At 34.6% G+C, this 62897-nt stretch overlaps 3 protein-coding genes across 10 annotated transcripts; 2 read left to right on the plus strand and 1 right to left on the minus strand.

Annotated features, from left to right (window-relative positions):
* The first annotated feature begins 8387 nt into the window (after positions 1 to 8387).
* Positions 8388 to 13006, plus strand: LOC132188799 (pentatricopeptide repeat-containing protein At3g16010). Of its 6 annotated transcripts, XM_059603344.1 has the most exons (7): positions 8388 to 8565; positions 8725 to 8875; positions 9002 to 10851; positions 11683 to 11810; positions 11934 to 12006; positions 12097 to 12178; positions 12415 to 13006. In XM_059603344.1, exons 2-3 carry the CDS (start codon positions 8791 to 8793, stop codon positions 10840 to 10842), a joined length of 1926 nt encoding a protein of 641 aa, XP_059459327.1. In that variant the 5' UTR covers positions 8388 to 8565; positions 8725 to 8790; the 3' UTR covers positions 10843 to 10851; positions 11683 to 11810; positions 11934 to 12006; positions 12097 to 12178; positions 12415 to 13006. The 6 variants fall into 6 exon arrangements, with proteins under 6 accessions (XP_059459327.1, XP_059459323.1, XP_059459326.1 ...); XM_059603340.1 differs by having other exon boundaries at positions 11683 to 12006; XM_059603343.1 differs by having other exon boundaries at positions 11934 to 12178.
* Positions 13007 to 13346: 340 nt separating this feature from the next.
* LOC132186857 (trihelix transcription factor ASIL2-like) lies at positions 13347 to 15585 on the minus strand. Its single transcript, XM_059600959.1, has 2 exons — positions 15307 to 15585; positions 13347 to 15179 (listed from the first exon to the last, which is right to left on the minus strand). The coding sequence occupies exon 2, from the start codon at positions 14712 to 14714 to the stop codon at positions 13530 to 13532; it is 1185 nt and encodes a 394-aa protein (XP_059456942.1). The 5' UTR covers positions 14715 to 15179; positions 15307 to 15585; the 3' UTR covers positions 13347 to 13529.
* A 28511-nt stretch (positions 15586 to 44096) lies between these two features.
* LOC132188578 (FCS-Like Zinc finger 8) lies at positions 44097 to 47276 on the plus strand. Of its 3 annotated transcripts, none has more exons than XM_059603077.1 (3): positions 44097 to 44269; positions 45464 to 46601; positions 46704 to 47276. In XM_059603077.1, the coding sequence occupies exons 2-3, from the start codon at positions 45559 to 45561 to the stop codon at positions 46852 to 46854; spliced, it is 1194 nt and encodes a 397-aa protein (XP_059459060.1). In that variant the 5' UTR covers positions 44097 to 44269; positions 45464 to 45558; the 3' UTR covers positions 46855 to 47276. The 3 variants fall into 3 exon arrangements, with proteins under 3 accessions (XP_059459060.1, XP_059459059.1, XP_059459058.1); XM_059603076.1 differs by having other exon boundaries at positions 45482 to 46601; XM_059603075.1 differs by having other exon boundaries at positions 45510 to 46601.
* The last annotated feature ends 15621 nt before the right edge of the window (positions 47277 to 62897 follow it).

A 62897-nucleotide genomic window follows, 5' to 3' on the forward strand; every position in this document is an offset into this window, starting at 1 on the left:
AATGCAGTTACACTTTTAGTTATTTTCATTTACAATTTTACTAATAAATTAATTTATACTTTAATTATAAATCTCACTTCTTGAGTCCTTCAAAATTAACGATTTGTCATTTGAGATTATCTACTTCAGTATAATACCTATAATGAATTTACATACTTTTCATGAGCTTTATTTATATTAATGATTTTGAAATCCGAAAAAAAATTAAAGTGCAGTACAAATCCTTTGCGAAATTTTGAGAACAAGAAAAGGCAACAATCAATAAAGTATGAGTCAGTTACAAGATAATATAAAATTTACTTACAAGATACTCGTCTTCTTTACTCGATCGACGCTTGCTAAAACTTCAAGAAATCTAAGGAGGACGTTGTCTTTGAAACTTGTAGGCTAGAGTAGATGTCACTAATTCAAAATATTTCAAGAAGTGGCGGTGTGACGCACACAGCAAAGATAAAACAAAGGTTTACATGGTTTATATAGGTGATGAAGAAGCTCGATCGAACCAATATTTTTTTCCGAATGCTGGGAAAAATTATGATTTTTGTAGTGTCTATATTTACAATAAAAAATGCAAGATACAAAGATTTTGCTATAAAAATTTTGAAAGATGATTTTGCTTTGAAAGTACCATTATCATTTGGGCGAAAATATTTTGTGTGCGTTGTTGTGAGAATATAATGAATTTTTTGGTACAAGATGGTCTTGGTGAGATTGGGATATTGTTGATTGTATTATGGAATGTATAAAATACTTAGTTTCAGCGGATTGTCATATCATGCAATTTAGTGAAATTGCAAAACAATTACAACTGTCCTCAAAGAAATTGATTTTGGATATTTGTACATGATGAAATAACACTTATTTAATGTTGGTAGATGTATTAGTAGGGGTGTTATCGAGCTGAGCTTGAGCGAGTAGTATTTGCTCGAGCTCGAGCTTGAAATGAGTCGCGGTTTTGTGTTTGAGATTGGCTCGTTAAGGTGGGATTTCTGCGTGAGCTCGAGCTCGGCTCGACAGTCACCATCGCACAACAACAGCTCTTCCTTGACACTCCATAGGACAACATTGAGTACACGAAGCACTCCTCCATATGGCCACTGTCTACCCCATAACATGTGAGTAGGTGTGAATGTATGATGATGTAGATAGTGAAGTAGAGTGTTCAGAATAAATAAAAAAGGTAGAGACGTTGTAGATGACGATGTGTGACTATCTATGAGAAAATGGTGGGACTGGAAGAAACAAACAAGGATCTGGTAGCTTTGAGAAGATGACTTGAAAACGGTGAAAATAAAGTATGGGAGTCCGAATCGTTGTTTTTCAGGGCCAAGTCTGCCCAACAAATCCAGCCGTTTGTCACTTCCAACTAGGTCGAGCCCATAAGACATTCGCCTCAAATGATTTTTGCTAGTCATATTATGGTTGCTGACCAAGTCACGTCGAGTGTAAAGCACATTGGTTAGCATCTCCATTCATTTAAAATTCACCTACGTTAACGTCGTTTGGAGAAATTGAAGTCATGTGTGATATTGAACGTCGCTTAAAATTTTTGAGATAATGATTCAATGAACATCGTTGGATCAAGTCAACATGTACAATTTTCGTGGACATTAGAAGCAGCTATGCGTTGCCATGGCTTTACAGCTATACAGCCTATACCCACTTCACTGGATTGACGATCCACATGGATTAGAGAAAAAGAAAAAGTTTTGATCGACAATTCACTTGACTTGTCTAACGTGGTAAAAGTAGTCTAAGTAAAGCAATGACATTGGTTAGAGTATTAGATGCAATGAAAAATTCAAAAAACATTTTTACATGTGTAGGTGAAAGTAGACTAAATAGAGTAATGATGCTATTGCTATCTGTAACACCCCCAAAACTGACATTGGCCAGCTTAGCAGGATTACTGACAATTACCCCAGTTTAACCAATTGGTGGCTAAATGGGGAATCACCTCTCTAAGCATTATCAAAGTTAATGCAAATGAAGGTGAAATAAATCTGAGAAATCTATAAATCATTACATGGACAAATATAATTCTCAATTTAAAGACATGGAGCAATTAATAATATAAAGCAAACCTGATAATAGCATGAAGATCTTAATGCAAAGTCTATAGTGGCAACCAAACCACTCTTGGGTTCTAGGAACAAGCTCCCTATAAAAGTAATAACCGCGTAAGTCTAACAACTTAGTAAGTAAACCTCACAATTGGGTATGACATAAGCTTATTATTAAAAAAATTACAGTTTACCCCCCAAAGTTGATAGCGTTTTTCAATTCGAACACCAAAGTTTCAATTTTTGCAATCCACCCGCCCAAAGTTCCAATTTTTTTTAATTTGAGCAATTGTATCCAAAACTTCCCATATTGCCCATAACTTTTTTCTTTTTTTAGAAAAAAAAAAAAAAAAAATTCGGGGTGGCTCTTTGGCCATATGGCCATTTTTGCACCCCCCAAAATTTTTTTTTCTCATAAAAAATTAAAAAAAATAAAAATAAAAATCAGGGTCAGTATGAGAATTTTGGGATAATATTGGTTGAATTGAAAAATATTGGAACTTTGTGGGGGTGGATTGCAAAAATTAAAACTTTGGTATTTGAATTGAAAAACGCTGTCAACTTTGTGGGGTAAACTGTAATTTTCCCTTATTATTATTAAGAAAAAGTAAACACGCGGTTTTTGGTAAACATTGAAAATGAGGTATTGTCTCTATTAATACACCATAAAAGTATTGTTTGGCTAATAAAATAGTGGTGTACTACCCGCAGCAATCACCTAAGTATTTTAATGCAACAAAACTAATGCTTATAAGCCGTAACTATCATATATAGTTTACCTGAAATATTACCCTTTTCTCAGCAGGGTTGGCGCTATACTGAGGGACCTGTAATATAATGGTGGTGCCCTGGCCATTGTACGCTACCATTCATGACACTAACAGCCCGACTGAGTCCGACCTCGGGTGTCCCATGCTGCTAATGATGTACGTGTTGTAATGACCAACAATTAGGCAATGGCTGCTCTGGTTACTAAACAACCATTTGATCCAATGCCTATATAACCACACACACCTTTGACCATAGAATCAACTCTATATAGTAAGCCAATGACCATTATACCGCACGTACCGATGTACTATGTCATACAATGCATCTTATCAACCAATTATTAAAGTAGTTACCAAGTTATTACAAAAAGTAGACATGCTCATATCATAAGTGTGGTTAGTCAGCTGACATATCCCACGTTTTTAGGGAAAGTGTTCGTAAGTGTTTACTTACCTCGTACGCTCGCTCGAGTCCTCCGACATTACAAATCCCTGCTATAACAAAATACGACTCATCGTTATAAGTAGTACTAGAGAACTCTAGGAAGTTCTATCTAACGAAAAGGGCTGCTAAAAGCTTTGTACATATTTATGGGGCTAAAGGGCGTGTAACCCGAGCTCTGGACGAGCGCTCGATCCCTAGGTCGAGTGTTTGGCCAGGGGCTAGGGTTTGGCCAGAAGCCCTAAAATGGGTTCTAGGCTTCTATCTAAGGCTATGGGTTGGTATTTCCTTTCCTAGGTTCAAAATAAACATACACACTACAAGAAAACACAACACAAAGAATCAAAGAGGTGTTTAAAAGCCTTTTGAAAACATTCTTGGTCTTGTTAAGAAATAAGCACATCTAAGCGCAAAACATATAATCGTGCAACTTTTTATAGAGAACAAGGGTGGGGTTGAAAAGCTTTTGAAATCTTTCTTAGCTTTACAAGAAAAACGGGTATAAGAACTTGTTATGACATCTTTAAAACTTGTAACATTAAGAGAATAGTAACAATAATTAAAAGAAGCACAAAGGAAGGGTCAAGAATCACCTTAGAAGATAGCAAGGCTTCAAACTTTCTCCTTCCTTTTCTCCAAAACCACCAAGGAAACACTCAAGGCTCACAACTGCACTCACACATCAGTTCTAGGGATCGAAGTAACAGAGGCTAAAATGAGGCTAAAGGGTCGAGTGGGGGTGGGTGGGAAAAAATTGAGGACACTGCAAGAGAAATAATGAAAAGGTGCGAGCGTTCATGTACTATGGTGTCGAGCACTCGTGTACTCTTCACAACGGGTTAAAAATACTTTCCAGCCATGCAATTTGGGTATTGTCTAAGACTCTGAAAATTGGTCAACAAGGACTCGCTTACTGTAGCAGCGAGCGCTCATGTACTGTAGCAGTGAGCGCTCGTATAATGTTCACCAAAGGTAAAAAAATGCTCAGATATACGATTGGGTATTGCACAAGAGGTATTGCACTGTTCATGCGAGCGCTTGTGTAGTCCCCTAGGCGAGCGCTCAGCCAGTGAAGGTATTTTTGGGTTTTTGCTTCTAAAAGGTCTTAAGGGGCTTGGTTTATTCAAAGAAGGTTTATGTCACTTGGTTTAAAGCTTTGTTTTAAGGAATTATTAACCGGTTAAAAAATCTTTAACTCTTTTGAAAACGGTAATTTGTCGGGGCATTACATATCTAACACAATGAAAATAAGTGTTATTGAATTTGGTCTATTTTAAACATATAATTTAGTCTTTATGTTTAAATAAGTGTTCACCTACCTCTATATCCATGAATGAATTTAAAGGCCATTGCATATATTATTAAATTTGATCTATTAAATAGCCTTATAGCCATAATTAACTTTAAGTAACTCAAATTAAACATAAATTTTAAAAAGTATAGGTAAATATTATTTTCAAACATAATATATATAGAAAAAGCCAATTAACATATATCATTCATGTATAATATAATAAATATGTTGAATTGTTTATTTATTTTATTAATTATATTCTTTTGTCTTTTTAATAGATTTTTATTTAACTTTACTTTATAATATTTGCCACTGCTCTTCGTAATTGCCTCTTTTCGCCTTTTTTTTGTTAACATTGTTACGACCATTGCCACATGAAGCGAAGCTGGGTGGCAATGTAGTCACTGGGTATGATTATGAATTGTTATAGCTTATTTTGTAATTATATATATTTATGAATTATGATTAATAATAATACTTAAGCTATAAACTATGAATTAAGCTATAAATAGTAATCAAAATTATGTGCTTGTGTGAAGTGTGAACTATTAATTAAGCTATAAATATACTCGAAGGAGGAGAAAAAAAAAAAGAATTAACTAATTAAGCTATAAATTTAAATATGATTGTGTAATTATACTTATAGCTTAATTGTTTAGTATTCATAGCTTTATTTGTAATTATTTGAACTTAAAGTTACAACTTATTTTCTAATTAAAGATTTATGGGTTATGATACAACAATTCATAACACATGCTTAATATATATCTAATGATTGTATCATATGATCTCGAACAAAAAAGTATTATCATTTTGATCTTGGATATGAAATAATGTAATCTAACTATTCCTAAGTATCCAATGGTAGAAAAGTACCAATAGTCAATATAAATATTAACTAACATGTATTAAGTTAATAACATTAACAAAGATAATTATTATATAATCATATGGTATTATGTATCGAATGATAATAATTTTTTTGTCTAATGATAATACTTAGATCATATGATCATATGATCTAATGACTATACATCACATGATCCTGTGATCTAAATTCTAATGATATACTTAATTTATGATTGTAATTAACATATTGGTGATTCCAATCCTAATCACTTAATTTGGGATTATATGAATCTTATTGTCATTGTATAAGTAATCTATATACCTAATCATTATATCTAAGTATTATTAAGAATTGTTAGATACTTGGAATCTTAAATCATACTTTGTTGTTGAATCTAAGTATATAGATACTTAATCATTATATTAGTATGTTCATTATAAATCATAATTATCCTAATTTCTAAGTGTCTAATGATAATACTTAGATCATATGATCATACGATTTAAGTATTATCTTTTGATCATATGATATAATGATTACATGATCATATGACACAATGTTAGATTATTATTTGATTATATGGTCCTATTATATTATATGAATAATATGATTAAATATTTAAATTGTCATTAGATCATATGATTAAATAATGAAATTATTTAATATGCTTAATTTATATATATTGTAAGAGCTGAACAAATTTTATTTGAATAATGAAATTAGGGAATTCCTATTAAAAAAAAAGTTATATATATATATAATCAATTAATTATTGTTTCTTAATTTATATATATTGTGTAAGAGCTGAACAAGTATATTTGAATAATGAAATTAGGGAATTCTAATTTTTTTTTTTTTTTAAAAAAAAAAGTTTTATATATATACACATATTAATAAATATATATATGAGTTGAGCCTTAATAAGCGAATTATACGAACTTGTTCACAAACACTAATCGAGTCGAGCCGAGTTTGTATCGTTTGATAATCAAGCTTAGTTTCATGTTTATGAACGGTCCATTTAATAATCGAGTCGAGTTTAATTGAACCAAGCTCGAGTAGCATTGTTCACTTAAGAACCCTATGCATTAGAGTTTAAAGACGTGTTTCTTAGGTATGAAGATAGAGATCAAGTTTTTATATGCCAAGTCTTGAAGATTGAATGAATGTGGAAAACGTTTTTCATGTTGGAAGTTCTTAATGAGGTGACAAATATTGTATCAGGAAGTTACTATCCAATTTCTAATTTATTTCTTCCTAAGGTATGAAGAATAAAAGATGTATTGAATAAGAAGTTTAGGCATAAAAATGATTACGTAAGAGAAATGGCTGCAAAAATGAATATAAAGTCTGAGAAGTATTGGGGTTGTAATTTGTTGATGGCAATGATTGTAGTTTTCGATCCAATATCAAAAACAATGTGAGTAGTTTTATTTCCTAGCAATTTATCTAGAATAGCTAGAAGCCACTATAAATATTGGAATGGTCCTTAAAGTTCTACATAAGTTGTATGATGAGTATGCTAAGAATTTTAATTTAACTCATGAAGGACGAAGTGAAGAAGAAAATGTTTGTAAAACCCGACGCATCTAGAAAGTTTTTACCAAGAGTACATTAATATACATAGTTGAACACAACTATGACCCAAAAGCCTAAGCTAATGGCTAAGGTCCATTTAGGTATATTAAGTACTATTTTCTTTTATATTTTCTTAATGTGAGACTCAACACTCACAAGCGCACTCACAACAATCTCCCCCTCACTTGTGAATCTCTTCACATTAACCAAACTCCACTCACTTGTGAGTCTTTTTACATTTCTAAGAGTGTCTTGCGTCAAGAGTTGCGGATGCAGACACAACTCCAAACCTGACATGTCCAGACACCTGTTCTAGGAAGCTAACCATGGCTCTAATATCGCTTGTTGGGAGATAAACCGATTATGGAGTTTTTACCAAGAGTACATTAATATATATAGTTGAAGACAACTCTAAGCCAAAAGCCTAAACTAATGGGAGTAAGGTCCACTTAAGTATATTAAGTACTATTTTCTTTTTATATTTTGTCAATGTGAGACTCAACTCACAAGTGCACTCACAACAATCTTTCCCTCACTTGTAAGTCTCTTCGCATTGACCCAACTCCCCCTCGCTTGTGAGTTTTTTTTTTTTTTTTAACATTTCCAAGAGTGTCTCACATCAAGAGTTGTAGATGCAAACACAACTTCAAACCCGATGTGTCCAAACACCCGTCCCAAGAAGCTAACAATGACTCTAATATCACTTGTTCGGGGAGATAAAGCGATTATGGAGCTTTTACCAATGGTACATTAATATATATAGTTGAACACAACTATAGCCCAAAAGCCTAAGCTAATGGGTTAAGGTCCACTTATGTATATTAAGTATTCTTTTCTTTTATATTTCTCAATATGTGACTCAATACTCACAAGTGTATTCACAACAAGGACGAATAATGAATTAAGAGTAATTTTAAATACTATTTGACTTTGTTTATCAATCATTGATTTTTTTATTTTTTTATTTTTCTTCTTTAATAAAGGCTAAGTAAAGAGTTGATGAATACTGTTACATCAGTCCAATGGTTTGAGAGTAGGAAAATGAGTATATACTATTCCTCAATAGATTAAAGATATTGGATTGAATTGCAATAGAGAAATGTTATGCACATCTCACTTTCAAAGTGCACGCTCTTTGAGGTACAACTTAAAATTACTATTGGATCAATTCAAAATTTAATAGTAATTTTCAATGCCACGTCAGAGAATATAAATTTGAGAGTATGAGAGTGAGAGTATTTGTAACATTTCTCATTGCAAAATACCGCATCAAAAAGACATGGAAGGGGGGGGAGGGGGGGGGTCAAATTTCAATCATTATTGGGGATCCATCCCAAATCTGACAGAACACATAAACAAGAGTGTTAGGCAGAGACAGCATTTCACAAAATACCGCATCAAAAAGAGGGGGTGGGTCTTGAAATGGGTATTTGACCTCGAAAATCTTGACCCGGCCCCCTATAACCAGATCCTTTTCTTCCCCCTCTCCGTTGAGATTCAGTAAAACCAAAAGGTCCAAAACAACTCTGTAACCATTTTCATTTCGAGCATTCTGCGACAAAACTCAGGTACTCTTTATCTCTCTTCTCTGCATATATTATATATACATACATTTTCTATTTGTATGTTGTGTATATATAATGTTCCTGCTGTTGCGTCTGACAACTGTTTGTGGAAATGCCTCTTCAGACTTCATGGTATTTTGTAATTGTTTGGATTTTTTTTAGCCTTGAGCAATAGAAGCAGCTTTTTGCCTGCGTGGAGTGTAATTTGGTTGGCAAGCTCTTTGTCGAATGGCAAAGATGATTGTTGGATCAGTGGCTTTGAAGCGATCGATATCAACTTTGTCATATCTCCGCGAAAGAATTAAACAAACAGGTAAAGTGAAGGGTTGATTAAGTCAATGCTTTAATATCAAGTAAAACATGTGAAGAGAGATTTTTGAGTATGCTGATTTATTTTTTTTTTGTTTTAATTTGTGTTCTTTTTGGTTTAAACTAGCAGAGAATGAGATTGTCGATATGTTTCGTTTACCTAGTACGAAAGATGAAGTGCCAAACTTGCCCATGAAGGGAAAGCTGTCGAGGAAGGACCCCTCTGTTCGAACATTGGATGAGAGATTTATAAGGATTTTGAAAATATTCAAGTGGGGACCTGATGCGGAAAAGGCCTTGGAAGTGCTAAAGTTGAAGGTGGATCATCGATTGGTTCGTGAGGTTCTGAAGATAGACGTTGAGATCAATGTTAAAATTCAGTTTTTCAAATGGGCTGGGAAGAGGAGGAACTTTGAACATGACTCAACTACCTACCTGGCTTTTATCCATTGCTTGGATGAAGCTGGGGTAGTTGGAGAAATGTGGAAGACAATCCAGGAGATGGTTAGGAGTACATGTATTATTGTTCCATCTGAGTTATCGGAAATTGTCAGAGTCTTGGGTAAGGCTAAGATGGTCAACAAGGCACTATCTGTCTTTTACCAGATAAAGAGTCGCAAGTGCAAACCCACGGCAAATACTTACAATTCCATGATCTTGATGCTGATGCAAGAAGGTCATCATGAAAAAGTCCATGAGCTTTATAATGAGATGTGTAATGAAGATAACTGTTTCCCAGATACAGTGACATATAGTGCACTCATATCAGCATTTGGGAAATTGGGTCGTGAGGATTCCGCCATGAGGTTGTTTGATGAGATGAAGGAGAATGGCTTGCAGCCCACTGCAAAGATTTATACGACATTGTTGGGAATGTTTTTCAAGCTGGGTAGGGTAGAGGAAGCTTTGGGTCTAGTCCAAGAGATGAAAGAGAAGGGGTGTCCTCTAACTGTCTTTACTTACACAGAGTTGATAAAGGGGCTTGGGAAAGTTGGGAGGATTGAAGAGGCTTACAGTATATATATTGATATGCTCAAAGGGGGTGTTAAGCCTGATGTTGTGCTCATAAACAATCTGATAAACATTTTTGGAAGAGCAGATCGTTTGCAAGAAGCTCTTAAAATTTTTAGTGAAATGGAATCTTTGCAATGCAAACCGAATGTCGTGACATATAACACTGTAATAAAGGCTTTATTTACATCCAAAGCTCCAGCTTCCGAGGCTTCTTCATGGTTTGAAAAGATGAAGGCAACTGGTGTTGCTCCCAGCTCGTTTACTTATTCAATTCTTATTGATGGTTTTTGCAAAACAAATAGAGTTGAGAAAGCTTTATTGCTTCTTGAAGAGATGGATGAAAAGGGTTTTCCTCCTTGCCCAGCTGCCTATTGCAGCCTGATAAATAGTCTTGGAAAAGCAAAACGGTATGAAGCTGCAAATGAGTTATTTCAAGAATTGAAAGAGAACTGTGGACGCTCAAGTGCTCGTGTATATGCTGTAATGATCAAACACTTTGGGAAATGTGGGCGTCTCAGTGAAGCTGTAGATCTTTTTAATGAGATGAAGAAACTTGGATGCAATCCTGATGTTTATGCTTATAACGCACTCATGTCAGGGATGGTAAGGGCTGGCATGATAGACGAAGCTCATTCCTTACTTAGAACAATGGAAGAAAATGGTTGCTATCCAGACATAAACTCACATAATATCATTCTAAATGGCTTGGCTAGAACTGGTGGCCCAAAGCGGGCTGTTGAGATGTTTACAAAGATGAAACAATCGAAGAATAAGCCAGATGCAGTTTCTTACAACACTCTTCTTGGCTGTCTAAGCCGATCTGGTATGTTTGAGGAAGCCGCTAAGCTGATGAAAGAAATGAATTCTAGAGGTTTTGAATATGATCTTATCACTTACTCATCAATACTTGAGGCGGTTGGTAAGGTTGATGAAGATCGTAATCCTGTCACTTTGTGAAAGAACTAGGTATAACATACATGCTCCTCTCATATTTGCCACTTTTTTCTTCTATTATTAGACTTATTTACCAATCCTCCCCCACCCCCCCCACCCTGTTTCCACTTTCCTCAGAATTGACGTGCATGATTATGTGAATTTTGTATTCAAAACATTGGATGGACTTGGCAATAGTATGCTATATATCTATTGATATGGGGGAGCATTGATTCAATTTTTCTCTTATTGTCATCTCATTTGTTTATTGCTTTTAGTATGATGTTGATGCCTCTTCCCAGAGACAAATTTGTGCTAAACCGAAATGTGAATTAACATCGTGCTGTTATAGCTAGATAGTGTCCTGTAGCTGTATACAGCAAATCTAAGATGTTGATAAGCACTCCTTGGGGACATGTCTCATTGCTTATCTAAGTGGGTTTCACCCGGGATATTTACATTGAAATGAACTGAAAATCAAGTGACCTTAAGGCATTTCAAACAAAGCCATAGGCATTGGGCTAGTTCCCTCAATTGGGGAAAAGGAGGAAGCATAAATGAAGTACCCTTAGAAAGCTCATTTGATAAGAATAGATGTGCCCTTCTGATCCAATTTGGCAGCAGTGAGAGGAATGATGATTCCGTGCTCCTCTATTTATGTGATTGACACAAAACAATTTCCATATTCAGTACTTCTTATGATACTTCAAAAGGAATAATAAGTTTGCATGGCACTGAAACTTTTTTTTTTCTTTAAATTCAATGTGCCTGATTTCTTTGTACACAATTTTTTTTTTTTTTTTCTTTCTGAATGTTCAATTACGTTTGATGACCTCTCTCTCATGAAGATTGACTTGTATGCAGGTCAGACTACCACTCTTGGATACTGGAAGCTAGGTCATCTTACCTTGCTAATTTTGACTCAGAATGTGTGCAAGAGAGCCATAGATAGATGACAAGCCATGTATAGTGGTTGCAATTTGACCAAAAAGGTTGATTAAAACCCACAGGAAAGCTGCCATAGTAATTTGATAATGAAACTGAAAAACATCAGTTGAATTGGAGAAGATTGATTCTCCACAGACAACTCTTTGATTAGTTGTCCCTGTCTGCAGATTTGCAATGAGGATTGTTCTCAGGCTCCAACACTTTGCATTGCCTTGTTGGATAATTCAAGCAGCAAATTTGGTAATTGAATGGTCTGACTTGTAATAGTATTAGAACATCTTACAAATTATATTCGAGAAAATACTGATGGGCATCCTCTTTCACAAACAGGGACAATTTGAAAAGTCTGTGAATAAGAAGTTTGAAGATGTTTTTGAATCCATGTTTCATAGTCCTTATGAAGAAACCAAAGGTATGAAACTGCACCACTGGAGTGAATTACGTAAGGACTCAATTGCAGTTTAAAATTTCTTTCTAGGGTAATCCGGATAACTTATTGTTGTTTAATCGTTATCTGAAAGAAATGTTTGTGGAGCTTTTGAAGTGAATACAAACAACTTGCACATTTGTTCTCGTAATTATAATCAGTTAATCAAATCGAAACTGATTTTTTTAAGTTTGTGGATGTTTTGTGACTTTTATTTGTAGCAATGGCAAGGAAAATCTGGAGAAGTGAGTTTGCAGCAGCCTGGGATCACAGAACATTGATGAATGAGACATTTCAAAAGTCTCTCAGAACGATGGAGAACATCATTAAATATCTGAATCCTTTTTTATGACAAAACTTTTGTGTATGCTCATTAAATTAAATTGGATTAACCTCTAGAGAAATAGTATGAATATAACACAGCGATCAACCAAAGTTTTTCTTACTGAATTTTGATCTTTAATGAGGGACGGATTTGAGTGGCTACTAAATTAAATCTTTACGAAAGCTTTTCTACTCATCCAAACATGAAGGGGGGACTTGTTTGGGTATCGATGTTCACCTTAATGCATGAAAAAGTCCAAAACTACCATTATTGCTTTTTTGGCATAGTGGAAAATGGTGGAAGGAGACTGCATTATGAAAGATGATGGAGCCTTACAAGCAGGTGATGCCTTGGAAAAGTAAAAGTGCAAGACGTGTGCTTATATCTAAAGACCAAGAACGCAATGAACTTTAACCTTTGGTGGACCAGATGATACTTCACTTTTAAGACGAGCAATTCTAAATATTTATCTCCTATTCCTATTCCTATTCAACTGATGTGATATTTATCTCCTATTCTTATTCCTATTCAACTGATGTGATAGTATCTATTAGTTATTGGATCAATCTTTTATTAAAATGGAGAAAAATTCATAGGTAGATAGTATCTGGAACGGGAGATAGTAGAAAGAACAGAACAGAACAAATTTAATAAACATCATGGAACTTATGGAGGAAAAAGTCAGTGGCAACAGAGAAGTTATCATGTATCTACCATTCACCTGCATAGGAATTGACATTAATATAGGAAATTGATGTAGAAAATATAGATTATTAGCCAGAAAGAAAAGAATAAAATGCCTACAAGCAACAAACTGAACAAACAGGAAACAGCAGGAATGATCCACTTAATTTTGTCATTTCTTCTATTATTAAGGAATTCAACATCTCCAGCAATATTACTGCCTCATAAGATAAAAATCAGAGGCAAAAGGCCTCCAGTGCTATACAACAGCAGGTAGCAGTCAAAATGCTAATTAACATTACAGAAAGATAACTATGTCTCAATACATCAGGCACTAGCATTCTCAGCAGAGACATCATTCTCCTCGTCATCACCGTGCCGTATTTTCGATATCTCAGCCTGCGCTCTCTCCAGAATCCGCCTCTTCTGCATCTCTAAGTCCCTATGAAAATCCATTCGCATCTTCTCTAGCTCCACCATCTGCTGCCTTTTACTATTCTCAATCTTCTCATATATCTCGCTGAATTTGTGAATGGAATCAGCAAGCAATCCAAAGGAAGACCCCTCATCACTGACCCTTCCAAGCTTCCTCTTTTTGGGTGGAAGTCCATCCGAATCATCCTCCTCACCATCAGTAGATTCTGAATTCCCAGGACTATCCTTCATTTCTTCCAAACCATTTGCACGGTTCACATAAACCCTAGGATTCATGAATACATACTCCCCTGAGTCCAAACCACAAGAGAGGCCTGCTGGCTGGGGGGGTGAAGATAGCAACATATCCATCTTCTTAAAATAGACCCATTTGCTAGTGCCGGAACCTGTTTCCGTCATCTTCATCTTCTCCTTTTTGTACTTCTTCTTCAGTGTATCCAATCGATTCCTACATTGAGTATCCGTCCTTTCAATTTTTGAAATTTCTGAAACCTTCTCTGCAACTTCTTGCCATTCCTCAGACCGAAGACTCTTCCTCCCACGATTAAGAAACCGGTCAACCCAGGCGTCTAGTAAAACAAATGTCTCACGCTCAGTCCAATCAGTTAGCGAATTCCGGCCACCAAGCGATGGTTTTGAAGCCAAGGGAACTAGGGCTGAAGCTGCAGCAGGTACTCGAGGAGCAAATTCGTAACTAGAAACCAAACTCTTCAACTTCCGCTTCTTCGGGTGCCTTTCCAAATCAACATCTTCAATCTTCCTACCATAACTCTTCTGCTTATCATCATCGTCATCATCATCGTCATCCTCATCTTCGTCATCGTCGTCATCTTCCAAATCTTTGTGCATATTACGGAAGCCATTACCTTGATCATCATTCTCTTCCTCCTCCTCTCCCAATTCTTCATCTTCTTCATCCTCATCATCATCCACATCAACATATTGATTACCAACTGGCTGAGAATATGGAGCATTCCGAACTGAAAGTTTCTGACGACTTGAGGAACCATAACCCTGCTGGTGATTCACACCATACGGGTTTGAAGGGTACCTTGCATCATCCTCAGTGTCATCCATTTGAGCACAATTAAAGATCAACCACAAATGATACCCAGAAAAACACCACTCTCAAGAACCTTAATTTCTAGCCCCAAACCACCAAATACCACCTTTTTAACAGAATCAAACTCCGAAAAGAAAAAAACCCATTATTTGATCCGAATAACACCCTGTTTTCTACTTGCAATCACCAATTTCCCCTTCTTAGAATTAGATTCCCTAAAAATCAAAATATATCCTATCTTTGACTTTGTCTATTAAAAAAGATGAAAATAGAACCTAATAATCGGTTCACAACACCAATACCATTTATTTGAATCAACTTCTAAAAGCAGCAAAACCCATGAATCTTGCTCTAGAAACCCTAATTTTGGACTTCAGTTATGATAAATCTCCACCAACAATCATATTTGAATATTAAAACTAAAAAATATTGAATCTTCAAAAAACCAATCTTTTCTTCGTTCCAGCAACCAATTCATCCTGTTCAATAAATTCAAATTTCAACAAGGGAAAATAAATTCCGCAATTCAATTATCTTAAAAACAACAAGCCCCAATCTTTAAGCTCAAAGCGAACTATTAAGGAGAATAAAACCCATGATTCTTACCTCAAGGAGCAAACTTTCCAGACTATAAAGAACTCAAAATCGTACACCGCAACTCATGATTTTTGAAAAATCCTAATATCAAAATTTTGGGTGAAATTGAAAGCAATTCCAAAGAAAATAGAAATGGGAAAGCATGGTGAGAAGAAGGTGGAAGAAGTAAACAATAGCAGTTGCTGCTAATGTACGCCGGGTGTGCTAACTTGTGAGGATGATTGTAGGTGAGGTTTACGTGGGTTTGGGCTACTTGGGCTACACCTAAGACTTTTAGGTACACCCTCATTTTGGACTTCTTCAATTTTATGTCAGACTTTATCCATCATCTATGTAAGGGCATCCAAAATACAGAGAGAGAAATGTTAATAAATCTCTTATATACCCACACAAAAAAAAAAAAAAATTCTCTTATATGATTACTACATAATTGAGATGATGTGATAATAAAAAGTAATATTTGAATCTCGAAAGACTTGTAAAAAAAAAAAAATTAAGTGTCGATTTTTACTGTTGCATTATTTCAATTGTATGACAACTGTATAAGTAGAGTTGACAATTCGTTGTTGGGTTCGTATTGAGTCGACTCATGGGTTAACTTGATATAAGTCAACTCGAACCTAAACCATTTAGTTTTACAAGTCAAACTCCTCAACACTAACACGAACCCCATTTAAATTAGCAAATGGCACAACACGACTTGCTAACCTATTTTATAAATAGGACGTGTGGGGTTGACCTGCCACAACCCAACTCGCATAACCCATTTAATAAATGAAAAATGCTGAAGGCCCAACTATTTTGCCTAACTTGGAGCCAACTTTTGTCTTATTTTTTAATTAAAAAAATAACAAAACAAAAAATAAAAAAAAATAAAAAAAAAAGTTTTTGAAACAATAATTTTTATTTTGGTTATTCTTTTTTTTTTTGGTATTTTTTAAAAAAATAAAAACTGAAACTTTTTCCTTATTTTTTAATTTAAAAAAGAACAAATTAAAAAATTAAAAAAGTTTCTGATTAAAAAATTGGTCATTATTATGAATAAAAATACAATTTTTATTTTTTAAAAAAATACCAAATAAAAGAAGGATCAAAATAAAAATTATTACTTCAGAAACTTTTTTAATTTTTTATTTTGTTATTTTTTTAAAATTAAAAAATAAGAAAAAAGTTGGCCTTAAGTTGAGGCTGTATCATTCCTTTTAATAAATAGGTCATGTTGTGTTGATTTTAACACGATTTGTTTGACCCGTTTTGACCTATATATGAATTTAAAAGCAAAAAGGAAAAACGAATTTTAATTTATATGAATTTATAAATTTTATATAAAAATTAATTTATATGAATTTTAGCCTTTAAATTTTTTTTTTTTTAGTTGTAAAAACAAAATCCAATTTAATTTATTTACATGGGTCACCCGTGAGTTAAACGAGCTTGACCCAAGATTAAACCATTTATTAAACATGTTAATTCGAGTTAGGTTTATGTCAAATTCACAGGTCATGTAAAAATTGCTAGTCCTACTTATATCAGTCTATTAAGTAACATTTTTCCAAACAAATGTGCCCCATTCCAATTTTTTTCAACCATTTGAAAAATATTTAATATATAAATATTTTATTCCCGGTGGTTGAACATTTCTTTTGGGTAACAATAAGACATAGGTAATCGCATTACATCATGATAATATTGTATTAGATGTATAGGTAAACCCTAAGTACTTGAAGTCTTGAACTAGGCTTCATCCGAACATTAGATTACTTAAGGGATTAATTTTGGTTTGATATCACAGTGCATTGGTAGTAAATACTTTTTTGCTTCATGTGGTTTAACAACTTTATTTTTTGACTCCTAAGTTTCCTTTTATATCATAGATGGTTAGGGGTTTCAACCCAATTGGTTATAACTGGGTACAAACAGGTAACCAAGAAACCGGTTAGAAAAAACCGGTAACCGGGTATATATATATATATTAATGACAATATGTTATAAAATATATTATTTATTAAGTAACAATATATATTTAACATTATTTTCCATCTTTGTTGCTCATCTTCTTCATTCAAACAAAAACAAGCGTTCTCCAATAAGTTAGCCTAATGCATTCTTTTATAGATGAGCAAACTTGAGGGTTGGTGCTCAAGTTTTTCCCACATTGCTAAGAAAGCACTAACTCTGAAGTTTGCTCATATATAAAAGAATGCATTAGGCCAACTTAGTGGGACAAAGATGCTAATTGTTTATTAAAACAAATGGGCTAAAAATGGTTAAATTAATCTCAAACATTAGGCTCAATACCTAAAAGAAGCCCAAATGCCAAAATTTTAAAAGACCGATTACCCGGGCCGGTTAACTGGAACCGGCCGGTTATTGCATAACCGGTTAACCAAGTACCTGGTTATCGGTTCCGGATGTTCAAAATTAATAACCAGGTACCCCGGTTTCGGTCACCGGTTTTGGCTAATAACCGGTAATCGGGACCAAGTTGACACCCCTACAATTGGTATCTCGGTTATGGGGACGGATATGATACCTCCATCTAACTTACATTCAAAAATTGACGAAAAATCCACTTTAGCGCCCCTAAAAACTCGACATGTGTCCATATGCCTAATTAAAAATAAAATAATTAAATAATTTAAAAAAAAAATTAAAATGATTAAAAACATTAAAAAAATTAATTTAAATTAAAAAAAAATTATAGCCAACCCATTTGGCAAAATGGGGTGGCTAAGGGGTGGCAGAACCACCCCCAAAGGCCAATCCTATTTTTTTTTTTTCATTGGCCTTCTGGGGTGGCCGACCTGGGGTGCCGAAGCCACCCTAAGCCAAACAGGGGTGGCTCAACAGCCTTGGGGGGTGGTTTTGGCCACCCCCATTTTGCAACTTGGGGTTGGCCGGCCACCCCATAAGGCAAAATGGGGGTGGCTGGCCACCTCCATTTTGCCAAATGGGGGTGGATTCCATTTTTTTTTTAAATTAAATTATTTTTTTTTTAATGTTTTTAATCATTTTAATTTTAAAATTTTTTTATTTTTTATTTTTAATTAGGTATATAGACACATGTCAAGTTTTTAGGGGCGTTGACGTGGATTTTCGTTAATTTTCGGACGGAGGTATCATTTCCGTCTTTATCCATAACCGAGGTACTAACTGTAATACAAAACGAAACCGAGGGAGCAAAAAATAAAGTTCTTAAATCATAGTGGGCAAAAAAGCATTTAACCCTTAATTAAAATATAAATATTTTAACATTGTACGAGATTGTTAGGAACAAACATTATTTAAATTTTCTAAACCCAATGACTTGGCATTCCTAATAATGAGTAAAAAGCGAGCTATTGATTTATTTGGCATACAAATATGAAACATAAAACATGTGTTTAGTTCCTCTCAGGCATTAGCCATTCGTTTTTTGGCTTCCTTGCTCAACGGACTATAAAACAATTCATGTTTTATAGGTGAAAAAAATCAAAAGATATAGTATAATTCCACGACTTAGTAAGTAAGAATACATAAGGAGAACATGTTATCATATGGTGTACTCAACTGTTTGGTAAAAGGTTTATAAAATCACAGGAAGTAATATAAAATGGGTTCCTTTATTAAATCACAAGAATATCATAATGATGCATTATAGATATAGTTAGTATATGATATTTAAAGTGAACATATCATAGTTTAAATGGATATAGTCTACCTAAGCCTTTAACCCTTTCTTGGTAAAGCTGAAACTATATTGAGGCACCTATGGTACAACATTGATGCTTTGATGAAGCATGCATACCATTATCGCTAGTGGCCCTACCAAAGTTAAACCCCCGACTGATCCACAACATTAACAATGCCATCATTGTGACCACCACTCAAACATAGTTGTGAGTCTCCTATAAAACTATTGATCTGAGGCTAAACAATAAACATAAATCCTTGGACCATAAGGTCAACCTTTATAATAGTAAGCCCATAATTGTTATTCGTATTTGAAATATCATGTCATACGATGCAATTAATCATTGTCTTTTGCATGCTTGGATTTATAAAACCATATGATGCAACATTCATTTATGCATCACTTTTTCACATTATTCTAAAATATATTTCATGTGAGTAATTAGCATGCACATTTTTACTATCCTAGTATCCCACATGGGTTAAATCTAATATTAACCATGTGTATATAAGCTCTTGGCACAATTTTCTTGCAAGCCAGTTTTCAAGGGTAATTTCTACCCAATATTTGTATCATTTAGTATCAGAGCTAGCCACTATATCAAGTATGATATTGGACACAATTCGTCGAGTATGGGACCGAATGAGTTGCGGCTTTGTGGTCGAGTCATAGAGAAGGCGACCTATATGTCAGATTAAAATGTCTTGGTACTATGTATAAGCATAGTATTAAATCATTGAATATTGATAGATGAGTTGAGCTACGAAAAGAAAAAATGGCTACCATCAGGTGAGTGTCAATAGAGTGGGTTGCCGTGGACGTCGACTGCAGAGCGTGGTGTTATGTTACAATCCTAGTGTCCCTCATGGGTTACGTTAATATTAACCATGTGTATATAAGCTCTTGGGTACTCTTTCCTTGCAAGTCGGTTTTCAATTGTGAGTTCTACCCAAGCTTTGTATCACACGTTTCATACTTTAAATAATCATGCTTTAAAGAATCTTAATAACAAGTATCCATATGAGTTTTACTCACCTTGGTCTAAGGGAACTTCTAAGTAATCCTCCTGGTACTCACCAAACTCGAAATTTGTGAAAGGGTTGCTATTAGTCTCTATCTGAGCTTGAAATACACTTAAACCTAGTTTTAGGCAAAAATAAAAAATAAAAATCATGTTGTCCGAGTATCGAACATTCGATGCAAGCATCGATTGATCGACAATCATGTCAACCATTCATTGGCATAGCTTTGGCATGGCAGAATACCCAATGCTACATGTGCATTGAGTGATCACATGTAGCATTGTAAGAACACATTTTCTTAAGAATGAATCCAAGTCCTTTATTCAATGGATAAAAAAATTTCCCTTTAGATAGATTTTATGGATTGAACTATTCTCAGTCCTTGGTCAAGGCATTTTCATAAGTACTATCAAAATACTTATGTACATGGTGAAAAAGGTTTTTACAAGTATGAGAATAATAAATAAAATTAGTTATTCAAGGATAAAGAAGTATAGAATTAAAGTGACAATGTCTTTGACTTTAATTTTGGTACGGAAGATTTCATTGAATAATCAAATGTAAATATTAAGAAAGTCTAAGGAATTAATTGATTTATTCAAAAATATAAACTAGAGCGAAATTATAATTGTTTAGTGGAATCAATTATAATCAAATAGTGACTTGTGAAATTCAAGACAATTTGGAGCTTTTTTTTTTTTTTTCTTTTTTTTTTTTCCTTTGGGTCCTTCACCAAACTAATGTAAATTAACTAGGTCTTAATTTTTTATTTATTGGGCTGCTTGTTTTTATTAAAACATAAGTTAGATAGAAACAGTACTGCAAGAGAGGGAAACTGGGCTAGATAAAATTCAAACCCAATACTAGTGTAGGAGACACATGGGTAAGAGAGTAAATTCTTGGCCCCATGTGTCTCTTATCAAAGGACTAGAGGATAGGGTTTTCCCAACCCTAGCCTTCAACTCTTACTAGTCCCACATGGATTAGTTCTCCTACATCTCCTATTATTAGAAGCTTATAAATAGAGAAGTTTGTAGCTCTTGAAAAATACATTACTGCTCCAATTCTTTAGTATTTATTGAGAACTAAATATTCTTGAGTATTCTCAAGAATAAGTTTTAGGTTTTGAATAGCAAATAAGTGCCTACGCTCTTAGTTATTCTTAGTTATTGGTGAGAAGATATGGAAGTCTCATAATCCTTGAGGTTACATGTGAGTTTAATTGTAGGAGAAAAAAGAAAAGTTTTGTCTAATAGCCAAAGAGTGGCCGAAATACCAAGTAAATTGTTGTTACTTTTGTAGTTTATTTTAAAATACCATTGTTCTTCACATTTTGTTCCTAAATTTCGATCATGGCTTGAAAATTTTTATTTCCCACTCCGCAATTATGTTTTTGCACTAATATTCCCAACAACTCGTTCCAATCACAGCTCTATCATTTACTTTAAGCTTTCTTTTTGTGATAGGATTCAAAATCCTATTGCATTAAAAATATTTAGCTTCACCTCAGCTTAAAACTCCATGGATTTCTTGCTGCATATAAGTTCAACAGGGACAAGAATGTCTCTCATGCATCCAACCAAGTTTTTGAGAGTGATGGTTCTCAACTGCCAATCACTTATGAACAATGTCAGGAACTCTTGAATATGTTCAAGCCTTCATCTCCAGATATCACATCATCTACAATCAAGTATCTTCTACTTCTCAAGATCACTTGTTTGCTAATATGACAGGCAATCTCTCAATCACTTCTCAAATGTCTTGTCTAGATACAAACCATTTGATATTTGCATCTTCAACTTCCTTGTTTCAGAAAATTCCTATATCAAAATCTACTGATGAGCATAGATCAATGATACTGTAGTTATAGATCACATGACCTATTATATCTCTTTGTTCACTTCAATCACTTATGTTACTTCAAAAATAGTAAAATTACCAAATGGATAGCATGCATCTGTCACTTACATTGAGACAGTTAAAATTTCAAAAACATTTATTTTGACTAATATTCTTTGTATCCCTTCTTTTTCATTCAATTTGATATATGTTAGCAAGTTGATCACAACCATGCATTATTGTCTTATTTTCTTGTCCAACCATACAAGATGGATGACGATTGGAGTGGGTAAAGAGAAAGGAGGTCAATATCATTTGAATCAAAAATCCAATCTCTGCTTTACCTTTTAATTTTGTTGTGTGATGACTTGGTTGGCTGACATTTATATATCTAATAATCCTTCTCTTATCATTCCAATTTTCAAATTCACATTTGAATATGTGGGGTCATTGTGGGTCTCATACATGGGCTCACATATCCAATGGTGATTTCAAAAATTGGAAGAAAGGGAAAATCGGTCGAGGAAATGAATTATTTCTCATATAAAAAATATTGCTATAGATTTTATATATAAAATAGAAGATTGAAAAGGAAAATCAAAAGGAAGAAAAAGTTACATCGTACGGTGGTGCAGGGCGTTTGATGGTGGGTAACCGATGGTGGTGTTGGGTGGTTTCAGGCGTTTGTCGGAATAGCCAAATTTCATTCGGTGGTGCCGCTTATAGACAATGGGTGGTGCTCTCATCTAATGATGGTGGTGTTGGTGGTATTGGTTGGTCGTCAGTGGCTACAATGGTTACTAATGGCGGAGGCCAAACTTGGGGGGGGAGGAAGGTCGCCTTTAGTGCAAGAGGGAAAATTTGGGGGAAAATAAAAACAATTCAGCCAAAACCCTACATGAACACAAGTTTCAAAATTTTTATTTTTTATTTTAAAAAAAAATAAAAAGTAGGATGACTTACCATGGTTAATTGACCATGCCAAGTTACCACCTTGCGGATGAATTACGGATAATTTGTTGGGATGTAGCATTACCCGATAAAACTTGGGTCCTAAGCACGGAAACATATCGTTTTCATTTCAAATGAAATGGAGATGAGACATTTAAGCAAAGTAATATAAAATTTAGGACAATATTTGTATTGACCCAAATAATTAATTAGGCTTAAGACAGCTTGATTAGAGGGTTAATTGGACTTTGGGTCACTAAGGATACCTAGAGGGGCATTTTTGAAATTTTAGGATTTTGGAGCTATAGCAGACAAACGCTTGCGTGGGGGACCATAAGAGCGCTCGCCTGGCAACAGTACATGAGCCCTCGTGTGGGGACCAGGCCGAGCGCTCATTGACTTTTTGTTGACCGCTAGTTTTTGCCCGCGCGTGCCACTTGAAACTCAAAAACTCTTGGATGAACAATACATGAGCGCTCGACACTGTAGTACACAAGCGCTCGCCTTTCCAGATATTTTTTGCAGCACCTCAGTTTTTTCCCTATTTAAACCCACACCCCTACGCTTTTAAACCTTCATTTCAACCTCTAAAAACATAGAGAAACTCTGTTGCTCTGATTCGTGTGTGTGTGTGTGTGTGGAAGGAGGTGTTCTTGGAGAGTTTGTTTGTTGAGGTTGTGTGTGTGTGTGTGTGTGGAAGGAGTTGCTCTTGGAGAGTTTGCTTGTTGAGGAGTTGTTCTTGGAGAGTTTGCTTGTTGAGGTTGTATGCCTGTGTGTGTGTGTGCGTGTGGAAGGAGGTGTTCTTGGAGAGTTTGCTTGTTGAAGTAACCACTTCACTCTCTTTGTGTTTTGTTAGGTTGTTATGCTAGCTTCTTGATTCGTGAAAGCTTAGTTGTTAATATTTTGGAGTTTTAAGCGTTAATCTCGTTTTAAGTCTTTCCTTTTCGTTTAGACTTAATCTTGTTACCTGGAGACGTTGTTGTGGTTAAGAGATGTTAGAAAACATCTCTGTAGCTTAAGGACCTGTCAAAAAGGGCTTAGGAGCACGTTGGACCAAATGAGGTTCTACCTGAACCTCACTGGTCGAACGCTCGCCCTAGGGGACGAGCGCTCGACCAAAGACGTTCACAGAAAGGCCTTTTTGACTGAGCACCCTACGACCCCCGTTTCTGAGTCTTAGAATCATTTTAATTGGACTTAGGAGTAATAGAAGGTTTTCCACTGATTTGGAGAACCTGGAGAATTTGTTCGACCTAGGTGAGTTTTAACTCACATAACGGTCGCCACTTATTTTTTCGCATTGCACGACTATTTTGTCTACCAAAACATACATATTTATAACTTTCACGATATACACTTTGCTACACCATGAACTCAATCATTTGTGAAAATGTACTACTTAACAAGATAACAACATTGAGATTTGTAAAAGCATGCATGTAAAATACAAACAAGGTTAATCGCATCATATGATATGGTACAACGGTACGTGAGGGATAACAGCAAGGGGCTTACTATACACGTTAACTTTATGGTCAAATGTGTGTGTTGTTATATGAGCCTTGAATCCAATGATTGTTTCGTGACCGGCACGACCTTAACGAGCGGTCACTACAGGACGTACATGAGCCACCTGTGGTCGAACTTGGTCGGGCTGTTAGTGTTATGAACGGTAGCATACATTGGTCGGGGCACTAGCATTGTATTACAGGTTTCTCGAGACAGTACCAACCCTTCTGAGAAGGGATATTATCTCGGGTAGACCATACTGTTGAACTATCACTAATTCTCATGATTATAAGCATGTAATTTATTTATATCGCATTCATGGATAACTGTTATACCTAAACCACTGCATTCTTTACCAAACGGATTTCATCACTAAAATGGCATAGGTATTGTGTGCATTATCTATCACTAAGTCCTTGGACCTAACCCTTTTATTTTTCCTCCCATTATGTATAAATTGTGCAGTTTACCTAGCGTAGAGGAGGATGCCTTCGGACTAGATAATTGTGGTTGCCCAGGACCTGATCCAAGTCATTTTTGCGGATATGGACCCGATTTAGCTGAAGTCCATGTGGGACGATGGAGGACCATGATGTGGTCGTTTTGTGTACAAAAATATATCAATAATAAAATACCACTCGCAATAGAACGAATCCTTATAGGATGGGGTTATCTAGAGGGTGTCAAACCTCATGGACTGCGTATGCGTTGTTATCAAGCTTTTCAAGATTAAATATAAATCAATTTAAAAGAGATTGTTTTGATTTTGTTTTCTAAAAATAAATACATAAAAGTAAAAATAAAGATAAAAAGTGATGAGAGATAGAATAGGTGTTGGTTTTACCACTAACCACATAACAATTGTCAATCATAAATTAATAAGGAAAAATCATATTATGGATGATATAGAAAAACTCAGATTAAAATATAATTAAACCATTGTTACTTGTAAAGGGCTACATCAACGCCCTATTACAGAGTTAGTTGCTCATTGTGGTGCTGGGATGGCCTCCTACCATGATCTTCTCCTCTTCAACTTGTCAGGCCTCCAAGAAGATAATTTATGTCTAAAACTAAGTACCCTTTCTCTTGAAGCTTAGGGGTCTATTTATAGGATGTAAAACAAACCTTAGAAGCCCTAGGAATCCCAGAAAAATCATACTTCAATCTCCTAGTCAAATTAGGAAGCAATCCAAGTACAAATCGGAATAGGATTCGTCCAGATGTGCATTCTTATATTGCGGGACGATTTTGGTATTACAAACATCCTAATTAGGAAAATCATATTCACAAGGATTTGTATTATTTTGAGTTAGCTCCAATGCCGCTGGTTTCACCTCAATCTGATACCTGAGTAGAAAGTTATGGTCAAAATACTGAGATATGTGCAGAATCCAAATTTGAATCCAATCCGATTTTGACTCCAATTAGATAAATTCTGATTTAATCATTTCCTTGATTTGATTAAACTTAACTACATAATATAGGTCCTCTATTATGATTGGTTAAGTTTAAACATATCTTCTAGGTCTTCTCAAAGTGTGCTTTAAGCCTAAAATCAATGGTATTTATTCTATCTTTATTAAACACTTGAAAATACTAAAACAACACAAAATCAAACAAATAACAATGTGAAGGAATTAACATATGCAAGTTAAGGGGCTTAAATGTGCAACATTCAGTGCTCCCAAACTTACATATTGCTAGTCCCTTAGCAACACAAAACAGAAAATAAACTAGAAAACAACAAGATAAATCCTTCTTTCGTGTGATATACGATTGCATTTAGCGTATGTAACAAGCCTTTTAAACCCCTAGGCATCCCTAAAGGACGAGTGAAGTCTCGTTAGGGTTTAACCAAAATGATACCCACAAACATTGTTACTACCATATTATTCCTAAGAATGAAACATCATAAAAATCATGGTTCTCATTCATTAACAAGCTTAACAAAACAAACTTCATCTTCACAATTCCAGGAAATTAAGAATCAAGCTACTAAACATGGCATTGCAAGATATCACAAGATTCAACTAGTATAAAGTGAACTTAACACATAGTCATGAAGTTTCAAAAACTAATCTCAATCATTCATGCTTCAATACTCAAAATTCGTTGGACTCGCCATTAGATAAAACAACCAAAGCAATTTTTTCTTTCTTTCTTTCTTTCTTTCTTTCTTTCTTGCAAGTTGTGCAATGCCTAGCTCCCTTAAGCTTTCTAATTGACCCATATGTCGAATGTTAAGTCAATGACTCCCAAATCAAATGGCTTTGTGGCATTAGGTGTAAAGACACCCCTAAGGACTTACTAACTCAAGTTAAAAAGGCTACGAATCTAAACTAGCCATGCTATCAATCAAACCAAAGATCCAAGCTTTTGACGTGAACACTCACTACTTAATGAGGTAAGAGGTCCGGTTACACAGAGAAAAGCTCAAAGTGATTAATATTATTCTGTCTTTCTTTCTTTCTTTTTATTTTGCCAAGGTTATTCCTCCAATAAGTCACCCAACTGTATTCAAGATATTGACAACAGACATAATTGATCTAAGATTTCATACCCCATAGACTACATGCTAGTGTGCTTGTGGTTATCAAATTGAAACAAGTAACATCTCATGTTTCCAATTAAAGTAACAAAACTCTAATTCCCTAGTCAAGTGATAATGTGTTCATCATGTTAAGCTCACTAATGAAATGCAAATCAAAATTTAAAGCTCAACCACATGCTTAATAATAACATCGCAAGAATTTTGGACAATGTTTAATTATTCCCTACCCCCAAACTTGAATCACACACTGTCCCCAATGTGTGTATAGAACTGAAAAACAAGAGAAGGAGGATAGGAATACCTAAATGAGCAGATGCGGGGCATATCATACCCTCAAACTTGATTGCAAAAACACATGTCCCTGGCCTGATGGAGGACTCAAGCGCACTGGGCTTGCACTCGAACCTATGAAACTAACTCATTTAGTCAAAATATATGGGATCCGCCAAGCTAATGAAATCTACATCCATGATGCGCTTAGTGCTCTCTGCCCCTTAAGTTTAAATTTGAAGCACCAATGTTTTCTTCTCTTTGACCAAAGAGAAAGAAAGGTAATTCATAATATCCGCAGATCGAGATAGATCACTCTGAGTATTCTCAAACAATCTCTCATCTGGAGGGAATCATGAACTAGAATAGGGGCTCGAGGCTCATATGGCGTTTCGGGAATAGAAGTTGATGTTGAAAAAGCCTCAGTGCTCACTCCCTTGCCTTTTCCCCGATGTAAATCTTGTGGGCCTCATAATATCCGCAGATCGAGATAGATCACTCTAAGTATTCTCAAACAATCTCTCATCTTGAAGGGAATCATAAACTAGAATAGGGACTCGAGGCTCATATGGCGTTTTGGGAATAGAAGTTGATGTTGAAAAAGCCTCAGTGCTCACTCCCTTGCCTTTTCCTCGATGTAAATCTTGTGGGGCCTCAATTTGCTCCTCCTTCCTCTCTTACACGTGATTTTTTACCACTTCTTCACTCTCTAGTGTGGTGATAGCTTGCTCATGATAAGAAGTACTCACATCCACCATGTAATGTCCATCAAGATCGGTCACCCGCTGACTTTAAAGCTCTTCTTCTTCTCTATTGAGGTGGTTGATGATTTGTTCATTGTGAGCTTCTATCTTGGCTTCTATCTCGGCGAAGAATTGAGGGGTATAGTGCACCAGTTCCTGTTGAGGCTTCATAATCTGATTAGTCTCCTCCACTTCGGTCATAAGTTTCAACATCTTATCTTTAAAGTCAAAATCTGACAGAAGAGATGGCTCCTCTTTGTATTGTTGTTGTGTATGCCAATAGATGGGAGATGGCTCCTCTTGATGTAGTTGTTGTGGAGGCCTGTAGATGGGAGACGGCTCCTATTCATGAGCTTCTATCTTAGGAATGGATTGAGAGTGCAACAGTTGATTATTGGCCTCCATTCGGCTGAGAGCCTTCAACACCTTATTTTGAAAGTCAGACTTTGACAGAGGAGGTGGTGCGGCTTGATACTGCTGTTGTGGAACTGATTGATTTTGAGAGGAATAATAGTTCGATCATTGAACTGCAGATATGATTGATGGTGTAGTTCATGAAATTGTGGAGCATAATTCCCAAGAGCATGCGCTTCCCACGAGAGATCAGAATGGTTGCTCCATGCCGGGTTATAAGGATCAGTATAATGGCCATTCCTCGGTCTAGAGAATGATGTGTTCATATGCTTATAAGAATAATTAGAAAATTGTCTAGCAGCAGGACAATCTCTAGCATGGTGATAAGGATTATAGCAATATGAACATGGTCTAAGGCGTGTTGGAATGCCTCCCCACATGAACTAAACTAACAGAAATAAAATAAAATAAAATAACAAAAGAAAAATAAAAATAAAAACTCACAAACGGCCCGAAGGTAAGCTGGAAATTCAGAGCTAGAACCAGGCAAGCTGCGTAGGTACGCTCGATTGCACTGCAGCGTGCACATGAGCGCACTGTCGACAGGAAAGGGGCGCAGGAATGATGCACCCGTGCGCTGGTGGTTGGAAACAGTTTGCCATAGGTGCGCTCGATAACACTGGAGACTCTGGAGTGTGCGCTCGAGCGCACTACCGATGCTGGGCTCGAGCGCAACTTACCTGATCGCCTTGTAGCAACAGACTACAGACCTAGGCAAGAAAATCAAAAAAAAAAAAATCAAGTTAAATTTAATCTTTAAAACTTAACAACGCAATCGTTAAGCAGTCCCCGGCAATGGTGCTAAAAATTGATGTGGTCGTTTTGTGTACAAAAATATATCAATAATAAAATACAACTCGCAATAGAATGAATCCTTATAGGATATGGCTATATAGAGGGTGTTGAACCTCAAGAACTGTGTAGGCGATGTTATCAAGCATTTCAAGAATAAACATAACTCAATTTAAAAGAGAGTGTTTTGATTTTGTTTTCTAAAAATAAATAGGTGAGTTTTAACTCACATAATGCTGGCCATTTATTTTTCTGCATTGCACGACTATTTTGTGTACCAGAACATGCATATTTACAATTCTCACGATATACACTTTGCTACACCATGAACTCTATCATTTGTGAAAATGTGCTACTTAACAAGATAATGACATTGAGATTTATAAAAGCATGCATGTAAAATACGGACAAGGTTAATCACATCATATGACATGGTACACTGATACGTGCGGGATAACAGCCATGTGCTTACTATACATGTTAACTTTATGGTCAAATGTGCGTGTTGTTATATGGGCCTTGGATCCAATGGTTGTTTTGTGACCGGCGCAGCCTTAACAGGCCATCACTATAGGACATACATCATTAGTATCGTGAGCCACCCGAGGTCGGACTTGGTCCGATTGCTAGTGTTATGAACGGTAGCGTACACTGGTCGGGGTACTAGGATTGTATTACAGGTCCCTCGGGACACTACCAACCCTTCTGAGAAAGGGTAATATCTCAAGTAGACCATACTATTGAACTATCATTGATTCTCATGATTATAAGCGTGTATTATATCTATATCGCATTCATGAATAACTGTATTACCTAAAATGCTGCATTCTTTACCAAACGGAGTTCAACACTAAAATGGCATAGGTATTGTGTGCATTATCTATCACTATGTCCATGGACTTAACCCTTTTATTTTTCCTCCCATTATGTATAAATTGAACGGTTTAGCTAGCGTAGAAGAAGATGCCTTCGAACCGAATAATGATGGTTGCCTAGGACTTGATCCAGGTGATTTTTGAGGATATGAACCCTGTTTGGCTGAAGTCCATGTGGGACGATGAAATACCATGATGTGGTCGTTTTGTGTACAAAAATATATCAATAATAAAATACCACTCGCAATAGAACGAATCCTTAAAGGATATGGCTATATAAAGGGTGTCGAACCTCAAAGACTGTGTAGGCGTTGTTATCAAGCTTTTCAAGATTAAATATAACTCAATTTAAAAGAGATTGTTTGATTTTGTTTTCTGAATATAAATACATAAAAGTAAAAATAAAGATAAAAAGCGGTGAGAGATAAAATAGGGGTTGATTTCACTATTAACCGCATAATAATGATCAATCATAAATTAATAAGGAAAAATCATATTATGCATGATATAGAAAAACCCAAATTAAAATACAATTAAACCTTTGTTACTTGTAAAGGGCTACATCAACGCCCTATTACAGAGTTAGTTACTCATCATGGTGCTGGGATGGCCTCCTGCCATGATCTTCTCCTCTTCAACTTGTCAAGCCTCTAAGAAGATAATTTATGTCTAAAACTACGCACCCCTTCTCTTGAAGCTTAGGGGTCTATTTATATGGTGTAAAACAAACCCTAGAAGCCTTAGGAATCCCAGAAAAATTGTACTTTAATCTCCTAGTTAAATTAGGAAGCAATCCAAGTACAAATCGGAATAGGATTCGTCCAAATTTGCATTCTTATATTTCGGGACGATTTTGACATTATAAAATTCCGAATTAGGAAAATCATATTTCACAATGATTTCTATTATTTTGAATTAGCTTTTCAATGCCGCTAGTTTCACCTCAATTTGATATTTGAGCAGAAAGTTATGATCAAAATACAGTATTTTGATCATAACTTTCTAAATGAATTATTAGTTCAACTATAAAATTAATGTTGAGCAACTATTACATCTTTTGTGATTACATTGATTGCATTTTATTCTATATTAGGCTTTAATTTGTTATTCGCATATGGTGTCTACTTGTATTTATCTACTGTATTATATTTTTTATTACAATCTAATGACACATTTTGGCTTACAATCTGTAAATATATTTAAGTTTATATTATTATGTTTAAGTTAATATTATTATGTTTAAATTTATAACTTTTCTTCTTTTGATGTCCACAAGATTTGCTAGAGGACCAAATGAGAGGATTGATGAGTTTTAATGTTTTATTTGTATCATTTAATGTTTTATTTGAACCTTTTTTATATATATATGTTGTGACAATTGTGTTGAACTTTTTTTATATGTTGTGTTGATTTCTTTTTTTCTTTTTTTTTTTTAAAGTTAACCGGTTATTATTTAATATTTAAGGAATTTTTTTTAAGTACAAATAAATGTAAATTTGGGGTTAAATATTTTTGATTTTTCAATATGGGCTCTTTTTATAGCAATTGGGTACAAGAAGACACTAAAAAAAAAAAAAAATGAGGGTAAAAAATGCTACAGTGATAAAATTAAAAATAAAAAAGAGCCCAAAAAAAGCCAAATTTTAAAAAAGCGGTTAGTGGGCGGTTACCTATTTCACTAACCATTAACTGGCGGTTAGCGGCTCTAGCAATTCGCGGCTGCTGTTAGTGAAATCTAATAACCGCTAAGGCGGTTACGGTTAGTGGTTTTCGCCAATAACTGCTAACCGTAACCGTATTAACACCCCTAAAAATACTGAGACATGTGCAGAATCCAAATTTGAATCCAATCTGATTTTGACTCCAATTAGAGAAATTTCGATTTAATCATTTCCTTGATTTGATTAAACTTAACCAGATCATATAGGTCCTTTAATGATTGGTTAAGCTTAACTATATCTTCTAAGTCTTCTCAAAGTGTGCTTTAAGCCCAAAATCAATGGTATTTCTTGTATCTTTATTTAACACCCGAAAACACTAAAACAACACAAAATCAAACAAATAACAATGCTAAAGAATTAACATATGCGAGTTAAGGGGCATGAATGTGCGACATTTAGTGTTTCTCAGACCATCCGGTTAAAGATGATAGAGATAATGATCATGCTTGCACTACTTAAGATTATGCGTTAATCTTGCTATCTTATTTTAAGACAATGATTTTGGTTTGTAACCTATATTCTGATGATCGATCTTTGACCAGTATATTTGATGACATATTTATTATATGGTGCTTTATCTTTACTCTCGTGATTATATTTGTGGTACTTAGTTATTGTTTTCTATTCCTGTAGTTTAAAGTCTTCTGTTGTATTCTCTCGTTTATGAGAGATAATGATCCCTGAGTCTTGTCCCGTGAGAGATGAAGGCTGGGATACGAACCATGCAGTCAATTACTAGATAATTGATTTTCACGGGGCATTACAATATTGTTCTCACTTTTTAAAGTGAAGATATTTTTATCCCACCATTTTGCCTAAATGGCTCCCCTTCTAATCCTTTTTAGTTTTAGTTTATCTTTTATTTTAATTCAATCGTGACAATTGAGTTTTATCTGTTAATTAAATAGGAAATTACTTCTAAGCATAATTTACCAATCCTCATGGAAATGATCTCGTATTTGCCTGTTATACTATCGTTTGATCTTGTGTACTTGCGAGTAAAATGTACCAAATATTTGCCTATTAATTTAGGTGGGTATTTGGCACAACAATCATTCCTTCCTTGTATCATGTGAACCTCTTGGCTTTGGTATTTCCTAAAGTTGTGCCATAGTCACTGCACTCTCTGTAAATGCAATTTGTGAATTAATACATATTGCATTTATAGGTAGAAGTGGGTAAGTCTACGACTTAGTAAGCAAAGTAAGGTTAAACATTGTGTGCATGCAAGGCTTTATTAAATTCTTGAACATAACCTCTTAAGGAATTCTTTTGAAGTTTCATTAATAATAGAAGTAGAATTGGAAAAACATAATCTTTACTACTTATAACTTCAGTTGTAAATGGATATATACACTTCATGTCCCATACCATCAAATGTATACATACAAGTACATCTAAAGCAATGAATATTTTGTTAAAGAAATAATTAACTTAAGACTTCTCATTTATTTTTACTTTTCACAAACTGTGTTTTACCCTTTGACATAACTCCGAAAATTTAAACAGTGAGCGGCGCATGTTAGCTTGTCTCGAAGGACCTATATGCTCATCCTGTCGTCACATGGAAGAGCTACTGGGTTGAAAACTTCCCTAGTGAAGGCCACCCGACCGAGAGTACACACTTTCTCGCAACCATCCTTTGATGTGCTTGCTATGCTACCCATGCAATCCAGTACCGGTCGTGACTTTGGTAGTGCCTCGGGATTAAACATTTGTAAACATGAATGCACATGAAACATTTTATATAACCTTTAAAGCTCATTCCATTCATAATCATAACATGTGCCAATCATGGCATAAATCTTTCCATACTTTCCATAATCATAGCCTGAGAATTTATCATGAATAAGACACAAAATATGGAAGGAAGTATAACTTAAAGAAAAACATGAGTCATAAAATTCCGGGCATTTTCAAAAGTTTAATAGATAATTTGTGTCGGGGTTTTTGGGGTATTTTCCCTTGCTCTTATTTCATGAAAGATACATTTTCTTTATTTCATAAAATATAAGGCATCACTGCACACAATAAAATAAAAGTCTCATTCAAGAAAATATCATTATGCTTTAGTTTTAAAAAAAAATCTTTTATTTTCCTTTCATCGAGACTGTTTAACCTTAACCCACTTACCTAGCGTTGCATGCCCTTATTTTGATTTTGCATCTATCTCACAATTTCCTACAACGGAGGTAAAAAGTACCTTAGTCAACAATTCGTTTACAAGTTTCAATGATGCATCACTTTAGTTGTTAAGGATCATATATCTAATCTCTATCCCACCACCGTCTATCCTTAGTCAAAACATAAATCCATCATCAAATCATCATTTCTTTTTAGTGGGGGTGTCAACCCGGTCTGGTTTTCTGGTTTTTGGCCAAAATCGGGAACCGGAACTGGGGTACCCCGATTCTCGGTTTTGAGAGACTGGAACCAGAACCGGGGGGGTCCCGGTTACCAGCTGGTTCTGGTTTTACCCGGTCCGGTAACCGGTTTTTTAAGAAAATTATTTTTTGGGCTTATTTTAGGTATTTGGCCTAAAATAAGCTCATTTTTTTCATAAGTTGGCTCATTTTTAAAAAAATCTATTAGTGTTTTTAACTAAATTAAAGGAGTTTTGTTGTGATTCTTTCAAATAATTATTACAACAATAAATATAAACTATCATCAATAAATACTTTATATATATTCAAACAGTATATTTCATTGTAAGCTTAAGAAATTGTAAGAATCAAACTTTATGCAAAGAAATGCATCAAATAAGTGACTCAATTGACCAAATTTTCAGATGCTTAAGACCCCAACATCAAAAAATAAACTACTACTACAATCAACCCAATAAACCCAACATCAGAATTCCATCAAATCTTGTTTAGATGTTAATATTATACACTAAAGTAACAATATATATAAATATTACAACAATAAATATATATGTATATAAATATTCAAACAATATATTTATCTGTTTTCCATTTTTCCTACTCTCCAAATTGACTTAGCATAATAATATATATATTAATGTATAAATATAATAATATATAAATATTATTAAATAAAATGGAAACCCGGTTTCCGGTTTCCCGGTAAAAATCGGGTACCAAAAACCGGGTACCGGAACCGGGGTACCCAGTTTTTGAATTTTTCAAACCAGAACTGAAACCGGGTCCCCGGTTTCCGGTTTCCTGGTTCCGGTTCCGGTTTCCCGATAATTTTTGACACTCCTACTCTCTAGCCAAGCCATCGATTAACTTACAATTAGTAAAATCAAAACATCAAGATAGTATTAATCGCACCTAGGCATAATCACATTTTCTCATAGGTCAACCAACACCAATTTTCATGCTTATAACTTTAATTGATAATTTGAAATCTAACATGCAAGGTCTTAAATAGGTTACCTAATGTGTGTTAATCATCATCTATTTACCTAAATTCATAACCAAAACATCATCAATACGTTAATTCCTCAAAATTAAAGAGTCGTCTAGTATGCATCAATCCAACTTTCAATCGTCAGAGCAAACTCAAGGCTTGTCCCAATTTTCGGCTAACAAAACAAGAACCCAAAAATTATCCTCCAATTTCCCAATCACTTAACAACTCAAAAATCATTATTACCAAAGATTACAAATCAAAACTCATTCGTAATTTTGTCCAATAAACCCACAAATTAATAATATCCTCCAATAAAGACACCCATGAATCAAATTTGTTAACCATATCAAAAATCCCTTAACAATCAACCCATTTCAGAAAACTCTTCAAAAGCTAACAATAAAAGATATGAAGTTGAAAATATTACATTGGAGAGTTCTCTTTTTTTTTCTTCTTCTTCTTCCGCCCTCCTCTTTCTTTCTCCTCTTTCTTCTCTCTTTTCTTTTCGTCCTCTTTTCTCGCTATTTCTCTCTCTGTGTTAAGTTTCTTGCTATCAGAAGAAGGGCCAGCCCCTTCTTAAATAAATCATCGTTGGGGACTAGTTTGATCCCCAAGTAGCTTATATTGCAAGGCCATATGTCATCTTGAGCTTGATGATTTGTCAAGCTTTTCAAAAATCTCCTCATGCATTTTGACACTTGGTGGCCTTTAAATAGCTGCCCATGATTGCATAAGCCAACACAACCCAGCACAAGACAAGTATGGTGCTTGCTATCTCCACTTTAGTCTTCTTCAACTACCATTTTTCCTTTAGCAACAAGTATACATTTTATTTTATTATTATTATTTTTTTAAAACTCTCATACTTTTACATTAGAACGTAGTCATAAAAATCCACAATTAATACTAATGAACCTAAACCTTTTGACTACCACATACCCAAAAATCGTGGCCTACGGACATCATTAACCCATCCAAATAAAAGCTTGACCTATCAAGATTAGAAAAATCATAACTCTTTCAATTTAACTTCAAATGACATGAAATTTATTTTAAATTTTTTTCTCATTTATAGGCTCACAACATATCAAAAAATAACAGCAACCCAAAAATGTTTGATATCTTAAAAATCCCTCGAAATTATGTGGCTCTGTTTGACTGAAATTTCCGTTTTGACCTTTGCATCTTCTAAAATTCATAACTCCCCCCACAAGGGTCCAAAAATCATGAAACTACTTTTAAAATCTTCCTTTATCATTATTCTATAAGGTCTTAAAACAGTTTTATTTTAGGTCACTCATTGAATTTTCGGTGTCCTGTTAAGTGCCAAAAATATTCATATTTTAGCCCTTAACTTATATTTGTTAATTCCTTAGTTTTGTTAATTTATGTTATTTTAGTTCTTTTATGTGTTTTATATATTTTTGTAGGCTTTTGGAAGAAAATGAAGTAATTATGAAAGTATCGGGCTTAAAGAGTAAATTTGGGAAAAGATCGAACACACTACAAGCAAAAGGACTAGACGAGCGCAAGGCGTGCACTCGTGCGTACAAGCAGCAACCTCGATCGCACCTGCGATCGAGTGCCCAACACCAGAGATCGATCATAGTCTTGCAATTGATCGCACACTGGCTGCGATCGATTGCACCCGTGCGCTAAAGAATAGTCAACTACGGCTAGAATTTTCTTTCCTTATATATTAGGGTATTCCATGTTCCACTTGTAATAGGACTAAATCCTAAGAATTTTCTAGATTTACTAGGGGGTTCTAGGATTTCTTTAGGCCTATAAATAGACCTCTTAGCTTCTAGGAAAAGGGTGTGGAGAAAGCGGCACAAGCTCTCGAAAGGAACTGAAGGCTAGATCAAGAGGAGTTTGAGTTTTTCTTCTCTTCCACCTTTTATTTTGTTATGTAGTTTATATTTTAATTGAGGCTAGATTGAAACCCTAGTCATGTCTATTTAGGATTTCAATATTGGTGCCTTTGCTACAATTATATTTTAGTGTATTTAACTTGGTTAATTCCTATTTTCTTGAATTTCTCACATGTGTTTGCCTAATCAATATATGCATATAGTATGGATTAGTTAATTAAATCAATTTGGATGACCGAGTCTTGGGTTTAATAAAGTAATAAAAGAATCTCATGCCGAGTTCTTAGGTTAATCAACATGAAAACCGGGAGTATATACCCATGTCTTAGGTTTCATGTGTTTGTCGATTTTCATAGATTCATGCTTTCTTAAAAAACAACTTAGTACACACTCATATTAAATCCTTTAAAAAATAAATGAATTAGAGTATACACACATGCCTAATTTGTTGCTTTGAAAAATCTATAGCTTAAGGAGTATACACTCATGCCCTTAGGTTGGCAAACATTAAATATACTGGTATGATTGAAGCATTGGCATATTGTTATCTTAATTAGTTTGATTAGTGGTGGATATCAAAACCTTAATCCTTTTTAGTTTTCGTTTATCTTTTATTTTATAATTTTAATTCAATCATGACAATTGAATTTTATCTGTTAATTAAATAGGAAATTACTTCTAAACATAATTTACCAATCCTCGTGGGAATGATCTTGTATTTGACTGCTATATTATCGTTTGATCTTGTATATTTACGAGTAAAATGTACAAAGTATTTGCCTATTAATTTATGTGAGTATTTTGCACAACATGTCCAAAACAATGTGAATTTTCTTTCAATAACCCACTAAATTTCTAATTAGCAATTTTCATCATCTTTTACATTAAGTCTATTTACCTAACTCCATTTAAATCTTAATAAAATTGCAAATCTTGTTTATCCTTGATCTTAAGATCACCTTTATTGTAGGGTATAAATTTCGGCATATTACTAAAGATCAAATCATCAACTCTTCGATCAATTACACCTATTAATTTATGTAGGTATTTTGCACAACATGTCCAAAACAATGTAACTTTTCTTTCAATAACTCACTAAATTTCTAATTAGCAATTTTCATCATCTTTCACATTAAGTCTATTTACCTAACTCATTATAAATCTTAATAAAATTGTAAATTTTCCTTATCCTTGATGTTAAGATCACCTTTAGTGTAGGGTATAAATTTCGGCATATTACTAAAGATCAAATTATCAACTCTTCTATCAGTTACGCCCGGCCATCATTATCACATTTTCTGACTATGCTATAAAGAGAGGAAAGCATCAATAGATAAAAGTACGCGATTAATTGCTGAATATACTATCAATTTACTAAAAGATAACTGACTTTACCATTGAAAAAAGAATTTGTCGAAAATACTCCAGCGTGTTCTCTTAACCCTTTGTTTATCTTAAAGTTTATTTGGAATTGCGTTTGAGAAATAGAACTTTTAAGTTAAAAAAAAAACTTTTAGGCAAAAGCTTCATTTTTAAGCTTTTTTTTTTTTTTTTGTAAGTATTTTTTCGCCATTTTTAGGCTTTTGGACCTTTAAAAACGCTTTTAATTTTTTTACCAAGCGAGTACATTTTTCTTCAAATAAATTTTGTGAATATTAAAAATACTTTTAGACCCTTCAAATACAATCTCAAATAAACCTTTACAAATCCAAGAAGGGGCAGCATTCGGAAGACTACCAGTCCCCCTTTAGGTTTTACCAAACGGGGACTGTTTTAAAATATTGAACTCACAATTATACAAAATCAAAGCTATCCAATAATTCACTCCGACCTGATCCCAAAATAAATGGCTCAGTCCTCGTGAAATCCTAATTATTATTTTTTGTCATTTAGTATCTGACACGTGTCCGGCTGCAATAGCTTCAATCCCACTCACTTGGGCACCCCGGCACGTGATGTAGACCCACGTATTATGAGCCCCATTCTCGACCGTCGATTGTCTGTCTTCTATCAGCGAATCTTCGGCTCATGGCCGTCAGATTGCAAAAAGACCGCACCACGCTAGCAAACACGTGTGGGCTATTTTCTGCTGTTAAAAAAACAAATCTGAAAAAGCTGACTCACGTTAAACGACAAAACAAAACTGTGAGTTTGTGTCAAAAATATATGACTCTATGAGAAATGATAACTTGGGCAATTTGGGATCAACTTTTTTTCTTATTTTTTAATTTAAAAAAATAATAAAATTAAAAATTAAAAAATTTTCTGAAAAAAATTGGTCATTATTATGAATAATTTTTTAAAAAAATACCAAATAAAAGAAGGACCAAAATAAAAATTATTGCTTCAAAAATGTTTTTAATTTTTAATTTTGTTATTTTTAAAATTAAAAAATAAGAAAAAAGTTTCAAAACCAAAATACAGTTTTTATTTTTTTTAAAAATACCAAAATAAATAATAACCAAAATAAAAATTATTGCTTAAAATTTTTTTTTTATTTTTTAAATTAAAAATAAAAAAGTCAAAAATTGGCCTAAAGTTAAATAAAATAGTTGTGCCTTTTAACCTTTTCTAAAATATATTGGGCTTTGTTTGGTAATGGGGATGGGGTTGACCCAAACACTGTTTATCACCATTTCTCAAAAAAATTAACATCAAAACATTCTAATTTTTTCACTTTTAATATCAAATCATTCACTTTTTATTATTATTCAAATAAAAAAATCACTACAAAATAAAACTTTTTCACTTTTCCATAACACATTTTCATTTTTTTTATACCAAATATTCTTACTTTTTTCACATTAATTTATATTAAATACAGTGTTTAGGTCATTCAATTTGCCAAACACCCCCTTGAAGGGGGTTCCGCTTCACTCTCGAGGAATCAATCCAGTTTACGGTTAATTCACGTCGTTAACTGGCAATTCCCTGCCCCACTTTTGATGACGTTGCAGACACGGTTTTGGTTTTGCACGATTTTTGGCATGTTTTATATTATTATTTAAAAAAATAAATAAAAACAAAAAAAAAAAGTCCACGTAACCTACCAAAAATTTACTAATATCCCTCCTAAAGGTACAAAAAGACAAAAATGATTACAAATTTTTGTCAAGAAGACAAAAGTGTCCTTATAAATTTAGAAAGAAAAAACAAAAATATATATATATTTTTTAAAATTTCCACTCCTCCCTTTTCAATTTTTTTTTTTTTTAACTTTTAGTTTTAATTTTTTTAAGGGAATAATTATTCCCTACCGTTTACCTAATTTTCAATAAATTTTATGTGGTATCAAAATAAATTCAAAAGTTTTTGAGATATATCAAAAAAATAATTTAGTCCATATATTCAAATTCAGCCCACTAATTTAACGAATTTTATTAGTGTGAGATTAACTTAAATGGGACTAAATGTCACAATTTTATTGGTCCTAACATTTCAATTATCAAAATCCGATAAGTCAATTAGCATAATTTGACGGACGGTAGGGACTAAATAGATCTTTTTGGCATACTTCAAGGACGTTTGAGTTCATTTTGATACCACAATGATCTAATTGCAAATCAGGTAAATCACAAAAACTGGTTTTGTATTTTTTTTTTCCTTTTTTTTAAATTTTATGGAATGTATTTTTGTCATTAGTGAGAACATTGACAATTTTTGATAATTTGATGAGACATTATCACAATTTAAAACATTCATTTATAAAGTATAAAAAAGTCATGAAAAGGAATATGTTTGTGAGAAGTTTTTATAATCGCTTTTTTATTCAATTTTTTCGAGTGGACCAAAGAGAAGTGTTTGACTGTTACATATTGTGTTTAAAATAATGAGAACTCTAAATAATTTAACATAACTTATAAATTAAAAGACTAAATAGAAGTACTCAATTAGATATTGACTTTGGCTTAACCAGAATTAAGATTAAATAGATATTTTTCGTTAATAATTGTTGCTTTATATATGATATAGATTTTCTCCGCTCTAGAAGTTTATAAATTGTTATTTGTCTATTGACATGTTTAAAATAATTAATTTTTTTTAATAAAATTATAAAAAAAAATATTACATGTTCAAAGAAGATATGAATGTTTTATTAGGGCTTTCAAAACAGATTTAGGTGTTGGTTCGTGTTAATCCGGTTAACCTGTCAACCCGTTTATATCAATCTGAACACGACACGTTAATTAAACAGATAACATGTTTATGACCCGAACCCATTTAACTTTAACTTTAATCCTAAAAGTATGTGTCATGTTCGTGGTGAGTTCACAAGTCAGTCATAATTTTATAAACCGGATTAAAACAAATTTATGTTTATATAGCTCTTGTAAAAATAGTTCATTAAATTTTTTTTATAAAAAAAAATTAACAAAATGTTTTTTAATGCAACTTATCAACGATCCCTCAAATGTTTTTTACAAAAATCGTTGAAGTAAGATGAGGACCACATGTTTAAAAATGCTTTTCAAATTATTATTATTATTTTTTTAAAAAAAAAAAAAAAAATCAGCTAATTACCAAAAACGTTGCCAAACGGGCCTCAGGTTGTTTGGCAATATCAAGAAGAAAAAAAAAAAAAGGGGTGGAGGAAATGGAGCACACGTCGGTGGTGAAGTTACCGATAGGGGAAAAAAGAAAAGAATTTTTATTTAGAAAAAAGAAAAAAGAAAAAAATGGTTGGCCTCGTTAACCCCAACGGAAAACATCGCTGTTAGTGGGTGCAGAAGACGCTGGTCAGTTATTTTTGAACCAAGCAGTGGGTTTGTCTTTTTGTGCTGACAACCTAAAAAGGTAAAGAAACCAACTCTTCGGAAACCTCTTTTCTTTATCAAAGCAAATTTCACGTCTATTCTCATGGACCATTCTTAGGTCCAAGTGCTCCAATCACATTCCTCCATCCAACTTCAATAAAAAGCAATATATATATTGTAATTTAAATAAAAATTTTATACAAAATGATATCTTAATGTGCTTTACGTGCTAAATATATATATTTATTGTTAAAGTAATATTATATATTACATTCGTTTTATTCTATTTTATTAAACTGTCATGCTTTTTTTTTTTTTTGTTAAAATAAAATAAAATAAAAAGCTGATAGACACTATCACAATAATTTATAATGTTTGCTTGTATTATGTATGTTATCGAGAAGAGATATATTTTAGTTTTCCATTTTGTATTGTCATTAACCCAATTCAGACAAATTACAAATTCTTTAAAGCAGGTGAAGATGTAAGTCATTTGCGAATGTAGCTTGAGAGAACCCTTATTGCGGTCCAATCTGATGGATACTACCATTGGGAGTACGAATACCTTTATCAAGCATCTAAACAGACTTCCAGAAAAGCCATGGCGATTTAGATGAAAAGTAACAATGAAAAAAAGGTTTTCAAAAAGAAACCAAAAAAAAAAGAAAAGAAAAAAGATCTACTTCACTTATGAAGAGTTTGAAGTTTAACCGGATTGGGTTTAATAGAAAGCAATTCAACAACGTAACATAATAAAAATTCAAAATAAAAGACAGAATAAAATGTCCAAAAAACAGCAACGTCGGAGTTGTCAGAGACGCACGGGGGCACGAGCTAGTGAGGGATCCAGAAGACTTGCGAAGGTGGTGGATGGTGGTAGGGCAGCGAGGAAGAGGCCTCACTCGCCGGTGCGTGGAGGACGCGAGCTCGCGAGTAAGATCTTCGTGAAGGCAGGCTGAACATGCTCGCCTCGCGGTGCCCTCGAAGCTGGGATGCTGCTGGCGTGACGATGCATGGAGGCGGCCAAGAACCCAGTGGATTGGCTCGTGTGCATCAAAGACTTCTTGGAGTGGCTAATGATGGTGGTGGTCGGAGGTTTTGCAGTGGAGGATGGGGCGTTGCTATTATTGGACAGAGATAAAACAATTAAAGCGTTAGATAAGGCCTCCGAGGAGGCGGATATGGTCTCCAAAGAAACCTTTTTGGCCTCTAAAGAGGCAAGAAAGGGAGGGGGAGGGAGGAAAAGAGAAATAAAAGGAAAAGGGGGAGAAGGAAGCCACTAAGGTTAGCGAGGAGAAGCTTGGGAGATTTATGGAGGAAAGAGAAAGAGAGCGAGATACAATTAAGTGTATCACTTCCAAACAAACTTTCTTCACTTCTCCACTCTACTATTGTGGTTGTTAGATCTAGTTAATAAAGATAGACGAAGATAAACGGAATTAACAAATTAAAACCTTTTTTTCTTTTGAAATTTAAATTTTTAATTGCAATTATGTCAATAATGTGACAATGTCAAGTCTTTTTAATTTTTAGAAGATGTCCCGATATTAAAATTATTTACACCAATTTTAGTTGAAATGGAGAGAATCTTTGCTAGCCATTCTATTTTAATCCTCCAATTTGTAGAAGAAAAGAAAAAGATCGAAGGGGATTCCTCGTGTATTTTCATTTTTTCATTTTTTTTTTAAAAAAGTCAACTTCTTTTCAAATTATTACAAAACTATTTTTTTTTTCATACATAAAATTTAAAACTTACTTTTACTTTATATTACATCAATAAATTTTTATCAAACAATCCCGTAAAGAGATATTGAACCGAGAGATGGAGAGAGCCCACATTTAGGTTGTCGAGGGAGGATTAAGATCTCCTAATTTTTTTTTAAAAAATTTGAAATTCTCAAATTCATAAATTTCAGTTGTCCAACTCATCTAAGTGTTTCAGAATTTAATAAAGAAGCTATTAAGTGATAAAAATTTAATAAGGTAGCTTTCTCATTAAATTTTGAAATATGACTTATTTTAAACACTTAAATAAAATAAATGGCTGAAACTTATAAATTTAAAAATCTCAAATTTTAAAAATATTTAGGAGATCTCAATCCGTCGAGGGCTATTTCTTTTCTTTTACAATTGTCATTATTATATATATATATATATATATATATATATATATATATATTAATTTATTTTTTATTTTTTTTAATCGTTGGGAAATCGGTGGCCAAATTTATATTGTATCACAATATTTTGCGTGTGAATTTATACATATTAGAAGTTGCCTCTTCTTTAACACCAAAACTGGGAATATACGTAGTTTTATACCATACGTTGTACTATACATCTAGCCTTGTTAATCATGGGAGAGAGAGAGAGAGAGAGAGGAGTATATCAGAAGCCTCAGTGCCTCTGTGTTTCTCTGATTTTGATGCATGCTGGAGCGCAAAAAAAAAAAAAAAGAAAAAATGGAAAAGGAAAAAATATAGAGAGAGGTGTGCTGGGCAAGTTATCATACTGTCAATATTTAACTTTGCTGCATTTGGGTTTCTCTCCAGAGTTTCAGCCTACAAACCTCATCTACTGAGTTTTGCAGGGGTGAGAACCAGGTGGGTTTTCTATCTTTTAGTCATTTTATCTGGCTTTGTTGCTTTTACCACTGATCCATTTGTGCATCCTTGGATTTTCTGGATCTCAAAATCGGGTTTTGAATTAAAGCCTGGATGGTTCATCGCTTCAAAAGTTATTGGTGTTTATATATATGCTTCTGAGGTTCATTTTGATGCATTCATGGAGCTTTCTGTTGTGCAAAATCATTCCTGTTTCGGTAATTTTGGGCACCCTTTTGATGCATTTGGTTGAGAGATTAATCAAATTTTGTGTTTGTGCCTGAACAAAGCTTTTCTTCCTCTTGATTTCTTCATCTCCTCCCGGGCATGTTTAGATGATGCATTTTTAATTTATTTTGGAAGATCAAGTGGGCATTGTGCCTTCATCATGCGTATAAGATGTATCTGATCTTAGTGTTCTTTTGACTAGATATTTGATCAACTTCCCAATATGGGTTCTTTGTATTGAGCTTAATGCAGTAATGAATCTCGGGTTTCAGAGCTTTTTTAAATGTTTCTATTGGAGTTTCTCATCTGGGTTTTATGGGGTTTTTTTTGGGGTAATTATAACCGGGCAATCTTTCATCTTGATCATTAATCTATGGTATCTCCATTTGCTCTTATTTCCGAACGTTTTGTAGAAATTTCTAACTTGGTTATCTAGATTTGCGATTAATGAGTTTATTTATTTGCCTTTTGTTTCTTTGTTGCATCCTCATGGTTTGAAATTTAAATTGTTTGTATTGAATTTAAAATCAGACAATGGATACTCCACTATAGGTCCTACAATCTGAAAACTTATGCAGGATGAAGAAATATAACATCTTTTGAATTTCTAATGCAAATTTAAATCTTTAGAACCATGAATTTCTAATGCAATAGGCTCTTTTTTCTAAAAAAAAAAATTTATTTTGAGTATTCATTGTCTGATTTTATTTTTCCCCCAGCTCCATTAATGGCTCTAATCAATTTGGGGCTTTTTTTGGTACTAAAGAATTATGATATGTGCTTATTTCTTATTTTTGTTTTGATAAGCAATATGTGGAAGCTCCTTTTCCACTTCTACCTGAATGTAAAATTGAAACTGTCCATTTGGGTAGCTAAACCGATAAGCGGTGTCTATCACATCTTGCCTGAACTAGTTCACAGCAGCTTGGTCTTTTTTTACTGTTTTTTTTTTTTTTTTCATTACAGTACTTTGAATTGATGCAGCAAGGAATTGCTCCTGTCTTTTTAATAGGACTGAGGTTTGTAGATAATGCTGAAGAAAGGTCATACTCAGTAGTCTAATGGCTGATTCTGCTCCCGAGTCTTTGCAATCTGATATATTGGGCCTGAGACATATAAGCAGCTCACTTTTCAGTATTCCTGGTTTCATTGTTGGGCTTGGTACAAAATGTTTATCAGAGTCTGACTCAGTTAGGAGCCCCACATCTCCTCTGGATTTGAAAGTTTTGTCAAATCTTAGTAACCCCTTTGGTCTCAGGTCCCCAAGAACACAATCTCAAAGTTGGCATCAAAAGAAGTGGGATTGCAATAAAGTAGGCTTTGGCATTGTTGATTCACTTGTGAATGAAACCAAAGCTTCTGTTGGAGTCCTTGATTCACCAAGGAGGAGTAATGTAATTTTCGGAGCACATTTGAAGACTAGTACTCATAATACCTCAAAGCATTACCTTGAGTCACTTCATTCTTCTGTAAAATCCAATTCTTTGCCTAAAAACTACATCTTTTCGTCGCCCCCTAAAACCAGGACTCTCTATCCCCAATTAGGTAGCAAAAAAGTTGACTTTGGAAATGAAGGTGGCCATTTAGAATCTAAACCAACTACAAGTATTACATCATGCTTGGTCGATTCCACCACGGCTTCATCCTTACATACTGGCTTAACTCAAACTCACAGTTTGAGTTCTATGAATTTTTGTTCAGAAAATAAGACTACCACAATGAGTTCAGGTCCAGTAATTAGCCATGGTTCAGAAGTTGTGAATTCTTTGGGTAACAAACCAAGTTCGCTTCCAATTTCGATCGGCTCCAACCATGAACTTCCAGGTCTGCTTTCTGCAAGAGAGATAGAGCTTTCTGAGGATTATACCTGTATAATTTCTCATGGTCCAAATCCTAAAACAACTCACATTTTTGGTGACTGTATTTTGGATTGTCACACAAATGAGTTGGCCAATTTTGGTAAGAAAGAAGAATCGGGGACTAACTCATCTCAAGTGGCTAAAAGCCCAGAAAATTTGACACCAACTCGCTCTGACAAGATTCTCAGCGTCTGCTACTCATGCAATAAAAGACTTGAAGAGGGGGAAGACATCTACATATACAGGTTTCTTTTCTCTTTCTTTTTTGTTTGTCGAAAACTCTCTTTCTTTTTCTAGTTCACTCCATGCCAAATTTTAAGTCTGTTGTCTCCTTGGATTTCTTGCAGAGGTGAGAAAGCATTTTGCAGTCTTGAGTGCCGTGCTGAGGAGCTTTTGTGTGAGGAATCAGAGGAAACTTACAATAACTTCGCCGAAAGCTCTCCCGAATCAAGCTACGGTGAAGATCTCTTCCTGATGGGTATGCCCTTCGCCACCTAATGAACTGTAATTGCTATCTCTAGGCTCCCATGTCCATGACTGATGGAGTTGTCACATGGGTGCACCTGGAGCATCAATTTTTGAAGAGCTGCCAATGTGAATCTTTTTGTAGCCATGGATGATCACAATCTACCTCATCCCATTTGCTAGTTGTGTTACTACTTTCGTGGTATTTGTAGCACCCATGGTAGTCACAGCAAAAGAGTTTTTTCATTCTATAAAGGAGACATATATATGGTCTTAGTTTTGTTATCTAGCTTTCAGTTTTGATTAGATGGGTTGGAAGTGGCCAGATGCCCTCGCCCCATCACTTTTCTTGTCTTCTGTTTTCCTGCTGTTGCCTTTGCTGAGGGTTCATGTAGTAGCTTTTGAACCTTAATGAACTCATTGATGAATGAATGCGGCATTTACATAACAAATGACTCTCTCTCTCTCTCTCTCTCTCTCTCTCTCTCCTTCATGTGTGCAGAGACATTCCAGAACAATGTAACACAAATCTCTGTTTGATATATATATATATATATATATATATATATATTTGCCAAAGGACTTGAAAAAGGGACTGGACTGTAACTCTAGCAAATTCGATTGATGTAAGAAAAAAAGTAAGAATGTTTTGTATGAAAAAAAAAAAAAAAAAAAAAAATTTGTTATGTAGTTATTTTTTTATTTGAATAATAATAAAAAGTAATTGATGTAATATAAAAAGTAAGAATATTGGGGTTGATTTTGAGAGAGAGTAGAGTTTTTTTTTCAAAATCTTTTGGCAAAATAAGCTTTCTTTCCCCCTATTGAACTCCTGCAACCTCTCATAAGTCATCAACTTAGCTAATCATGAATTTCCAAAAATCTCTACTCAAAGTAAGCAACAATCTTTAACCCAAAGCTTCTATTGACAATCTCTTCCTAAAGCACTAAGAACACCATCTGGCACAAAAACAATCACATAACACATAAGGAATTTCATAAGTTGTGTTTGGGGTTTGTTCGACAGGAGTAGGAACACTATACGAAGTGACTCAATCTTAAAGGAATTCCTTTAATTTCCCGTGTGTCAGTGTAGTGCATAGTGTTCTATGCATCCACCAGTCAATATAAGTCATATCACCACCTTTTTTCTTGTGCATGCATTTGCATATCTCAATTGCAATCATGATATAAGCACATTGATCCTTCTTTCGTGTGTAATTATATCAACCTCATCATTCTTTTAGAAACACCAACTTAGTAATTAGCTTTCTTTTCAAAGCACTAACGTTTATGGACTGGTCTTTGTTTACTTAAATGGGGCTTTTGAACCCCACACATGATTGCAAGGCAATGGTTAAGAGGACAGTAGAACCCAGGAGGCATAATGTAGGCTCTTTTCTTTCTTAATGAAAAATAATAATCATAGAGTTTGTAAAAGTTAAAAATGAGGCATCCTACTCCATAATCGCCATTATTCTTTTTTTTTAAAAAAAAAGTAAAATTTGTCCTTAATTTGTAATTAACTCCATGTGGTATCCAAATGAATTTAAATGTCCATTAGATATGCCAAAAAAATAATTTAGTCTTTACAATCAAATTCTGTTAACTGACTTAACAGATTCTGATAGCATGAAATGTTAGAGCCAATAAAATTGTGATACTTGTCTGATTTAAGTCGGTGTCATATTAATGGAATCTATTAAATTAGTAGACGAAATTTGACTGTAAAAACTAAATTGTTTTTTTTTTTTTTTTGACATACCTCAAAGACCTTTAAGTTCATTTTGATACCACATGAAGCTAATTGTAAATTTGATAAAGAATAAGGACTAATTTTGCATTTTCCCCCCCAAAAAAATCTAAATATTAGGAAAAAAACCGTGAAACAGTAAAATGAAGTAAACGTGGTCACTAGTTTTACTTCTTTTTTTTTTTTTTAGTTAAAAGGATGGGAAGGAGCGACCATAGCTACTGCTTGGGAAGGCGAACCTGTCACCACAACCCCACCCCACCAAAGTGTGAGCTGGTAGAGCTCCTTCATAGTAGGCATCTGGTTCACGCATCTACTACCGCAAGCGGATTCGAACACGCGACCACTAGGATGAAATGAGTTCTTCTACCAACTCAACTACCACCTTGGTGGTAAGTTTTACTTGTTAGAATATGGACTACTATAGTTTTTAGGGAAAATTTCACAAAATCCTCTTGAACTTTCACTTGTTTTGACATTACTCTCCATAGTTTAAAAACTCTCAATTAAGGGTATCGAATTTTCAATTTCTTTTAATTACCCACTTCCATTAGAATTTTTCGTTAAATTTTGTTAAAATTTACAAAATACTCATTTATATATATATATATATATATATATATATATATAATGATAATTATATAATAAGTCTCTAAGTCAATCATTCAAAATTTAAAAATTCTTAAGTTTTTTTTTTTAAATTTAAATTTACTTTTTAGGTCAATCGAAATGTCAATAAAATTTATAACCGTTAGTCCAATCAAAATGCACTGTTTTACTTTATTAAAATATTATTTTTTATTAATTTAATTTAAAAATTAAATCTAAAAAAAAAAGAAAAGAAAAGAGGAAAGCTCTTCATGAGTGGAGAAGAGAGAGAGAGAGATAAATGAAAGTAGATCTTTTTCTCTTTCTGATAATCCAGCTTTGTAGAAGATCTTTGATCTGCTGTATCGGTGGGCTTCCGGTGATGAGTGACGAGATTAATCTCCTGAGTGTGGCTAATTTGGTGAAAGCTCGTGGAAGCGGAGATGGATAGAAGCAGAGAAGCGAGAAGAGCAACCATGGCGGCTGCGAACGGTTTATCCAGACGTAGACACAGAGGTAGCAGTCTCAGAGACTCCCCAGGTGTGTAAATCTCCATCAAATCTGAGGAAGCAACCATCTTCGGCGTTGCTGCAGTGCCCCGTGGGTGGGGGGAGAGGGAAGATGGAGATGGAGGGAGAGATTTGGGGATTCCAACACACGCATAGGAATTACACAACCGCCGACAGTGAGGTATACAAGGATCGATTCGCTAGAGAAAGGTCCTATCTGGGTTCGATAATCCACCGGCTCCTTGCGAATCGGACCCAAAGCAACATCAGCAACAGACATTGTTCGAAAAACTTGAGGTTGAGGAAACTCACAGACCTGTTTCTTATTGCCTTAAATTTTTCAATTTTACAGAAGGGTTTTCAAACCACAACAAACCCATAAATATTTACAAACCCAACAGGGGTCTTCAATCAAATTCGATCAAAGAACCCCCTCTTCTAAAATAAATCCAAAATCTCTAAGAAAATATCGACGACTTTTGGGAAGGCCAAAATCTCTAAGAAAATATTATTGAGGAAGGGAAAATAGGAGGGAGAAAAAGTGGATTCTGATTGGCCGGAAAGAATCGAAGAAAAACAAAATCAAAATACAAAAGCGAATGATGAGTACATGAAGATTGAAATCCTTCGTGATTCTCAAGATTACAGTCAATAAGCACGAAATCCGCTTCGCTGTATTGGGTTAATACCAGCTTTCGAGCATCCCCTTAACAAATTCAACGTCGCCAGAAATGGTTGCTTCCTGCCATCAACGTCGCCGGAGATGGTTTTTTCTTTTTTTTAATAGATTTAATTTTTCCAATTGTGAAATACACGTGAAGGGGAGAGGAGCAGGTGAAAAAGAAAAAGAAAAAGAACAGATCAATGGTTTCTAACTTTCTAACAACCAGATCTGGCCACTCTCTATCTTCTCCGATCATAGGAAGAGCTTTAATTTTTTTTTTTTTTTTTAATTTAATTTTTAAATTAAATTAATAAAAAATTAATATTTTAATGAGGTAAAACGGTATATTTTAATTGGGACTAATGGCTATTAAAAAAAAAAATTGACAGTATGAATTTTATTGGCATTTCGATTGACCCAGAAAATAAATTTTCATAAAAAGAAAAATTTTAAAAATTTTAAATTTTAGAGAGTTGACTTAGAGACTTATTATATAATTACCAAAAAATAACAATAATAATAAGAAATTGCAAAGATTTTTATTTTTATTTTTTTATTTTATAAGAAAATAAACACCTAAATCATTACAATTTTTTTTTTTTTTTTTTAATAAAAAAAGCAAGATAATTTTGAGAGTTTGACAAAATTTAACAAAAGGTATCTCCAGGCTTGGGGAGGAGGGATGGTCGATGGCTGCCTCCCTCCTCCCCTCGTCCTCTTCGCAACGGGTACTAAAAGTTTACTTGACGCTTCTTAAATTTATCATCACTCTCTCTCTCATTCAAGTCACCTTCCTCCCCCCCCCACTCCAGTCCCTTTTTGTTAGGTGTGGCCATTCTCCCTTTCTCCATCTTGCCACCTTCCTCCCTTGCCATCATCCTTTGTTGCGTTTTTTTGCTAGATCAAACTTGGCTTTGGACAGGTTTGTGCTCTATCTACTACCCTCTGCGCCCCACCTCGACGCATGCCCCACCACCTTACAAACCAGTTTCGCTCGTGCCCATCCCACCTTTTGCACTGGATCCGTATCTCTAGCTGTGATTTTGTTTTCTGGCTTTCCTTTTCTGCCTATTTCTTTGACGTTTATCTTGGTGTGTTGTTAATTGTTTCTTTTGCTTGTTTGGCATACTTTGTGGGTGCTGCTTTTGGGGGATTCGCTCAAACTTTTCCCCCAGTTTGTTTTGTGTGTGCCGCCAATCTTCTCTGCACCCGCTCTGTCGCCCACCGTCAGATACCCGGTCATTCTTGTGTTCCCATCACGATGAACTTCCAATGCCATCTTCAGTGTCGGTTTCCGGCCAACACGCAATCGGCTTCCTCTCGGCTACCGTGATCCACATAGTATTTTTTTTCCCCTATTTTTGCTTGTATTTCCATTTTATCCCTTTATTTCTCTGTTTGTCTTTTCTTTCCTGTTTTTTTACTTGTAATAAGGCTCTGTCATCTCTTTGGTCTGCCAGTTGTTGCTTTGGTCCAGACCCTTGGGTTGTAGATATGAACGATATTCTGGCTATCGGGTCGAGAAGGAAGAATTTCAGCTTGGGGGTTCTTTGCTCTCAAGGCCAAAGAATAAGTGCTACCTATGCATTGGAAGGTGTCTGTTTGGTGTAGATCTATTTTTAAACCTGATGAATAGTCATGGGTTAGCGGATGATTTGTAAAATTGTAATGGTTGATTGGTATGTTGTTGACATATGTAACTTTACCTTCGGCTATGATTTGCTTTCAGAGTGTTTTGCGCTCTTTGTAAGAGCTTACTTGCGACCTTTTATCAATGAATAAGTATGTAATTTTTTCCATTTAAAAAAAAAAAGACAAGATTTAATGAAAAATTCTAACGGAACGAAGTAATCGAAAGAAATTGAAAGTTCGATATAATTAGGAATTTTTAAACTTCAAGAGTACTTTCAAAACGCGTAGAAATTTAGGAAGGATTTTGTGAAATTTCTCCTAAATTTTACTATTTTTTTCTCTCTATAAATTCACATAATAAATGGACAATCCACATTTTAATGATTATCAAAATAAATATTATGTAAATTGCCATGTCAATTTATAAAAAACTTATAATAAAAGTTGTAATACTCACTTTTAAGAATATATTTTGCTTGAGTAAGGCTCTAGCATTTCTTTCTCACATTTTTTAATTTTTTTTAATTTTTCGGGAGCAAATTTATTTATCACTTGTAAATAGAAGAACCAACGGCTAGGGTAAAAAAAAAAATTAAAAAAATTAAAAAAACTATGAAGAGTAGTAGATTACTATAGTGTGGCGTGGAAGTCTAGGATAAGAAGGTTTAGGATAAAAGTTATTTTTCCTTACTTGGCAGATTTGTATTGGTGGGACCTGTAATACAAAAAGTACATGATCCAGCTTACGTGGATGTGATTCCGAAAGAGGCACAATTTATTGTGATATTACGGAACTGCCACACACCTATTTCTCTCTTCAAATCAGCTCTTAAATGACATTAAAGAAATGCCACCGATTTTTGCAGATTTGGTTCTTCCGAGGCTGCAATTGCAGGTGCTGTCTGACATAAAACAATCTGAATTTAGATTTCAAAGAAAGATTTTCTAATGAGTTGTCATTTGTTAAATAAATAAAACAATTAACAATTGTTTCAACTGTTGTCTTTGTTCGTAAGTTATTGGAAGAAGCTCATTGGCCTTGTTACCATCACACCAATTGATAATCTTAAGTAACAGTGCTTTCATGCAACATTAACATAAAAAACACACAAAATATCTTCTTAGCCCTTTAAAAAATTGCATGATATATATAGCCTTTGTTTGGAACGGATAGATTAGATTAAATCCTGTACGGAAGGCTCGAGTCTCGATTAGAACTTGTTTGGTTGTGCGTTTGAGAGGTGTAAAAATACATTTAATACTGAAAAAATTCGTTTGAAAAAAAAAATATACCCCGTTTAGTAAAAAAGTTAAAAGCGCTTTTAAGGGTTCAAAAAACCTAAAAATGATCAAAATGTATTTTTGACTTAAAAACTCTATTTCTCAAATATAGTTACAAACATACTCTTAGGAACAAGACCAAACATCACGGTTTGAAAAAGCGCTGAAGCTCAAAAGAAACTCTAGAGAGACCAAATATAAGGTCTCTCCTCTCTCCCCGTCAAGTATGCTCTCACACACTCTCTTTTCTCTCTTTTTCTCTTCATGATCATAATACTGATTTGGACGTTGGAATACCTGTGATGAAAGGATCAAAGACCTGCCGACAACCTTTTCTCGATTTTGCGAGTGAGAAGTAGCTCAGTTCGGACATGACTGAAAAATGATTTCACCGTAACCATTAGACTATGTTATCTTACTGCTTGTAACCAAAGATTGGTTACAATTTACCCTGCTACCACCTTTGTTAACGCTTCACTTAAAATATACTTAACTTTTTGCATTGAAACAAGAAATAACGTACCGAACACATTCCTTTTTTCCTTTTCTTATGAGAAGTTAATGGTAAAATGTTATTGGGTTACTCAATTGGTCCTACTTGACCCCAAATATATATATATATATAAAGTAAAAGGATTTTATCTCTACCCTCTTATACCTATACATCTAGTCAATAAAATAATGAAATAAAAAGGAAACTAGAGTCTCACTAGATCTGACCGGTAAATTACTTGCGATGCGTATTTGAGTAGGTATAAACAAAGGTCTCACAAAAACAAAAAAGAAAATGTCCAATGCCATTGATAAGTATATATATTAATCTTCATACTAATGTACCTTTTTTTTCAACTATAAGCAAGGTTTTAAATTTGGAAAATATCCACATTATGAGAGGGACCATAAAAATGATATAATGTCGAAATTGAGGATAATAATTAATACATATATATATTTTCAATGACGAGATTTGATTATTTTAATTTTTTTTTTTTTTTAACATATTTTCCAATATGTTTTCTGTTAAGACCGATATATTGGCTGTTATATTCCATAATTTTCATTTTTTATAATCTACACACACAACCGTAATACACAAATACATTATATATATATTGGATCAGTTGTCATTCTTGGCAGCCTTAGATTCTAGGTTCTGCAAGGAAGACAAAAAGGGTATGCTATGGAGGGCCGCGACGTGGGAGGATGGCGGTCAATCTACCTCCGATGCCTAAGTTAGATGACAAAAAGAGTATAATAGTAATAACACAATGTAACGCCCAGTGAAAATTAATTAACTGGTAATTGACTCCATGGTTCGCTCCTTAGCCTTATTCCTCATGGAACAAGACTCAAGGTTTATAATCTCTTCGAAGAGAGACTACAGCAGAAGACTTTTAACTATAGGATAGAGATAGCAATAGCTAAAATTATAACCACAATAAACAGAGTAAATAAAAAGCATCATAACATAGATAGATCTCCAAATGTATCGGTCAAAAGCCGGTAACCAAAATAATAATATAGACCACTAGTCACTGTTATGAAATAGCATCAATGCCTAAGCTTAATCAATGATAACATAATCACAATCTCGATCATCTCCTGATGGGTAGTTCCTCCATCATCCCACATGAATTTGAGCCACATCGGGTCCAGATCCTCAAAATGACTCGAATCAAGTCCTTCGCCATCACTAATTGGTTCTTCTTACAAGAGTTATGACAACATAGGTTTCATAATGGAGGGAAAAATAATGCAATGATAAGTCTAAAGACTCAGTGAGTAAAAATGCACATGGTACTTATGTCATTTAATGATGAACTCAGTTTGATAAATTATGCAGTATTATGGCATGCCAGTTATTCATGAATGCAATATAGATATAGTACATGTTATAATCATGTGAATCAATGATAGTTCAACTATATAGTATACCCAAGATATTACCCATTCTCAATAAGGATTGGCGCTGTTCCGAGGGACCTGTAATACAATGCTGGTGTCCCGACCATTATACGCTACCATCCATAACATTAGCAGCTCAATTGAGTCTGACCTTGAGTGGCCCACACTACTAATAATGTACGTCCTATAGTGACCCGCCAATTAAGGTTGCACTGGTCATGAAATAACCATTGGATCCAAGGCCCATATATCACATCCACACACACATTTGACCATGGAGTTAACATGTATAGTAAGCTCATGGCTGTTATCCTAAACGTACTGGTGTACCATGTTATACAATGCAATTAGTCTTATATAAGTTTTTTACATGCATGCTCTTACAATCTCACCATGTTCATTATCTTGTTTAAGCAAAACATTTTAACAAAATGTAGAGTTCATAGCATAGCAAAAATGTGTGTTCAAGAGAGTTGCAAAAATGTATGTTGGATACACAAAGTAATCGTGCAATGTGGGAAAAATAACGTCTAGCATTATGTGAGTTTGTACTCACCCGGGTCATAAAGTTCCTCCGGTAGCCCAAACTCTCCAAATCCGTGAAAGCCTAGTATTAGTTCTAAGTTCGAGCTAAAACAATCCCTAATCCTAAAACTTTGAAAATAGGGGTTGTTGTCTGAATTTTTGGACAAAATGGGCGAACGTTCAGCAAAACAAGCTTGGGTGAACGTTTGGGCTCGAGGCTGAACATTCGGCCATAATGTTTCAAGCAGAACTCCCATTTGGTCCAACGAGCTTCGAAGCAGTTCTAAACTGGTTATAGGTTACAAAAAGGATCTCTAACATACCGTAGCCCAAAACAACCTTACCATTGTAACGACCCCGATGGGCAAGTCAATTAGCTAGTAATTGATCCCATGGTTTGTCTCCTAGCTCTATCCCTCAGGAAACAAGACTCAGGGATTTCAACCTCTCATAGACGAGAGACCTTAGAGGAATACTTTCTAAACTATAGGAATAGAGAGCATTACAAACACAACCACACATTCATACACTAGAGTAAACAAAATACCTCATAATATAAAGATAATCATCAAATGTACTGATCATTAGACCATCATCAAATAAAGTTACAACCCATAATATAATTGTCTTAACAAAAGATCAACAGATCAAATCCTAAGTTTAAGCAAAGTTAAGGAGATAACAATCTCGATCATGTTTGCTCGGGTGGTTTCTCCATCAGTCCACATAGAGTGTAACCAGACTGGGTCCAAATCCTCAAAAATTACTTGGATAAAATTCTGCGCAATCACCCACGTCTGCTCCGAAGGCATCTTCCTCTAAACTAGCTAAACTGCACGATTACCGTAATGGAGGGGAAAAACATAAAAGAAAGGGGTAAGTCTAAAGACTTAGTAAATGTCAACGTAGATAATGCCCATGTCAGTTTTTGTAATGAACTCTGGTTTTTATAAAATATGCAATAGTTCCATCATGACAGTTTATCATAAATGTGATATAGATATATGATATACGCATATGCTATAAAGTAACGGTCATAGTTCAATAGTATGGTCTACCCGAGATATTACCCATTCTCAGTAAGGTTGGTGCTGTCCCGAGGGACTTGTAATACAATGCTAGTGCCCTAGCCATTGTACGCTACCGTACATAACACGGGCGGCACGACCGAGTCCGACCTCGGGTGGCCCACACCGCTAATGATGTCCGTCCTGTAGTGACCGCCCGTTAAGGCTGTGCCGGTCACGAAACAACCATTGGATCCAAGGCCCATATAACACACCCATTTGACCATAAAGTTAACATGTATAGTAAGCTCATGGCCATTATACCGCATGTATCGGTATACCATGTCATACGATGCAATTTATCTTGTCTGTATTTTAAATACATGCTTTTTACAAGTCTCACTTTATTAACATATTCAGCACAACGTTTTTCTCAAAAATGCTAGAGTTCATGTGCAACAAGTGTAAATCACAAAAGTTACAAATATGTATGTTTTGGTACACAAAATAGACATGCAGTTATGGAAAAATCACAACGAGCACTATGTGAGTTAAAACTCAAATGGGTTGATTAAATCCTTCGAGTATTCCTTCAACAAGTTCGGGTTCTCCAAATCTGTGGAAAACCTTCTATTAGTCCTAGGTCTAACTAAAATAACCTTAGAGCATGAAAACAGGAGCTATCGGATGATCGACCAAAATAGAGTTCCCTGCAACGCTCTGACCGTAAGTCTGGGCCCGATGCCGTACATCCGCCCATAACGTTTCAGGTAGAACCTTATTTTATCCATTCGTCCTCTTATCCTCCCAAATTGATTTCTAAGGCTACCAAAAGGCTTTCTAAGACTACCTATCTCAAAACAATGTCTCCATGCAACATAAGACATAATGGATTGCTAAACCCAACTTTAAACAACATCAAAGCTATAATATGTCTAAATCTCAAAGCAACATCTAAGCTACTCTAGAAAGCATTAAAAGAGCATAACGACTTAGAAAGAAAAGGTTAGGTGCAGAGGGTTACCTTTAAGAAGCAACCTTCAAGAAAACATCTCTCATTCTCCACAAAACACAAAATCTCACAAGAACACACTCACAAAAGGGTTTCTGGGAGCCTAGGGGCGAGTTTGAACGAGGAAAGGGTGAAGGTAGGGTTAGTATTTATAGAGGAAAAAAATTGGAGGCGTTCACCAACTCTTTTGAAAAGTAGCAGACGTCTGGTACTATTAGGGCATACGTCCGATACTGTTTATACAACAGTCCAAAGGCTGTAGTGTACGTCCAGGTATTATCCAGAGGTTTTTCAAAAAGTAGCGTACGTCTGGTGGTACCCTATCATGCGTCCTTGTACTATTGGCAGAGTACGGAGTACTTTTGGCAACGTACGTATGGTGGTCCCCATGCGTACGTCCTCTACTAAAAATAGGAGCGTACGTCCGGCAACCCTACCATACGTCCAGTCAGAAAGTCTAAAATACCCAAAGTGCCTTTCCAACTGTTCCTAGTGATCCAAAACCCAAATTAAACCTCTAACTAAGCTACATAAGCTCAGTTAATTATTTGAGTCACTACAACCATGCAACAAAAAATACGCTAAACGATAATGAAACGCTATATCATGCTAAAATCGAGGTAAAAACCTAAAGAACATTATAACCTCAAAAACTTCAACCAAACCATGGAATAAAAATCTAAGCACAGTAACAATTAAATAAAACACGAAGTTGGTCGAAAAGATTACCTCTCTTTGAGCAAAACCTCCAAGAAAAGCTCTCCTCCTCTCTCAAACCTTACCAAACACTCAAGCAGGTTTTCTCTAGGGCTCAGAAGGTAGAATAGGGTTATGAGAGGCAGGGGAGAGGGATTATATAGGTGGAGAAAAGCTGGGGGCGCCTGCTTTGACAATCTGCAGTGCAACGAATCCTCGGTGGTCCTTGGCCGAATGTTCAGTGTATTGTGTGTACACTGATTTAGAGTTGCAGGCGTACGTTCGGTTATTACCCACTAGGTCAAACCTAGGTCAACGAACATTCGGCGTGGTCTCCCTCCGAATGTTTGGTGTACTGTTTACCCAATGGTTTCTTGGTTTTACTCCCGAACGTTTGGCGGTCCTTCAAGCGAACGTTCATGCAGCACTGAAAACTCCCAAAGTATTACTCCAAATGGGTCCTAATGACCCGAGAGCCCTGGTTAACCCTTTGACTAAGCGAATCATAGCTAGGGGTGGTTATCGGTCATAATGGTCCGGTTTTTCCTATTTTTGGTTACCGACCAAAATTTATCGGTTAATTGGTTTCCTAACCGATTACCGACCGATAAGATTTTATTCCGAAATTTTTGGTTAAATTGGTAATCGATTAAAACGGTTTAGTTAAACCGATTTTCGTGGGCTTTTTATTGAGTAATTCCTATTTGCTAATTGGGCCAAAAATTAGTTGGTTTGGGTGTCCAAATATTTTTTTGGGCTAAAATAACTTATTGACGCTTTTTTATATTGATCCATACAGCTTTTTGATATTATAAAATAAATTTATGTTATATGCTAAAATATTCATATTTTAGACCCTTAATTTACACTTGTTAATTTCTTAGTTTTGTTACTTTGTGCTATTTTATTTCCTTTTTGTATTTTTGTACGTCATGGAAGAAAAGGAAGCATTTCTGAAAGTCTCGGGCTTAAAGGGCAATTTGGAAAAAAGCAAAAAGTTTTTGGATCAAGCTCAAGAATCCAAGTGCAGTGTGATCGAGCACACTACACCTAGACTCAAGCGCATCAGCGCTTGAGTGCATCAGAGCTTGAGCGCCCAAGCCAAGGAGCGAGCACAACCTTGCGCTTTGTGCGCAAGAAGAAGGCTCTAGCGCATATGCGCTCGAGCACACCTACATTGCGATCGAGCGCACTCGTGCGCTGGAGAAAAAAAAAAAAAAGACATGCAGCCAGACTCATTTTCCACATCGAACTAGGTTTTCCAAGTCTTAGTTGAATTAGGACTTAAACCTACGAGTTTACTAGGGTTTCTAGGACTTCTAGGATTTTTCTAAACCTATAAATAGAGCTCTAGGCCCCTAGGAAATGACACACAATTCAAGTCCAGTTTAGAGAGGAGAATTTGGAGGCTACTTCCAGGAGTTGTTTTGGGCTCTTTCTTTTCCCTTTCTTTTAATTATTTGTAACTAACTCTTTAGTTATGGGCTAGATTGAAGCCCTAATCATGTCTTTTTAGGATTTCAATATTGGCGCCTTTGCTACAATCATATTTTGGTATATTTAAATTGATTATTTTCTGGTTAATTGAATTCCTCATATGAATGTGCCTGATCAACATATGCATGTGGTGTGAATTTGTTATTTAAGTCAATTTGGATGATCGAGTCCTCGACTTAATAAAGTGGCAAAAGAATCTCCTCACCGGTTCTTGGATTAATCAACATGAAAAACTGAAAGTAGACATCCATGCCATAGGCTCTATGTGTTTATCAATTTTCATAGATTTATGCTTTCTTAAAGAACAACTTAGTAAACACCCATGCTAAACCCTTGGAGAAAGAAAAGAATTAGAGTAGATACTCATGCTTAATTCGTTGCTTAAAGAGATCAATAGCTTAAGGAGTATACACCCATACCCTTAGGTTGACAAACATTAAATATACCGGTATGATTGGTGCATTGACATATTGTTATCTTAATTAGTCTGATTAGTAGTGGATATCGAATCCCTAAGACTTTCATTTATCTTTATCTCTTTTCATAATATCAATTCGTGACAATTTTGGTATTTTAATTTAGAAAATCAATTTTAAGCAAAATCAACAATTCTCGTGGGAATAATCTCATATTTGTCGCACTATATTATCGTTTGATCTTGTACACTTGCGAGTAAAACGTACCGAATATTGTCTATTAATTTAGGTGTTATTTGGTACAAAAAGTTTTTGGCGCTGTTGCCAGGGACAAAGTGTGTGTAAATGTCTTCCATACCCCCAAACTTAAATTACACATTGTCCCCAATGTGTGTATAACATGGAAAGATCTTACCAGGAAGATGGAAAAACTGGCTGGAACATGTATGGCTCGTAGCACTCCCCCAAACTTGAATGTCATCACACTTGTCCTTGAAACAAATAAATGATACTCCAACTAAATACCAGTCAAGTGCAACACATTGCTGTAAATATATAACCAAAGAATGAACATGGAACAACAATGGAAAGGATAAACCTGGATGGAGATCACAGACCCTGACCTAATGAAGGACTTGAGTGCATAGGGCCTGCGCTTGAACCTATGAAGCTGACTCATTTAGTCAAAATATATGGGATCCGCCAAGCCAACGGAATCCTCATACTTGATGCGCTTAGTACTCTCAGACCTTTGAGTTTAAACTTGAAGTACCAGTCTTTTCTTCTCTTGGACCAAAGAGAATGAATTTTACCTACAGAAAGCAATTGATCTGTAGCAAATTAATTTAATTAACAAATAAAATGTACAAAAATTTCACAATTTTTTTAGCAAATCACTAAGAAAAGTTACTGAGAACAAGTAATTTTTTTAAAACAAAGTCAAGGTCAATAGATTCAGTGTTCTTAATCTTACCAATACACGGTCTACTATAAGCTGTATGACAAGTTGTTCAATTTTCTCTTTCTTTAGTTCAAAACCTAGGGAATTTTTACCAGGAAAGATAAATTACCAATAGAATTAACAAAAAGTATTACCTCCAAGAAGTGCATAAGAAAGAGAAGAAAAGCTACAATGGATTAAGGAAAATGACATGATTTGTTGAGACCAAAATAAGGAGGGAGAAAGAGAGTCTCATGTATTGGCTATGATCAATAATAACAAGCATTTTAAATTAAGAGTTTTATTTAATTTCCCTTCGATTTAAAGGGAATACTATTTTCACAAATAAAATTATGTATTTGAGAGGAAGCATATACTAGGTGGAGTGGGAATAGGGATCCTTCAAGCAAGGAAGATGAGAATCCCAAGGATGGGAAGCTCATTGGTCAGAAGTGGGACCACAATTTAGCCAAAAAAAAAGAAAAAAAAAAACATATTATTGATCCATTTTTAGCTTGGCTCTAAACTTGTCTCCACCTTAAGAAAGAAAGGTGCAATCTGATGCATCAAAGGAGCATAGCACCCAAAAGCTGAAGTTTAATTGCACACCTATTAACAACAGAAAAAATTCCCAATATCTTGATGGTTTCCCAATCTGAAATTCAAGTTCAACTGAGGAAGCTATACTTATGAGCTGTTTGATGCCGATAGGACGAATTGCAATACTTCAACCACATAGACAGTCAACAGCTCTCGATAAACGTTGCTCGACGCCTGTTATAAGAGTTTGTTAGGGTTTGGTGTACATGGGTGCTTTGGTTATTGTTATATTTTATTACCTATATAATAAAGTGTGAGGTATGTTACATTAGTGACATGCCTCCTTCTACCGATCAAAAAAAAAAAAAAAATGCCTTCTCTAACCCATCAAAAAAAATAAAAAAAAGCCTCATTGATGCGGTCTTTTTGTATACCAAAATATATTAATAATAAAATACTACTCGCAATAGTACGAATCTTTGTAGGATACGGCTACAGCGAGGGTGTCAAACCTCACGAACTGTAGGACTGTTGTTATCATGTTTATGAAGATTAAAAATAACTTAAAAAAAGATGATTGATTTGTTTTGTTTTTATAAAAGTAAATGCATAAAGATAAAGATAAAAAATATGAGAGATAAAATAGGGGTTGATTTCACCACTAACCGTATAATAATGGTCAATCATAAATTAATAAAGAAAAATTATAATATGCATAATATAGGACTCGTTTCACTCGAGTAATCAAGAAAATATCAATATTAAGGAATAAGTATAACCCATCTTCAGTTGGTACGAACCATCCACCTAACCGCTAAGATGCGGTACGACCCGTCTTCTCTAGGTATGACCTATCTAATGCCTTAATAGGATACACACAATCAATGGAATGGTATAACCCATTTTCGGTTGGCACGAACTATCTAACTAAACTATATATATATATATATATATATATATATATATGCAAAGGTCTAAGAATTTATGATTGCATTTAAGATCATTGCATAGGTAAAACTGGAAGTCTAGAGGCACTTGGATTAGCCTTTAATTAATATAAGGCAAACATAGTTAAGTTTTATTAATTCCGGTGTGTGATAGTAATCTATCT

Source organism: Corylus avellana, chromosome ca7 (genome assembly GCF_901000735.1).
Source record: "Corylus avellana chromosome ca7, CavTom2PMs-1.0".
NCBI lineage: Eukaryota > Viridiplantae > Streptophyta > Magnoliopsida > Fagales > Betulaceae > Corylus > Corylus avellana.

Bases quoted from the DNA above. Each gene is read 5' to 3' on its own strand.
- LOC132186857 (XM_059600959.1), bottom strand. From the start codon at position 14,714: ATGGATGACACTGAGGATGATGCAAGGTACCCTTCAAACCCGTATGGT.
- LOC132188799 (XM_059603342.1), top strand. From the start codon at position 8,791: ATGGCAAAGATGATTGTTGGATCAGTGGCTTTGAAGCGATCGATATCA. The intron at 8,876-9,001 runs GTAAAGTGAAGG...TTAAACTAGCAG, and splicing joins CGAAAGAATTAAACAAACAG to AGAATGAGATTGTCGATATG.
- LOC132188578 (XM_059603077.1), top strand. From the start codon at position 45,559: ATGGCTGATTCTGCTCCCGAGTCTTTGCAATCTGATATATTGGGCCTG. The intron at 46,602-46,703 runs GTTTCTTTTCTC...GATTTCTTGCAG, and splicing joins GAAGACATCTACATATACAG to AGGTGAGAAAGCATTTTGCA.